This window comes from Theobroma cacao, chromosome 3 (assembly GCF_053813885.1).
Source record: "Theobroma cacao isolate CCN51 chromosome 3, ASM5381388v1, whole genome shotgun sequence".
Classification (NCBI taxonomy): Eukaryota; Viridiplantae; Streptophyta; class Magnoliopsida; order Malvales; family Malvaceae; genus Theobroma; species Theobroma cacao.
In genome coordinates, this window is record NC_142641.1 from 26,957,068 (window position 1) to 27,029,156 (window position 72,089).

Below are 72,089 nucleotides of genomic sequence, written 5' to 3' on the forward strand. Positions count from 1 at the left end.
AATTAAGAGGAATAATATTGCTTAACAAATAATTCATGAAATCAGCATAGCGAGGAAGTGATTTCTTACCAACTTGAAGGATTTGTTCATGAAGAAAAGTCTCCTTGATTAAGGTTGAATCCTTATCGTGAGCTTTAATCTCCAATCTTGAGAGGTGGTATGCTAGTTAATTTTCTGTTCCTTTTCTATCACAAATCTTTAGATCAAATTCTTGAAGCAAAAGAATCCACCTTAACAATCCTGGTTTAGCATCCTTCTTGGCAATCAATTATTTGATAGCTAAATGGTCATTGTATACTATCACCTTTGTCCCAACTAGATAGGAGCAAAATTTGTCAAAAGCAAAAACTACAGCCAAAATCTCACTTTTTGTTGTGGTATAATTTTTCTGGGCTTCATTCAAAGTCTTGCTAGCATAATAGATGGAATGAAAGATTTTATCCTTCCTTTGTCCCTAAACAGCTGCCACCGTATAATCACTTGCATCACACATTAGTTCTAAAGGGAGAGTCCAATTAGGACAAATTATGGTAGGTGCAAAAATTAATCTTTTCTTCAGTTCATCAAAAGCAATAAGACATTCATTATCAAACGTAAATGGCACATCTTTTTCCAACAAATTGCAAAGTGGTTTAGAAATTTTTGAAAAGTCTTTAATAAATCTTCTATAAAAACCAACATGATCAAGAAAACTTCTAATACTTTTGACATTTATTGGAGGTGGTAACTTATCAATTGTTTCAATTTTTACTTTATCTACCTCAATGCCATCAGTAGAGATCTTGTGCCCAAGACCAATACCTTCTTGCACCATGAAGTGACATTTCTCCCAATTAAGCACCAAATTTGTTTCTTCACATTTCTTGGGCACCCTAGCAAGATTTAAAAGACAATCATCAAAATTATTTCCAAAGAAAAATCATCCATAAATACCTCCAAACATTTCTCCACCATGTTTGTGAATATGGCCATCATACATCTCTGAAAGGTGGCATGTGCGTTACATAATCCAAATGGCATTCTTCTAAAAGCAAAAGTGCCATAAAGACATGTAAATGTAGTCTTTTCTTGATCTTCAGGGGCAATAGCAATTTGGTTATAACCAGAATAACCATATAGAAAATAATAATATTCTTTACCAGCCAGGCGATCCAACATTTGATCAATGAATGAAAGAGGGAAGTGATCTTTCCTTGTAGCTTTATTGAGCTTACGGTAGTCCATGCACACTCTCCATCCAGTCACAGTTCTTGTTGGAATGAGCTTATTATTGTCATTGACAACCATAGTCATTCCCTTTTTCTTAAGAACACATTGAACTGGACTTACCTATGAGCTATCAGAAATAGGATAAATTTTTCCCGCATCCAACCACTTGATGATTTCTTTCTTGACCACTTCTTTCATGATGGGATTCAATCTTCTTTGCTATTCAATTGTGGCTTTGTCATTTTCCTTAAGGAGAATTTTGTGCATCCAAAAAGAAGGGCTAATTCCTTTAATATCAGCTATGGTCCACCCTATTGCTTTCTTGAATTCCCTAAGTGTCCTCAATAACTTCTCCTCTTGCATGTTGTAAGACAAGCAAATGTAACGACCACTCCTCGATCGCTACCAGTGTTTGAGTCTCGCGGGAGAACCCGTCATGTCCCGAACAAGCCTTAATTGAAACTTTAGTTACTACTTCATATTCATGGCATCAATCTATGAAATTACTTTGAATTGTATAACTCTCTGAAATAAAATTTGAGCAAAAGTCGTAATATATCATCTTAACCTTTATTCACCATAATCGTGAGAATACATTATAGTCATAATGTCCAACTGCACATTTACATTGACACTATTTACAAATGAATTATGCTATGAATGACTCGACCTTTAGTAGCGGAGTGACTCAGAATGAACTGCTATGAGATACCTTTACCTATCTGCGGTGGATAACAAATGTCAATGAATGAATGCTAGGCCGATCACTATTTGCAAAGGGAATATAAGGGGGTGAGTCTCACAGACTTAGTGATCATCAGCTCCTTGAGCAAGGCGCAGATGGGAAAGACGATTAAAGCGGATAATTTGGAAGATAAAATTAGAATATAAAATGGCAAGCTCATAAAACCATATAACAAATAAGGTATTTGTGCCTTGAAAAAAAAATAGTACTGTAAAATCATAATGCAATACTTCCCTTGGTAAGCAATGCCGAAAACAAACGTAGCATATTAAATTTCAATCATCAAAATCATCTTTTTCCATCAAAAATACAAATAATTGTATAAAAGTACGCACGCTCCCAAAATGTGTGGCATGTAAAAATCAGTGTGCACATCCGCATAAATCAAGTCATGATCAAATATAAGCATTGAAAGCTTTCATTCAAATAAGGGAGCTGTGGAAAAACATTAACTCTCCACCATGCAAAAGAGTACGAGTCTAAAAACTCTCAAGACTCTCGAGTAGGTAATTATAGATAATCAATCCGTGGACTCTTTTCCACGTAATAATAATCCGGGAGGCCCTTCTCCACCGGATTCCCACAGCCATGGCCATCTCAACAATGTTAGTCGACATCAGAGAAATCAAGTGGCCACAACCACATATATCAACTTGTGGCCTAGCCATATGTATCAACCCGTGGCCTAGCCACATCTAACAGCTCGTTGGTGACACAAAGGTTCTCTAGCAAGAGCTCACTTATGCATAGGGTTACACTATTTTGATGTGACATTCGACCTACTATCGATGCTCTCTATTTGTCAAAACTGTTTTTAAAACCAAATCGAGGTATCCAGAACTTTTGCTTTAATCATTTGAAAACAAGGTTCGATAAGCTTTGAAATTGCTTTTCACATTAAAATGCACAGTGTAAACATTTGTGTAAAGTTTGGACTAAAATTGGCTTTCAAAAATTTGTATTTAAACCACTTAACAAATGCATTTATGTCACGACCCGGTATTTCCCTCAAGCCCGTGACAACCGCCGTGACGTCCCGATAGACATTCATTGCCCGGAATGCCAACCGGAACCTTGCAAGGCTTTAATATCAATTTTCACACCTCCCCTATGAGCAACAGTTGTTAAGTATCATGTTTTGAGAGACTATAAACTATTTCCAAATCAAAACAATAGAAAAATAATTTTTTTCTCACAGGGCATTTTGGTAATTTTTCTTAGAAAATCTCAAAACCAGCTAAAAATGTAGTATGTTAGTGGAAAACACATATTTCATAATCAAAAATAAGTTTAGATATCTAAAACATTCATTGAAAGTGAAATGATAGCGATTAGAATAAAATAAAATATTCTATTTTCTTATAAAACAATTTTTATAGAGATATCCGTCAGTAATTTTTGTAGCATAAAAGCAAAATAAATTCGTACATACAGTAACACAGATAGTCAAGGTATGTAATTAAATTTACAATGACATGTAGGCCCCCAAATGACAAAAGTGAACGAAGGTTGTGAACCTACAGTTTTTGAAGAAGTAATGCCAACTGTAGCCTTCGACGATATCAGCTATCTACAAACTATCTTGAGCCTGAAATGGGTGGAAAGGAGGGTGGTGAGATTATATAATCCCAGTGAGTAAACAAATACCATCTAAAATATCTAAAACTGAGTAAATGGAGACAGATAAAATAGATTAGCATAAAAATGATCCACAGCATTTCGAACTCATTTGAATAAGATAAAATAGATTCATTTCACCAAAATAAACAACGAGGCTTATGATTTCCTAAAAAAATTGGCTCGTGCCAAAATCATTCTCATACTCAGTTATCAGGGATACCTTGGCCTAGGGCTATCCCAATCGAGTCTGCTAAGGTTGTTAAAAAAACCATGTACGCATAAATCATGTTTTTATTTTGAAAACATAGCCGTTCCTTGGCATTGGCTGAGTTCACCCTCACGTGGTGGTTTGGCGTGAAGTGAACTTTAAAGTTGTACCTCGGGAGTTATCCTACGCACCTCTCCAATCGAGGTAAGAATATAACGGGGATTCCATGCCCCTCAAAAAGGCTTGTCCATAAAACCCGCCCACTAAAACAAGCTAAACCCACCGTACAATAAAATTTGCAATAGCATGACATGGCAATTATTTTATTTTACAGCCTCTCAAGGCAAATCAACAGTTCATACATATTCAGCACATTTACCAATTCAACCATTCATGCCAATATTATCATAAGCCATTCAATTCAAACCATGATTTATAACACAGCAATTAGTCTCCAATTACTCCATTTTCAAAACCATCTTTCAATTTCAACACAATTTTATAAAATCATTTCATTTAATCACATTTTGCTTATAAAACATAAAGATTTACCATTTAAACTCATTTTTTATCAAATTACAAAAATGAATAAAAACTACTTTAGATAATTAAGAGGATAATATGGTTACTCACTATTTCGGGAGTCGAATTTCAAGTACTTCGATTCTTGATCCTCGGGTACTATCTCTTTACTTTTGCCAGAAAGCTCACCACCTTGACATAATGCACAATAAGCCATTTACTACATTTGTGCTAAACCGTTGTAAATCCAATTCAGGCTTTATACTAATGCATGAAATGGAATGCAAATTGTTCAGATTATCGTCTAAAACACAGTGTTTTGCACAAATTCAATTATGTACCTAAATAAAACGGTATTGGCCTAATTCGATCTATCACTCGATTAATTGGCCCATATGTCCAATTTAACTCCAAATAATTCCATTTTTCTCCCAATACTCCAAATCATCAAACAGAAATTAAATAACTTGAAATATGGCAAAATCATCCTCACATTTTCTCTTGGAAAATTCTGCCATGGAGGGTTCACTAACAATATAATTTTTCAAGCTTGATTCTCACACCACAAATCACTAATTCCTAACCAAATCACTTGAAATAAAATCAAAATCATCATCAATATTCCACATGAAGAATTCGACCAAAGAGGGTTATGGAAGAACATGAATTTTTCTTACTTGATTTTCATGCTACACATCACTAACTAACTAAAAACACTAAAATACATTGAAATCTAACCAAATCAAGCATCAAAATCTCTCTCTAAGTGTTCGGCCAGCAAGTGACCCATCATGATTTCATGTGATTCAACCACGAAAAATAAGAAAAAATGCTTAAGAAAGAGAGATCTCAAGCTTAATTGAAAAATCTTACCTTTCTTTCACTTGTTTCCTTGAATTTTCACACTTTTTCCTTGAATTTTTCCACCTAGGGTTTTGTTCTTCCTTTTTCTTGCTTCTCCTTGGTGAGGCCGACCATATGAAGAGAAATGGGCTGGTTTTGTGCTAATTTATAAGGAAAATAATAAAGAAATACAAGCTTGACACTTGTCACCTTACCGTTGGTCCATTTTTCAATTCTTAACTATTAAGCTTTCTTTCTCCATCACATAAAATCCTTCAATTATCCATGATAATAATGGGAGAAATTCATGTGCTGGACAAGTTTTGGGTGGTGTAAAATTACAATTTTGCCTTGAGGTGGCAAAATGGCTATTTTGCCTTTTTCCTCGAAAAAATGCAAAAATTAAAATTCTTCACTTCTCAAACTCAAATTATACACCAAATGATCAATCTTAGTAAAAAATTTCATCCAACACTCACATCTTAACCTCGGGTAGCAAAATGACCATTTTGCCCTAGGTCATGAAAATTCCAATTTGACTCCAAATCGGTCTTTGAACTTTGAATCACCATTTTAAGTCATTATCGGGTTTTAAAATTCTCAATTTCAACTTAAAATCTCTATTTGGACTAGTTCGAGGCTAATTCAACTTAAATGTACCATTTGGTACAATACCATCCTTAACGATTTTTAAGGTACCCAAGTAAGCAAACATACATTCCTATGTAGGAATGGCATAATAAACATATTATAGAGCTGGGCTTGAAAATTTAACTATGCATGTCACACAAAAATACAAGGCACAGATTTGATGCAAAACATTGCAAAAAGGCTTGTTTCCTGATTTCTACAACACTTTACATATATGTATATAGATAGTATACACAAACAACTTCTAAATCAATTTGCATCCACAATTGCCTATCGTTTCTACCAGCTCATGTGTTCCATGATAGTAGTGTATAAATCATTGTAAACTATGTATTCAAATCACTTATCAGTTTTGTAGCAACTCAAGCTTTCAACAAAAATAGTATAATTAATTACAAATCCATTTAAAAATCGCCTACCGAGGCTAACAACTCATGCTATCCATAATTGCATGTAAAGGAAATCGACAACGTTTATTAAACATATATCAATATATTGTTAATGGAACTTTTGAAATAGACACCCCATACTCACCTTACAATGGCGGGATATTACTTTACCACCAATATTTCCTAGAATGCTTACTTTATGTTGGCAGCAATAATCCTTGCTTTGTCAACTTCCTAACATCATTTCAATCCAATACCGTTAATAAGCCTGCTGCCAATATATTCCACATTTTCTATTCGCATTTAATTCTATATTCCCATATTTTATTCTTAAAAGATAACCATTTACACTTAATCCTTAGCATAAACTATGAATTACACAAACCCAACATCTTGTTTATGACTTCAAATGCCCACATCAATCTTTCTAATAATATTTATTGTCAAGCCCAACTTTATAAAATACTTGCCATGTCATTCATGTAATTGACAATATGCTTGCATACTAGAAAAGCCCTAAAAAATTGTAAAAAGTCGATAGTGTACTTAATAGTACAACTAAGTTGAATTAAGCCTTGAACTAGATCAAATGATGATTTTAAGGTGAAATTTAAAATTTTAAATTTCCAGAATAACTTAAAATGGTTATTCGGAGTTCGAGGATCTATTTTGAGTCAAATTGAAATTTTCATGATATGGGGGTAAAATGGTCATTTAACCACCCGAAGTTAAGATGTGAGAGTTAGATGAATGTTTTTACTAAGATTTACTATTTAGAACATAATTTGAGTTTGAGAAGTAAAAAAATTTAATTTCGACATTTTTTAAGCATAGGGGTAAAATAGTCATTTTGCCACCTCGGGGGGAAAATTATAATTTTACACCACCTAGCACTTGTCCAGCACATGGATTTTACCCAATATTATCATGGATAATTGAGGAAGTTTAAGTGGTGGAGAGAGATTTCTTAATGGGTAAGTATGACACATTGACCAATGGAATGGTGACATGTGTCAAGTTTATATCCATTAAATATTTGGCTTAAAAATCAGCACATAAATCAGCCCATTTCTCTTCATATGGCCGGCCAAAGGAAGAACAAAGAAAGAAAAGAAAGAACAAACCCTAGGTGGAGAATTTCAAGAGAAAAAGTGTGGAAAATAAAGGAAAACGAGTGAAAAAGGTAGGATTTCTCAATTTAAACTTGAAATCTATTTTCCTTAAGCGTTTCTCCTTATTTTCCATGGTTAAATTTCATGTTTTCATGGTGAATTCATGGATAGCCGATTGGGTATGGAGAAAGAATGATGTTGGATTGATTTGATTTCAAGTTATGTTAGTGTTTTTAGTTAGTTTACCATGTCTAGAAGCAAAACAACAAGAAAAGAATTCATTTTCCCCATCACCCATCAATGGTCGAACCTATCTTGTATTAAGTGAGGATGAATTTGATTTTTTATTTTAAGAGAATTGGTTAGAAAATGATGAATTATGGTGTGGAAAAGTAGTAGGAAAAATCACGGTGTTAATGCACCATTATTGACCGAAAATTCTAAGAAGAAAAGTGAAGATGGTTTTGCCAAATTTTAGGTTATTTGACTTGTGTTTGGTGAATTAAGGTATTGGAAAAGAAATGGAGCAATTTGGAGCTAAATTGGATGCGTTGGCCAATTAATCGGGTGATAAAACAAATTAGGCCAATACCGGGTTTAGATGGTCACCCGTGCGTTTTGCATTCCATATCATGCATTAATAGTCTAAATTAGTTTAATTTCAATTTAGTACCAATGTAGTAAGTTTCTCAATTTTGTGTTATGTCAAGGTGGTGAATCCTTTGATAAAGGCAAAGAAATTGTACTCGAGGATCAATAGTCGGAGTACTCTAAAAAATTCGACTTCTGAAATAGTGAGTAACCTTATCATCATTTTAATTACATAAATTGGTCTTTTTATTCCATTTTTTGTGAATTTTATGGAAAATGAGTTTAAATGGTTAACTTTTAGGTTTTATGAACAAAATGCGTTTAAATGAAATGATTTTATAAATTGTCTTGAAATTGAATGATGGCTTTGAAAATAAAGTAACTGGATACCACTTGATGTGTTGTAATTTATGGTTCTAATTGATGGCTTATGATAATGTGTTCGCATGACTGGCTGGAATTGTGGTTTGTAAACTGTATGAATTGTTCTGTTTTACATTTACAGGCTGGGTAGTCTAATATTAGTCATGTCATGCTGTCAAAATTTTATTATATGGTGGGTTTAGCTTGCTGTAGTGGGCGGGTTCTGTGCACCAGCCTATTAGAGGGGCACGAAATTCGATTATATATGTACCTCGGTCAGAGAGGCACGTAGGGTATCTCCTGAGGTATGGTTAGAGTTCACGTCACGTCGAACCACCTTGTGATGATGAACTTCGCTAACGCCAAGGAACGACTGTGTTTTTCAAACTAAAAATATGTTTATGTGTATACAAAATTATTTAACAGCCTTGGCAGACTTGGTTAAATGCCTCGGCCAAGGTATTCTCAAGAATGATTTTGGCAGGAGCCAAACTTTTAAGATACTCATAAGCCATGTTGATTATTTAAATGAAATGAATATTTATGTTATGAATTACATATTGAGATGGAATATTTTAATCGTCTCCATTTACTCGACTTTAGATATTTTGAATGGTGTTTGTTTACTCACTGGGATTTATAATCTCACCACCCTTATTTCCACCCATTTCAGGCTCAGTATAGGTTGTAGATAGCTGATATCGTCGAACGCTACAGTTGGTTTTACTTCCTCAAAAGCTGTAGGTTTGCAACCTTCGTTCATTTTTGTCAATTGGGGATCCACGTGTCAGTGTAAATTAAATTTTATACTTTGGTTATCTGTATTACAGTATGTATGAATTTATTTAGCTTTTACGCTACAAAAATTATTTACCGATAACTTTATAAATATTGTTTTATAAGAAAATAGAATATTTTGTTTAATATTTTTATTTTATTCTAACAGTCATAATTTCACTTTAAACGAATGTTTTAGACATCTAAATTTATTTTTGATTTTGAAATATGTGTTCTGCACTTATATACCACATTATTAGCTGGTATCGAATTTTTCTGAAAAAATGACCAAAATACCCCTGTGAGACAGAAATCAACTTTTTATTGTTTTAAGTTGGAAATAGCTTAAAATCTTTTAGAACATGATATTGGCAATGATTACTCATAGGGAAAAATGAGAAACTGATATTAAAGCCTTACGGGGTCTCGATTGGCATTTCGGGTAATGAGTGTCTATCGGGACATCACGATGGTTGTCACGGGCTCGAGGGGAGTACCGGGTTGTGACATTTATCATATTCAAACATTATTTTAATACTATTAATCATATATATGGTAGCAACTATAAATCCAATTTCACCTAGTAATTTCTAAGCTTACATGCACCATGATTTACATTTAACATGCTGCCACTAAGCACAATATCAATTCCATTCATGTTACACCAACATTCTTAACCTTTCAAATCTTTCACAACAACATATGTCCACAAATTTCACTTTTTAAGCTTTCAACTAGCATAATTGTTTCCTAACCATACTTAAGGCATCATACAATCATTTCACATTGCACGCCTTACCTTTGTGATGGATGGGATCTTGCATGCAACCTTAATATTCTTCCAATGCTCCAATCACCAAGCTGCCAACATTATGCACAATTATTTTCTTAATGATCTTAGCAACCGTAAGCCTTAAAATATAATATTATGCTTACCGTTTCTCTTTCACTTTGAATCTATCATGCCTCCACGAGTTTGGTGGCTTGCTGTCACTAAATCCTCTCCAATCAAGCCAATCTTTGTTGCCACAAAACATTTCTTATAGTTACCAACCCATTTTCAAAGAACATTCAAGCTAAAACCACAATCCTTACCTTGTTTCTTTTATATCTTGAAACCAAGCTTTACACCTCCATCAACACTCCACGATTTCTCTTTTGAATGTTAAAGATTCTTTGGGTGGTAAAATGTCCAGACTCTATAAGATAAAGGAAGGAAACCTCACGGTTTCTTTGGATCTTCCCCTAAAATCGAACCCTCCATTGGTTTCTCTCTTTTCTTTCTCTTTTTCTTTCTCTCAAGTAGAGTTTCTCAAAGCTTTCTCTTCTTCTTTTTCTTCTCACAATACATGCACACCTTCACCTTTTATTTTCATTTGGCCATTTCGCCAACCAATGGGTTTTCATGCACCAATTTCCATTCCTCCACATTGGTCCATTATCTATCCTCTCTTTGCTTCTCCATCTGCCACCTTCACTATCCATCTTTTCTTCCTTTATTATTTATTTCATGCACCACCTTATTCCTCTAATCCTATTTCATGCACCACCTTTACCCTATATTTTATTTGGTCATTCATTAATCTATTCAAGTCATATGCATCCCACATTTTGCTTTCCTTATTTAGCCACCCAATGCACCAATCTCATTACATGCAAATAAATTTAGTCTTATTCTTCTTTTTACTATACATGGTGGGGGTCCCACATGTTCCCCACTAACTTTCTCTTTTTTGCATGCTATAATTTGCATGTAATAGTGAATTCACATGCACATCTCATTATCCCACATAATCTAACTTTCCTTGGTTAGTTAATTTCCATGTAACTCCAAATGTTGAAACTGCACATAAGTCCTCAAACTTTTCCCTTTTTACCATTCAACCTTCCAAACTTTTTGTTCTTTACAATTTGGCCCTTCAAACATTTCTTTAATTCCAATTTCCTTCTATTTTCCTTCCTTAACACTTGTACAAACAAAATATAAAATTTGCACTTCTCCAAGGTGTCACCATAAAATTTAAATATATACTTACTCGTTCTTGCTTTATTTAATAAGGGCATGCTGGCCCCACTTATGTTATTTTTCTTCAAAATTCTTTCTTACTTCCTCTCCCTTACTTAGATTAGCCATATAGTCCTCCTTCATGACTAATTTCAACAGTAAATAAAATATTAATATTTTAAAATTATTTTATTAATAAAATATTATTTTATTTTAAAATTCTTCACTTGTTTCCTCGGGCCCCAAAGTGTCTTAGTTTGTCCCGATTCACTTCCAAGTCACATTTTAACTCACTATATCATCATTGATCAAAATATTATTATTTAAATATTATTTTCTTGCGTACAAAATATTTTACTCCAAAATATTCCTTTCACCCATCATTGCTTTTTGGCACTTAAATTTACGTCAATTGACCCTTCGTCTTGTCGATAAGGTCTTATTGGCTTTTATACGAGGGCACGAAATGTTATAGCAAAAATAATAACTGGAAGAGTAGAAGATTTTCAAGTGTATAGGCAGAGGTTTGAGTTTCAAAGTAGGTTGTTCCCCAATGAAGGGTTTAGAAGCCGACATCAAAGAAGCTAAAACATCTAGAGACTCAAATTGATGATTAGTTCTAAGTATGGAATGAGCATTTAACAAATTAAAGTATTCAATAAATTCAACATCATCTCTATCAGAATTAACAACTAAAAATGCTTCAAGATGATCATTGAGATATTCTTTTAAGAAAACACCTTGTGTAAAGTCATTTACCGCACTCACAGAAAAGCAATCTTCAGATGTCACATGCAATTTTAAAGATTTGAAAATATTAAATGTTACCTGTTGGTCTTGAACTCTCAAAGTGAGCTAACCTTTTTCAACATCAATCAAGGCTCTAGTAGTTGAATGGCCTCCCAAAGATGATTGGAATTTGCCTATCTTCTCCCATGTCAAGAATTATAAAGTCAATTGGAAAAATAAATTTATCTACCTTGATAAGAACATATTCAATAATTCCCCTTGGGTACAGATAAGAGCGATCAGCTAGTTGTAAAGTAACAGAGGTGGGTTTGCATTCCCCCAAACCAAGTTTCTCAAAAATTGAGAAAGGCATTAAATTGATACTTGCACCTAAAGCCTCAAAGCTTTTGCAAAAAATAAATTACCAATAGTTCAAGGGATTGTGAAACTACCTAGATCTTTGAATTTTAGTGGCAGTTTATTTTGGAGAATTGCATTACATTCTTCTGCAAAGAAGACAGTTTCAAAATCACCTAGCTTTCTTTTTTTGGAGAAGATGTCCTTAAGAACTTGACATAGTTGTGTATTTGCTGCAAAGCTTTAGCAAAAAGAATATTTATGTGTAATTTCTTGAAGACATTTATGAACTTCTGAAATTGCTTTTCAAGCTTTGGTTTTGGAGCCTTTGGGGAAAAGGTGGTGAAGGATGAATGACTTAAGGAGTTCCTTGATTGTCAACCTTTTCATCTTCTTTCTATTCCACTTCAATTTCTTTCTCACACAATCCTTCCTTATCAACATGTTCATTTGCAGATTCAATTGCTTTTTCATTCACCCCCTCAATTTCTTTTCCACTCTTTAAAGTGATTGCTTGGCATCGTTCCTTACCTTTAGGATTGATTTGTGTGTCACTAGGTAAAGAACCTTAAGGTCTATTGTTGATGGAATTTGCAAGCTATCCCATTTGGGTCTCAAGATTTCTCAAAGAGGCTCCCTGACTTTGAATTATAGCATCAGTCTTTGATATATATTGCAAGAAAAGTTCTTCCACATGGGACTTCTTTTTAGGAATTGGTGGTCTAGCTTGTTGTTGAAAACTAGGAGGCATGATGGGTTTTGGATTTGAAGGCCGTTGTAACACCCCGTGACCTAAAACGATAGTTAATATGACTTTAAGGACAAGATTAAGCCCAATTGAGGTTAATTAAGGAGTTTATGAGGGTAAAGAATGATAAGATTAAGCCCATGTCATCGTTATGGAGTAAAAAGGAGCGACGGAGCTAAACTAGGACAAATTAAAATGTTTTCGAACCTCGAAAGCCAGATGAAAAATTTTAGAATTAAATAATAATTTATTAGTAAAATATTATTAAAATAATATTGAGATATTTCTATTGTGAGTGATGGACAAACTCACATAATTTGAGCATTTAACTTAAGTGGGGGAGTTATAATATAATTTTGATGATTTGATGAATAAAATATTATTTTATTGATTCTAGAATATTAATTTAATGAGTATAAATTTTAGTGATATAAGTATTAATAATAGTATATGTGAGTTTGGAAAGAATGGGGACATGGAGAATTAATGGAGATAATAAGGATATGTGAGATAATGAAATGTGCATGTGGATTCACTATTACATGCAAATTATGTCATGTAAAAAGGAGAAAGTTAGTGGGAACATGTGGGACCCCCACCATGTGAAGTAAAAAGAAGAATAAGAATAAATCCTATTGCATGTAATAAGATCGGTGTATTAGGTGGCGAAATAAGGAAAGAAAAAGGTGGGATGCATGTGACTTGAATAGTTTAATGAATGACCAAATGAAATATAAAGTAAAGGTTGTGCATGAATTATGATTTGATGAATAAGGTGGTGCATGAAATAAAGAATGAAGAAAGAAAGGATGAGGTAGTGAAGGTGGTGGATGGAGAAGATAAATATTGGGCCACTGAACAAGGGAGAAAATTGGTGCATGAAAATTGAGTGGGTGATGAATTGGTCTAATGAGAAGTGAGGAATAAAATAAAGAAGAAAAAGGTAGGGAAAAGCTTGGGGAACCTGTGCCTTGGAGAGGAAAAAGAAAGAAGGGATTGGCCTTGAGGGCTCCACCCGAAAGGAAAGCAAAGAGAAATAAGAAAAGAGAAAGGAAAGGAGAAAAAGAGAGAGGGGTCGGCTTGGAGAAATAGGAGAAAAATCGAAAGGTTTCCTCCCACACACCATTGTTGAAGCTTGAATGAAAAAAAAAGTTCGTGGCTCGATCTAGTGATTCAAGGACAAGGAAGGTAAAAGTTGTCATTTTGCTTGAATGCATGCCTTGTGAGCTAGTTGTGATGTGAGATTGTGCTTGTGGTAGCAAGGATCTTTAAGGATTCAAAGAACTGGGTGCATGCATGTTGGTTAATCTTAGAAGTATGGTGATTTAAACCAAGACAAATGATGGGTAAGTGTTTTAAACCTTGAGATTATAAGTGGCAAGGAAAAAAATGAAATGTGTATTGATTATTTATGCTTGTGGCAGCAATGGTGACTGAGGTTGTGCGGAGTTATTTAGTTGCATGTGGAATTCAAGGTAAATCGGAAGGTAAGCGTGTAATGTGGGTATGTTATGTTATATTCGATTAGTTATTTGAAAGTTTATAAATTGCATGTTAGATTATTGTGAATGATAAGGGTGAAAAATGTGAAATTAGATTAAAGATTCATTGATTAAAGTGCTACCCATATATGTATACAATTGAATAAAAACATGAAAGTAGACATAATGAGAGAGGTTGGCTATTGTGAGAGATTCTTGAAAATAAAGAGAACTAAGAATATGGTATATAGGGCAGCAAATATGAGCTGAATTGTGGTGACATTTACCAAGTATATTAAGTTTAATTTGCTGCTAGAAAGTGTATAAGTGAGGAAGGATTGCTATGGTGGTGTACTGGTGGAAGTGATGGGTGACCGGCAAGTAAAATTAGCTAGAAACGCACCCAATCAATGGCGAAATAACATCCCGCCACTGTGAGGTGAGTAGGGGTTGTTTATTTTTAAAAGTTCCATAAATTATAAAGATATACGCATAATAAATGTTGTCGGTTTTCTTCAAATGCAATTTTGAGTAGCATGAGTTGTAAGTTCCGGTAGGCGATTTCTAAATTGATTTTCAATTGGATTTTACTCACAATTGTGGGTAGCATATGTTGGCAGAATGCTAGGCACTTGTGGATTCCATGTTTTTAAATGTTTTTTATATATATAAGCCATATATGTAAAGTGTTTTAGAAATTGAGAAACGAGCTCTTTACCCCAATTTATGTCAAAACATGTTGTACTTGTCTTTACGATGTGCATTCATGAATAAGCTTTATGTTCACCATGCTTGATTTAATACTTAAACCTCATGCAAAGGTTTTACATGGTGAATTCTTACAAACGGATTTATAACATTGCCATGGTTTGTTTTTGAAATGGGTTAGTAATAAGCTTTTAAAAACCCAAATTTGGTTATAAATGGTTTTGTCAAACCAAGAAATTTAAGACTAGGTCGAATGTCACATCAGAATAGTGTGACCTTTGTACACAAGTGAGCTCTAGCTAAAGAACCTTTAGGTCATCGATGGGCTATTAGATGTGGCTAGACCTTGGTCTGTGATATATACGTGGCAAGGCCATGGGTTGATATATGTGGCTAGGCCATGAGTTGATATACGTGGTTGAAACCACATGACTTCTTCGATGTTGGCCAACATCGTCAAGACTGCCATGGCTGTGGGAATCTGGTGGAAGAGAGCCTCCCGGATGTTATTACGTGGAAGCGGGTCCACGGGTTGATTATTTATGATTACCTACTCGAGAGTGATATCTCTTTGGGTTTTCAAATATGTATTATTTCACATGGTGATAAATACCGATTTTCTGCAACTCCCTTATTTATATGATGGTTTTGTGTTTAATACCTCAAGTATGAGTTCATTCATATTCTTGTATATAAGCATTGACATTGCTTGATTTTACGGGAGCATGCGTGCTTATGTTAGTTTGATTTTAAGTAAAGGACATTAAATGATTTCATCAGTAGAAATCTTTTAATTGCACCAATTTTAATATATTACATGAAATGGTTACTTTGTGTCACAATTCTTTGGTATTTTATGTAAGGCACAAATGTTCCATTTGAGTTTAAATTGCTTATATATTTGTATGTTTTTAATAGTCCAATTTTGTATCCCTAGCTTGTTTCCCATCTACGCCCTGCTCATGGAGCCGATGATCACTAAATCTGTGAGACTCACTGTCACAACCTGGAACCTCCCTCTGGCCCATGACAACCGCCGCGACGTCCCGATTGACATTCATTATCCGAAATACCAATCGAAACCCCGCAAGGCTAACGAATCAGTTTCTTGCCTTTCCTGTGAGCAATCGTTGTTAAATATCGAGTGTTAAGAAAATATACACTATTTTAGATCGAAAACAATCAAAATAAAATTTTCTCCACATAGGGGTATTTTGGTCATTTTTACTAGAAAATTTCGAAACCTGATAAAGATACAACGTATGGTAGAAAAATATCCACTACCGATTAAAAATAAATTTTTGTAATCTAAATCATTCATTTAGAGTGAAAAGTTGGCTAATTAAACTAAATAAAAATATTTGATAATATATTTCATTTTCTTATAAAACAATTTTTATAGAACTATACATAAATAATTTTTGTAGCATGAGAATAAAATAAATTCATACATACAATAATTTACAAAGTTATAATGTACAATAATAATTACAATGACAAGTGGCCCATAAATACACCCAGTATTGGTGATAGTAACCTACTATCTGTGGGATAGAGGGGTCAACTGGAATCCTCGATAAAATCGGATATCTACAAGCTACCACAGGCCTGAAATGTTTGGAAAAGAGGTGGGTGAGATTTTGCAATCCCAATGAGTAAACAGACATTATCATAAATATCTAAAGACGAGTAAAATGGAGGCAAGTTTAAACAACAAATCACAAACCATTTCATAGGGTTTTCAATTTCTTTCTTAAACCATAAAACATTTGTAAGTTACCAAAACAGTTGTCAAGGCTTATAACCTTTATTAAAAACATGGCTCAAGCCAAAATCTAGTCCTCAGGGATACATTGGCCGAGGCATCTAACCGAGTCTGCCAAGGTTGTTAAGATATTTACATGTTAAACACATTCTAGTTTTGAAAACAAGCCGTTCTTTGGCGTTGGCCGAGTTACACATTAACGTGGGGGTTTGACGTGAAGTGAACTCTAACACTACCCCGGGAGTTACCCTCCTCGCCTCTACAACTGGAGTAACTATGAAACTGGGTTTACCGTGCCCTTCTAATAGGCAGTCCACGGAAACCCATCACTGTAGTGACTAACCCACCAATTTTAATAAAATTTCGACAGTATAACGTGGTTTTATTTATTTACCCAGCCTGCATAGTAAAAACAACTTACATTTATTCCCAAGGCAATTATAAAATATAGCCACATATACTCATATATCATAAGCCATTCATAGTAAAATATATATATTTCAAAATAATTGACAGCCTCCAATTACTCAATTTCATAATCAACACAATATATTTTTATTTGTCACATTTATTTCTAAAACATCAAAAATCTCATTTTAATCTCATTTTTATTTCATAAAATCCATGAAGAGCATTTAAAAATAAACTCTAGATAATTTACAATAATAATAGGTTTACTCACCGTTTGTACAGATGAAATGCTTCCTAGGTGCCCCGATCACTGTTGGTCGGGTACGACTTCCTTGCCTTTACTGGAAGGCTCTCCTCCTAGACACATTGCAAAATTTACCCAATTCACCACATCGATGCTAAATCACTATATAATTGACTTAAATCCTATACTAATGCATGGTATGAAATGCAATAGCCTAAAACGGCTTAAACGCGATATTAACCTATTTTTGGCACTTTACTCGATAAATTGCTAACGCGCTCCATTTTAGCTCTAAATCATCCCATTCTCTCTCCAACATTTCTAACCATTAAATATCAGCCAATAACCTTCTAGAATCACCAAAATCAGTTCATTTTTCTCCTTGAAAAATTCGGCCAAAAATGGGACATTAACTCGGTAAATTTTTTACTTTGTTTTTCTATCACATTTAACCATTTTTCATCATTTTCTCTTCATTTATCTTAGAATAGAAATCAGATCATCATCATTGTACCTCATTGCAGATTCGGCCAAGGGTGGGTATTGTGAAAATTTAATGCTTTCTTGCCCAATTTAATTTCTAAACACATTTAAGTAATTAAAACTATCAATTTAACTAAAAATCAAAACCTAAAAATTTCAATTTTTCCCCCCTTGATATTCGGCCAGCCCTTGATGTCACTTTTAGATCTCTCTCCTCAAGCATGCTAAATGGAAACAAAGGCATAGGAAAGGTAGAAATCAAGCTAAAGTCGAAAAATCTTGCCGTTAGACTCGTAAACGGGCGAAAAACGCGAATTCCCTTTAGAATTTTCTTGTTTCTCTTTGGTTTTTCTTTTTTTCTTCCTTTCCTCTCTATTTTCTCTCTTGTTCTCCCTTATGGCCGGCCATCACTTAAAATGGGGTTTAAATAGGCTGACTTTTCATGAAAATAATATTAAATTTCATCCTACAATTCCTATTTGAACTAGTTCGAGGTTAAATCAACTCAGGTGTACCGTTAGGTACGATATCGGGTTTCGTCTATTCTTAGGTGCTTTCTTAGCATAATAACATGCTACTTAGTGCATGTATGTCATGACATGTGTTTATAGGATCGGGTTTTACACTCACCCCCTTATCTTCCCTTTTTTGTAGATAAATGATCAGGTCGCGTGTACTGCCTCAGTATATTTTCACTCGTTGCTATGTAGGTAATGGCATCTCTTAGACTTCCACTCCGAGTTGCTCCACTGCATAGAGGTCATGTTTGTGTAGGATGGTCGATTGTGTAAAAAAAAATTAGTTTATCAGAATTGTATCACCGAACAACCTTGATGTTGTGTATCGAATGCTAAGTGTGATGTTTGAATGTGTTTTGAAATTTGTTAGATTTGGAAATTGATATCTATTTGCCGATTTTAATTGAAGTTTCCTATGTGGTTTAAGTAAACAATCATATTTATACAAGTGAGTAGAATTTTTAATAGTTGTCACAAAGCGGATTGTTATAAGGAAATCTAAGTTGATTAATTTATGCATTAAAATGTTCGATTTAATTAACAAGAATCTCAACTAAGGCTTGTTTGGGATTTGGGGGGTTTTCCCGCAAGTCTCGAACGGTGGTATCGATCGAGAATAAGGCCGTTATAGCCCTGCATTGTTGTTCCATGAAAAGTTGGAGTGGTTTCTCCAACCAGGATTATAGGTATTGGAATATGGGTTATTCTAGTGTCTATTGAAGTTCCCCATAAATTGGACTGATTCAAAATTGTATGGACATTGATCATTCGAATGGCCATCTCCACACATCTCATAGATTACAAATGAATTTTGAAATCCATGACCTCTTAGTGTGTCAAACTTCTTGGACAGTGCAGCCACTTTTGTTGCCACTTGAGAAGTTAAGGTGCTAAGTGCATCAATTTCATAAGCTTTAATAGCTTTTCTTGGACTAGACCTCTCTGAAGGTTATTGATAATTATTTAAGGCCATCTTTTCCAACAAATTATAATCATCTTCAGCATTCTTACTCATTAATGCCCCACCAGCAACAACATCAATTGTGGTTTTTGTTGAACCAATCAGCCCATTGTAGAATGTCTGCACTTGCAACCAATCAGGAATCCCATGATGTGGACAGCTTCTCAATAGTTCTTTAAATCTCTCCCATGCTTCATACAAGGATTCACCTTTAAATTGTGTGAATGAAGTGATATCATTCCTCATCTTTGTAATGTTGGTAAGCAGGAAGAACTTTGCTAGAAACTTTTGAGCAAAGTCCTCCCAAGTAGTAATAGATCCATTGGCAGTGAACTAAGCCAGCTCTTCGCTGTATCCCTTAGAGACAGTGAAAACAATCTCAATTTAATGGCATCATCAATTACTCCATTGTATTTAAAGATATTGCAAATCTCTAAGAAATTCACCAAATGAGAATTAGGAACATCATTGGGTAACCCACCAAACTGGACTGAAGACTGAATCATATGAATGTAAGCTGGTTTAATTTCAAAATTATTTACATTGATAGAATGTCTCCTAATGCTTTGGTGCAAACCTTGCAAGCGAGGAACAACATAATCTTGTAGTGCTCTATTTGCTTTTGGAACCAGATTGATGGCATTATTGCCATTGTTGTTGCTATCCTCAACCATTGTCTGATTTAAAGATGTAACTTGAAAATTTTCCCTTCGATGTTTTCTGAAAGTTCTTTCGATCTCAAGATCAAAAGGAACAAAATTCAAGTTGCTTCTTCTTTGCATACAATGGCCATTGATATCGGCAAGCAAACAAAATCTAATATTAAAACAATAAAAATAAAATTTGAAGTAAATTTCTTGGTACTAATATTAGTAAAAATTATAGAAACAATTCCATAGCAATGATGCCAAAAACTTGTCAGTTAAAATTCTACTACGCTAGTATACATATGAATAGACAGTATATAAGCAAGTAGAGTATCAATCCCATAGAGAATTGATCAAAAATTTTACTAAGTACTAAAATTATAACAATTTATTTGTATCCAACCAATCAAAATTAATTAATTAACTAAAACTAATTAACCAAAATTTAAACTAAAAAGAAAAAAATCAAAGTAATAGTAATTTGGGTAAAAATTAAATCAAGCAAGCCTAGGATTACAATAACCCTCACACTTCATCTAAATCTTAACTCTCTTGTCAAGACCCAAATTTCGAGCCATGACTGGCGCATGGGCCCAATAGGTATAGCCCACTAAGCCCAAGCAAGCCTATTTATATGACTTGTACATTTTTCCATCAAAAGTTCCTAATGTCACATTTCATAATTCCAATTCAAAATAATGCTAACCATTGCCAACTCATAGTGGCATTACCAATCAAAATATGCATCTTAATAATTTAGAAAGGGTTTGTTTTTACACAACAAAAAGGATACTCGACTTCCAGCGGAGAGACCTGGGTGAAAGTATAGCTACTGAATGCCGAGATACCTACCAAGGAGACGAATCTACAAGGACACCTCGACCTAGTTACCGATTGCCTTCTAATCTGAAAACATAAAGCTGAAAATAGTGAGTATAAACCCAGTGAGTGAACAAAGGAAGAGAACAAGCAAAAGATAAGAAAAGTTTAAAGAAATCATGATGCACTTATTTTAAAAAACAATAAAATTTAGTTTAGTTCTTATTAAAACCCCTCATTAAACCCTTAATTGGTTAATCACTTGATGATGAAGGATCCATGCATAACAAAGAATTTGAAGAGTGAAAACTTTAGTAGCATTCAAGCAAGTCAAGTGAAATGACTGATCCTCACTGTAGTGGAAAGGCATTCTCACTAAAACATCTCATTTCAAACTTAATTAATTAATTCCTTGATGTTGGAAGTCCATGATCAACTATGATGTTAAAGAAGTGGAAAATATGGTAGAAACCAAACAAGGTAGCAAGCACGAGATAAGGTTTCTCGCTACAGCGAAACCATTCGTAGATATCTCGCTGCAACGAGATAATATTCTCGCTACAACGAGTTATAGGACTACAGCCAGCCACCCAACTCAAGAGTTTCTCACTACAGCGAGAAACAGAACACCAAGAAGAAAGTTCTCATTTTATTAAGAAAAGGCCATTCAACTGCAATGACAAAATCAACTTGAAAATACTTAACAATTTCAAAGGTTCAACAAGCAAGATTTCACATACATTACAACCATGTACCATATTCATGAACTTTGTATTGCATAAATATATATATAAATATATACATATATAAACACCAATACCACAACTGCCTCACCCAACTCATGTGCAACCCCCACATCGCGCACATAGCTAGAGTCATCATGTGCATCCACCACATCGTGCATAACTAATACCGCCGTGTGCATCCCCCATATTGCGTACAGGCAATATCATCATCCACACTCCTACACCCGTCATCACCGGCATGTGCATCCCCCACATCGTGCACACGCACGGTTGTATTTATTACACAATATTAACTATTGATACACAATATATATATATTAGTAGCCTATAGGAGCACAAGGATTCATCATATTGCACACTCACCACATAAAACGTTTTAATAAAAGCTTGTTCGCATGCATAATCTTTAAGGAAAAATCAAATAAAAATCATTCACATGTTTCATCCAAATACCAATACATTTCCCAAAATATTTTAAATGCAAGTTCACTCACCTTGGTGGATTTGTAATTGAATTTCTTTACAAAATTCTTCCAAGCTAATAAGGGAAATCACTCCTTCTCTCTCCACACCTCCAACTAGTGAGTGAATGTACTTAAGAAAGACTTTTGAAGGCTGTTGAGGTGTAAAAGTGGAAGAGCATGAAAAACCCTAAGAAAGGGTGTAGAATAACATGAGAAATAAAGTTAATTTGGGGAAGTTTTAAAGGTTTCAAAGGATACTTCCATGAAAGGTGCAAAGAAACATGAATGGAGAGGAGGATAGGAGAAAGAAAAAGAAGATAAGCTACTAGAAAACTGAAGAAAAGCTGGTAGAGATTAGATATTTATAGTTAAAGTTTATCCAAACTCCACTTCAATTACGAAAATGCCCTTAACAAGTAGGCTTTGTCTTCCTCCAATACTTTGTACAATCTTTTTACTCTTTTAACACTGAGACAAAGTCCATAATAGTCTAGAAATACTCGCGTTCATGAAAACTTAAATATTTTGACCTAAGATGAAAAATGACCATTTCACCCCTACCTTGGAAATCATCATTATTTCTATTTCTTTAATCATTTTATCCTTATTTTAATCATTCATTGATGCCTTAGGCCTACTTAGGCCTTAATAATGTTTGAAAGCGTACTTTTAGGGGATCACTAAGAAAATGACCAAATTACCCCTAGTTCGTGATATCGCTTCAACTTCTAGCTACGAGTTTATAAAGATCAAGGTCTCACATCTCTTCCTTGACTTATTTCAATGGGTTGACTTGAGAACTTAGAGCCCTTAATTATTTATAAGGGCCTCCCGACTCATCTTATAAAAATATCTATTTTAACCAAGATGCTATATCCCTATGTAAATTGAAATTAAAACAGATTTATTAAGTTCAGGCTCTAATCTAGCTACATATGGCCTATAGATATATCTCTATCCTATACGCCAATCAATTAATATGATCATATACTATCTCAATTTTAGTCTACGTTAAACTCCCTTTCCCAAGTTTGTTTAGGTTCCTAAGTCAATTTAATTAGTGATCAGGCAATTAAAAGCATTAAGAACAAATTGGAATAAACAATTCAAATCCTATTAAAGATAAGCAAGAAAGAGATTAAAAATTTAGATTACATATGAGTTCGATTGCAATCCCAAAAAAAGAAAAGTAGCTACTCATAATTGCAAAGATAAATAACATTATATATAATTAAACCATTCAGAGTAACAGAAAAAATAAAGGCTAAGGAAGAAACAAAACAAATATTTGTGGCTTTGCTTTGCAAGTTTCAGCCTTCACTTTGTTGGTCCCAAGTAAATGTTCTAGAGGGGGGTGAATATCACTTTTTTGGCTCTTACTGAAATTGACTTCTAGTTGGGGACAAATGCAAGATAAAAGAAAGATTTAAAGATGAATGAAAAACTAAAAATAGAGTAGATAATCACACAAGAATTTATAGTGGTTTGGTCCAAAACCTACATCCACTACCTTGATTTTTCAACCAAGGATTTTCCAAACCAATCACTATGAACGGTGAAATTCTTAAGCTTTCACCAAGCTTTTATAATGGCTTTTACCAAACTCAGCCAAAACCTTTCACAATGGTCTTTACCAAGATCAACCACAACCCAACAACTAACTTTTCTAGGCTAAGTTAGAACCTATACACTCAATCAAGCAATTGAAGCTTGAATAAATTCCCTTAGAGTGTCTCGCACACTATAAGAATACAAGGAGAATAGAAATAAAGGTGTACTATGATCATTGACTTGATCTAAGTGGTACAAAGTGAAATGCTTGAATCTTTTACAAGGATAGGAGTGAAGTACATAAAGTATGCTGAAGGTTTTGCAATTTTTAAGCTCTTTTTGGACTTGAAAGTCTTAATTACATTTTTGGCAGTTGAGAGCCTCTTAAATATTTGAAGAATCAGCTCTAATAGGTATTAGGAAGTTTTTGACCGTTGGAAACAGTTTGGTGGCAATTTTGGCCCGTTAATCTGTCTTTTAGTGCTCGATTCAAATTTTTTGATAGAATTATCTTAGTTGACTAACTGCGCTCTTAGTCAATTAAGTTGTCTCTGTCTTCTGATTCTAGTTTTTGGCTACGAGCATTTAGTCGACTGACTTCCTTCTTAGTCTATTAAGTTGCTTTTGTCTTGTATTCTAGATTTTTAATAGTAGGCTCTTAGTCGACTAACCTACTTCTTGGTTGACTAAGTCTTCTCTGTCTCTTAATCCTCTTGAGCCCACCAATCTTCTAATTTGAATTTTAGTTAACTAATACCCTTCATTATTCAACTAAGAGGATTCTGTTTTGTTAATCAATTGTGGCTCCTTATTCATATGATTTTTGATATGTGCCTTTGAATGATTGATTTATTCTTGGCATACAGTTTTTGTCGTGCACACTCAAGTAGAGATATTAGACACAAATGAATGGGAATGTTTTATTATTATCAAAAACTAATGGAGCCAACAATCTCCCCTTTTTTGATGATGACAAAACATTCTTGGATTAACAACATAGTGTCTATTGGTTCTTATTTGTTTTACAGAAAATAGAGGTTTTCCTCCCGCTAAGTGTGTGCCCCCCCTTAATGTGTGCATATTTTATTATTCATTTCACCAAGTTTTTTATTTATGTCATACAGCTAATGATATTATATATTCAGAATATATTTATGCAGACATATAGAGTGATCAACAATAAGTGGCTGGTTGACAGAATATCATCAATATTTCAACTAACTGTCTGTCATCAACATATTGTTATCAGATTTTATTTATGCCATTGATCATCCAATAGATATAGCATAATCAACATCCAAATACATTTTCAACAAAATTCCACTCACAATATCATGACAAAAATTAATTATCAGCACAACAGCCCAATATCAGCACCAAATCTTTAAACAACAGTAATCAAAATACCATAAACATCAATAACAAATTTAAATGTTTAACCTTTAGAAACAAATTCATATAAGTAGCTTAACAGCATCCCATTTTCAACACAATAACATAAACAACAAAGTTAAATTCAGATGTTGAACTGTCAATAGAACAAAAAATAACAAAAAAATAAAAACATTATCATTATTTTGTTCTTAAGTGGCCTCTAGATCATTTCTACTTTCTTTCTCCCTTAGACTTTTCTATAGTTACTCCCCTTTTTTGTCAACATCAAAACCAAAGGGTGTTCAATCAGATTCTGAAGAGGTTGAAGGGGTGGACTCATTAGTGCCATAGAAGACATTAAGGGGTTTAGGTGGTGGTATTTTGGGTCAAGCTTCAGGGGATTGGTCTCAAATTTACAGTGTATCTTCTGCAAAGGAAATGGCTGAGGGTTCGGCTTTTTTTGCTATCCTAAAGGACTTTTTTCTCTTGAGGAATTTTGTTTCTATGGCCATGGTCTTCCTTCATTTACTAAGTGGTTTAGGTTGCTCTTGTGTTGGTGTTGCAGCTTTTCCTTTGTCTTTTTTAGATTGGGCAGTTTGCTCTACAGTGTGCATTAACTTAAATGCTTGCTTCTAAGCTTTAGCCTTTGCTGCCTTGTTCTCTACTTGTTCTTTTTGAACCATTTGATGAAAAACATCCATTATTGATACTTCCTCAAAGTTAGGGGGTGATGTCTGTTCTGGTTGAGGTTCATGATGGGATGGAGAATTTTTAAATGAGCCAAGCACTTCAGTGCCTTGATCGGGTTCATCTTTGTTCTGAGGCTCAAGAGTGAAAGATTTTCTTGGTTGATCAACTTCTGGTTCAAGACCCTCGGCTTGAATGATAGGACTTATAGCCTGAAAAATGGAACCTTCTGTGAGACCCCAACCTTTATAGGCTTGTAACTAAGCATAGATGTAATAATACGAGCCAAGGGTAGTTTTGTCATTTTCTCTAATAAGCTCCCAAAGTAAGTTTTGAACAATATTATGGCCTAAGTAGGCTTAAGGCATAAATGGATGGTGAAATTAGGGGTACAATGGAAAGAAAACCAAAATTTCGACTATTTTCACTATAGGGGCAAAATGGTCATTTTTCACCTCGGGTTACAAATTTATGTTTTCGTGAACCTGAGTATGTCTAGACCATTATGGACCTTGTCTCAGTGTAAAAGAACAAAAAGATTGCAAAAAAGATTGGAGGAGAATAAGTTAATTGGCGGAAGGGCATTTTTGTAATTTTAAGGGAATGGATAAGATTGGCTATAAATATCTTGAATTTCCAGCAGCTTCTAGAGATTTTCTAGTAGCTGGTCTTCTTCTTCCCTTCTCCTCTATCACATTTTTTCAATTCCTCCATGGGAGTTTTCTTCAAGCTTCCATAACTTTCTTTCTCTAGCTTCAATTTTTATACTTTTGGTGCACCCTTCCATAAACCCTTGTGCTATTTCATCCTCTCACTTTAAAACCCTTGATAAATCTCATTTCTAGACTTTTTCTCACTAGCTGAATGTTCTAGAGAGAGAAAAGAGAATTACCCCATTGATTTGGAAGCAATTGGAAGAGAATTTGAGTACAAATGAGCCCTAGGGTAAGTAATGAATTAAGCTTGGTTTTTAGTTGCAGAAAATGGCTAGTAATTAGGATTTATGAACTGTTTTATTGTTGACTATGTTCATTACTTTTTAGTGGTTAAGATAGTGAACATAGATAGCCATTTAACGTGGCAATTGAAAGCTAGTTAAGAGATAGCTTTTAGGGTTCATAGTGTGTAAATTGACCTATTGCTTATGCTAATGTGATCCTAGGTTCTAAGGAAGCCCCATCATCTCATTTGGACAATTAGGGGAGTTGGAGTCATTTAAAGGCTCTACAATCAATTGGTGAGTGGATTGCCTTCAAAACTTGTTTTGGGAAATATAATGTATTTGCCACCGATTTGAATGAATTATCAAGTTTTTCATAAAGACAAGTGCCTTGGGAACAAGCTTTTGCAAAATGGTTTTATATGGTGATATGTGAATGCTATGGATTCATGCACTATTGTAGTATGATGATATATAAATGTGTGTATTGTGCATGATGAATGATATTGTGTATAATGACTGTAATCGTGTGTGTGCACGATGTGGGGGGATGCACATGCCGGTTAGGATGGTGGCGTGAGAGATGGATGACGATAGTGCCCGTGTGCACGATGTGAGGGGATGTACACGATGGCACTGATTGTGCATGATGTGAGGGGATGTACATGAGCCGAGTGTGTTTATGATGATGTTGATGTTTATCTATGTAATTATGCATATCTAGACTTATGAAATGAAAACTTATGAATGTGATATATGATTGACATATATGAGAAATTTGATACATTGTACTTTGGGAATTTTCATGTGTTGTATGTTGGTTTTGTTGGTTTAGCAGGATGGCCTTTTTGTTGAGTGAGGGGAAACTTTTCTCTTGTTGCTCTGAATTTCGCTGCAGTGAGAAACTCTGGGGTTTGAGAACCTTCACCAGAACTGGTTCTCGTTGTAGCGAGAATGTATTTTGCTGTAGCGAGATAGTCACCGTAGCTTCTCGCTGTAGCGAAAAAAGGAATCTCGCTGCAGCGAAAAACTCTCTGTTTCATCAGCGAAATTTTGCTGCAGTGAGAAACCTTTTGTTTCTGGGTTAGTATTTCGCTGTAGCGAAAAACCTTCTATTTTGGTCTCTTATCTTGTCCAATTGCTGCCCTATCTTTCACTTCTTTGCTACCATATCGGAGCATGGACTTCCAACATTAAGGATTAAATGAGTTAAGTTTAAAATGGGGAGGTTTAGTGAGAAACCCTCGGCCAGTTGAGAAACGCTCGTTCTGCTAATAACTAAATCCCAACATCGCTGCAGCGAATATTCGTTGTTGTATTTGACTTGCTTGTGTAATATTGAAGTTTCATTCTTCAAATGGTTCGTTATGTATGGGTCCATGATTTTCAAATGATTAATCATTTAAGGGCTTGATGAAGGGTTTTTAATAAGAATAGAAACAAATTGCATTGTTTTGAAAAGAGTGCATCATGATTTCATTAAAGATTCCTTATGGTATGCTTGTTCCCTTTCTTGTTCACTCACTGGGTTTATACTCACCATTTTCAACTTCATGTTTTCAGATCACGAGGTAGCCGGTAACTAGGACAAGGTGTCCTTGTAGACTTGTATCCATATTTTGGTAGGTGTCTCGGCATTCAGTAGCTGTACATTCGTCCGAGTCCCTCCGTTGGAAGTCGAGTATTCTTTTGTTGTGTATAGACGAACCAAATGTAAATTATTAGAATACATGCTGTAGACAATATATGTATATTTTAAATAAGTAATGCCAATACAAGTTGGCAATGTCTATCACCATTTTGATTTAAAGTTATAAATTATTACTTAGCAAAATTTGATGGAATGATGAGTAGGATAAATAGATAGGCTTGCTCGGGCTTAATGGACTACGTCTATTGGGACCTTGCGCCTGTGATGGCTTGAAATTTGGGTCATGACACATTCTGCATGGAAGGCAGGACCTTTAGCAGCCTGTCTTGCTGGTGCTTGGCTTGGAGTAGCAGAGGTGTCTGCAACAGCAGGTTCATAAGTCGATTTCTCTTTTCCTTTCATCACATTTTCAAGTTCTTCCAACTTTTCTTCAATTTTCTGCATCCTCACAACTTGGTCTATGAGCTTTCTATCAATTCGCATCAGCAGATTCAAAACCATTTCATTTGAGAATTGGGAGGGGGCTGTTTCTAATTGAGCAGGGAGAGAAGATTCTTCTCCTAGAGTCACCTTGGGAGTTTTAACAAACTTTTCTCCATCAAGTTTGTACCCCATCTTAGGCAAACTTCCAAGATAGATAGCTTGGTCCCTACTTTTTACTTGATCATTCTGATACCTAGAACTCCATATTCCCTTCTTCCTAATGAGTCAGGTGATCACATTTCCATATGGAAGATTTATTTTATCAATTTGACAGGTTTTCCTCATCCTCTCAATCATAAATCTACCTAAGTTGAGTGAAACACCGCTAAAGGCATGCTCGATCAACCACATGTCTTGAAGGCTGACATAGCTAAAGCTTCGACTTCTTCCATGAATATTTGTAGCAATGAAAGAATGAAGAATTTTAATTTGAGGGCTCTTGATTAGACCGGTATTACTTTTGGATGAATTTTTTCTTTCTTCCATTTGATTATCTCCCACAAAGATGAAGGGTCATAATTCTTAGGGATTTCATAATCACCCTCCTCACGTTTAATTTTAAGCAGATTTCCTAAATCTGCAACAGTCACCGCAAACTCTTTCCTATTTAAGAAGACATTCAAACCATCATTCAGGAAATCATTAGGATCCTTAACCACAAAGGCAAACACAATGTTTTTCTTCTTTTTTTGAATTTCTACTTGAGGACTCTCTTCCATTGGTCGTTTGCCCTTATTCTTTTCTAGAATTTCTTTAGACAGGGAGGATTTTGCCATTTGGTTTTGAGATGTTTTCTAGCTTGGGGTTTTGTGGGTTTGAGAGGAAGGAGTTTCAGTTTAGAAAGGGTCGGTTTTTGATGAGACAAAATGAAGGGAAAATGAGCTAAGAGAGCTTAATTCTTCTCAAAACCATCTGACTCCCTCTCTTTAAATGTGGTTGGTAACCTGCCCTTTTCAAAATTCAAAAATTTGCCTCTCAATTTTATTTTCCAGTTCGGCGATTTTTCTCCTCTTTTTCTTCACCCGGTAGACTGTTTCTTTTCCTATTTTATTCATTCATTCTTTTTCTGACTGAGTCTTATTTTTTAAAGAGACAGAATACTCTTAGTTGATTAAGAGATTCTTAATTGACTAAGTCCCTATTGTTTTGTGAATGGAAAACTCAAAAATTTTCTTACAGCTTCTGCATATTAACCATACCTAAATTTCTTCTAATCTCACAGAATCTTTATTCATTTAGGGACTTGGTAAATATATTTGCTAATTGTTTCATGGTGCTAACAAACTTAATTTTAATGTCTCCTTTAATTACATGATTTCTAATAAAGTGATGCCTAATTTCAATATGTTTAGTCCTAGAGTGTTGAACAGAATTCTTTGAGATGTTGATGGCACTTGTGTTATCACAAAATATTGGTATATTATGCAAGATTATTCCAAAGTCTTTTAATTGTTGTTTGATCCATAAAATCTGAGCATAGCAACTACCTAAAGAAATATATTCAGCTTCAGCTTTGGAGAGTGCAACTGAGTTTGTTTTTTACTCGACCAAGATACAAGCTTATCTCCTAGAAATTGACATGTTCCACTAGTGCTTTTTTTTATCTATTTTGCTTTCAGCAAAGTTTGCATCTGAATATCCAATAAGATTGAAGGATGTTCCTCTAAGATACCATAATCCTATATTTCGTGTGTCTATAAGATACCTAAAGATTCTTTTTACTGCAGTCAAGTATGACTCTTTAGGTTGTGATTGAAACCGTGCACACAAACACACATTAAATTGAATATCAAGTCTACTAGCAGTTAAGTACAGCAACGATCCAATCATACCTCTATAAAGCTTTTGATCAACACTTTTTCCTTTTTCATCAGCATCAAGTTTGGTGGATGGACTCATTGGTGTGCTAACTGATTTTAGCTTCAGCATGTCAAACTTTTTTAGCATGTCTTGAATGTATCTTTCTTGGCTGATGAAGATTCCATCCTCACTTTGTTTGATTTGAAGGCCAAGAAAGAATTTCAGCTCACCCTTCATGCTCATTTCGAATTCACCCTGCATCTCTTCAGCAAAGTTCTTGCACAAAGCCTCATTAGTTGCACCAAACACAATATCATCCACATAGATTTGAACAACAATTAAATCATTCAAGCATTTTTTGACAAAAAATGTTGTATCAATGCTTCCTCTACTATATCCTTTCACAACTAAAAACCTAGAGAGTCTTTCATACCAAGCTCTTGGAGCTTGTTTTAGTCTATACAAGGCCTTATGAAGTTTGAACACATAATCTGGTTTTTCATAGTCCTCAAATCCGGGGGGTTGCTCAACATAGACTTTCTCTTGAATGAAACCATTTAAAAATGCACTTTTGACATCCATTTGAAATAATTTAAAGTTCATGAAACAAGCAAATGCAAGCAACAATCTTATAGCTTCTGTCACGACCCGAAACTCCCATCGAGCCCGTGACAACCGTCGCGACGTCCCGATAGGCACTCATTACCCCGAATGCCGATCGAAACCCTACAAGGCTTAGCATCAGCTTCCGCATCTCCCCAGTGAGCGACAGTTATTAAATCTCACATTTCAAAAAAATCATAAGTCATTTCCAAATCAAAACAATAGAATATTACTTTCTGGCTCACAGGGGCATTTTCATCATTTTTCTTCGAAAATACCGAAACTCGTCAAAAACATGGTGTAAAAGCTAAATATATTCATACATACTTTAAATCAAATAACTGAAGAATAAAATTACTTTTACAGTGACACGTGGGCCCCCAACTGACTAAGAAGATGTAGGGCTATGAACCCTTACTTTCTAGGATGCAACTCCGAGATTAATTCTCGTCTTAATCAACTATCAACAAATTGTCCTGAGCCTGAAAAATGGATAAGAAGAGGGGTGAGATTATGATTACATAGTCCCAGTGAGTGGACAGACATCATCAAAATAATCTAAAGCCGAGTAATAGGAGACAATTAAAATAATTCATCCCAACCCATATAAATAATTGGATTTCATTCAATTACTCAACATGGCTTATGCACTTTTCAAAAACTTGGCCCTTGCCAAAAATTCATTCTTGGGGATACCCCACGGAGGCATCTTACCGAGACCGCCAAGGCTGTTTATTGTCACACACACAAACACATTTCACCTCTGACAACACAGTCGTTCCTTGGCGTTGGCTGAGTCTCACTCTCACGTGGTGGCCCGAACGTGAGGTGCACTCAAATCCTACCTCGGGAGTTATCCTACGCGCCTCTCCAATCGAGGTAAGCTCAATAATTGGGAACTGTGCCCCTCTAATTAGGCTAGCCCACGAAACCCCTGTCTCTGTAGTGCCCACTTTATAATCCACCAACCAATAAAATCACAATAGTATGACATGGCTCACTTAACACATTCAAGGCAAATTAAAGCAATTCACATATTCTTTAAATCATAAAAATAACAAGTCATACCCACATGTCTCATAAGCCATTTAATGTAAAATCATGGATAAACAACACAATCATAGTGTAGGTCTCCAATTACTCTATTTTTGAAATCATTATTAAATTTGTAAAAATTTTATAAAATTATTTTATAAAATCTCATTTTCCCATAAAACATAATAATTTTCCAATTAAACAATTTTTCCATAAAATCACACAATTAAATAAATCTACTCTAGATAATTAAGACGATAGTAAGTTTACTCACAGTTCTAGGAGTCGATATACTCCTATTTTCAGTCTACGGGTACAGTCTTTTACCCGTATCTAATGGCTCACCACCTAGCCATAATCCATGGCACATATTTCAATTAAATTGTGTCTAACAGTCATAAGCTATTTCAGGCTCGATATATATGCATGATATGAAATGAAAAATGCACGGGTGGCCATCTAGACCTAGTATTGGCCTAAGTCGATTTTTCATCCAATAAATTGGCCAATGCGTCCAATTTCACTCCAACTTTCTCAATTTCTTTTCCAATCCCTCAATTCACCAAGCACAACTAATTAACACATAATTAGGCAAATTTATCTTCACTTTTCTTCTTGGAACTTTCGGCCAACAATGGTACACTAACTCCGTGATTTTTCCTACTTAGTTTTCTCTCCATAATTCATTAATTCCTACATAAAAAACTATTATTTCTTAATCAAATCACCTAGAATAATATCCCATTCTTCCTCTTTATTCACTTAGAGAATTCGGCTATTGATGGGCACCAAACCTTTGGTGGTTTTCTTCACTTGTTTTCATGCTACACATCATTAATCACCTAAAAACACTAACATACCTAAAAATCAAACCAATCCAAGATCATTCTCTCTCCATACCCATTTTTATCAGCCATGAATTCATCATGAAAACATGTAATTTAACCATGGAAATTAAGGGAAAATGCATGGGTAAGGTAAATCACTAGCAAAATCAAAGAAATTTTACCTTTGCTTAATCAAATCCTTGAATTCCAACACTTTCTCTTTGATTTATCCCACCTAGGGTTTGCTTTTCCTTGGTTTGTCTTCTCTTCTGGTTTGGCTGATCACTATGGGAGAAATAGGCTGATTTTTTTGCCTTTTTATAAAGAAATAATAAAATAATAAAAACATGACACATGGCATTTCCTTATTGGTTCAAATTTTAAATATTTAACTTTTAATTCTTTAATTCTCCACCACACATTTCTCATCTTTATCCATTTCCATGATGAATAAAATCCCTTGGTCTTGACAAGTGTCGAGGTGAAAATTTACCGATTTGCCCCCGAGGTGACAAAATTACCATTTCACCCTTATACTCCAAATTATATCGGAATTAAAATTTTTCACTTCTAAACTTCAAATCATACTCAAATAAGTCAAATGGGGCCAAAAAATCTTTTCTTAAAATTCTCATTTTGTCCCCAAGTGGCAAATGACCATTTTGCCCTTGAATAGTGAAAATTCTGGTTTGACTCCAATTTGATCCTCGAACTCCGAATTACCATTTTGAGTCATCCATGAACTGTGAAACTCTTAATTTCACCTTAAAATTCCTATTTGAACTAGTTCGAGGCTTAATCGACTTAATGGTACCATTAGGGGCAATATCGTCTTTTAACGATTTCTCAAACTTTCTAAATATGTAAGCATTCTATTTAGCATGTAAATGACGTCGTAATTATTTTATAGAACAGGGTTTGACAGCTTCTATCCTAGCAACAAGTGCAAAGGATTCATGCAACACCTCGTACTTTGCTATGTTAACTAATAGAACTTATCGGATACCAATTAAGGTTAATTAGAGTGTTTAAGAGTGATGAAGGGTGGAGGGAATATTCTAGAGTAAAATATTTCGCACGCGAAGCAATAGTAATTAAATAATAATTTTTTTATTAAGGATGAATTAACGATATAAAAAGTAATTTGGAAGTGAATCAGGGCATAATAAGATATTTTGGGTGCCAAGGAGACAAGTGAAAAATTTTGAAATAAAATAATATTTTATTAATAAAATAATATTAAAATTGAATTTATTATATTCAATGTCGAAATTTTCCATGAAGAAGGAGTATATGGCCAATCTAAGTGGGGGAGAAGAAGAATAAGAAAATTTTGAAGAAAAATGATGTTAATGGGGACCGCATGTTTTTATTAAATAAAGCTAGAGTGGATAAGTAAATAGTTAAATATTGTGGTGATACCGCATTAAAGCATGAACTTGATATTTTATTGATACAAGTATTAAGGAAGAAAAATAGAAAGAAATTGTAATTAAAAGATTGTGGGAGGATACAATTAAAAGGGTGAAAACCTTGGAGGGCAAAATCATAATTTTGTCATTAGTTTGGTCAAAGCTTCCAAAAAAAGCTTTGACTCTTATTCTTATCTTTTGGTCTATTCTTATCTCCACCCACAAGATATTTTCATCTTCTCCTTCAAGCTCCCACGCCATTTTCAAGCTTCCATGCCATTTTCACCTTGCCACCATGCATTTGAAAAGAAAAATAGAGAGAATCGGCCAAGGAAAGAAAGGAAAGGAAAGTCAAAGGCTTGGGTAGTGAGTGATTCAATAGCAATTGAAGGAATATCAAGTGGGTTTCAAGATTCAAGAGACACAAGGTACGGATTTTTATTTTTAGCTTGAGATATTTTTGGAAATGAGTTGATAATTGTGTAAGTATTTTTGTGGCAGCTATGGTGGTCATGGGTGTGAGGAAATTGTGAATTTTGTTGGGTGAAATCCAAGCTAAAACTAAGTGGTAAGCTTAATGCTACAATTTGAAGTCTATGATTAGTTTAATATTGTGAGAATGATTGTGTGCGATATGTAGTGTTATGGTGATGTCATAGGTATGGTTGGAAAGCAATTATATTAATTGGAAGCTTGGAAAAAAAATGGATTGTGTGGATATGTGTTGTTAGGAAAGGCTTAAAAGGTCATGGATGCTAGTGTGTATGAATGAATATTAATGTTATACTTAGTGGCAACATGTAAATGAGAATGGTAGTACATGTAGACTTAGAAAATGCTTGATGGAAGTGAAATTATAATTATTGCCATATACTAGGTTATTGTTATGGAAATGATGGTTGAACTTGATAAATATCCTTAGAAAGGATTAATATATGTATTAGAGTCATAAATAAGTTACCGATAATTATAATTTGAAGAATTACGCAATCAAAGGATAAAGGCAACTTTGGTAAAAATGTGTCAAGATGTATATGAATATGCAAGGTTAAGTGAGGAAAAGTGGTGATTCTAACATAGTATGAGTTATGAACATGATGGTAATGTTTGAATAAAGAGGAAAATGGGAATGATAACGAGTGACCGGCAAGAAGAAATAATGAGATATGCACCCGAATCAATAGTGACGAAGCGTCCCACTATTGTAAGGTGAGTAAGGGGTGCCTATTTCAAAAATTTCCATAGCTATATAATGTTGTACGTTTTGTAAACATTGCCGTATTTCATTAAATGAAATTGTGGAAAGCATGAGCTGTTAGCTTTGATAGCCGATTTCTAAATGGATTTATAATGATTTATGTACTATTATTATGGAAAGCATGAGATGGTAGAACTTGTAGGAAATTGTGGATGCAAGTTGTTTTGAAAATTGTTTTGGATATATCTATAGATGAGTTATATACGTAAAGTGTTTCAAAAACCAGGAAACAAGCCTTTTATACTGTTTTGCATTCAAAATCTATGCCTTGTATTTATGGGTGATATGCAAAGTTTAAATGAAATAGTTAAATGATTTAAAGGGCAAGTGTTGAGTACCAATTTTAGTCTGATCTTTGTATAAGAGAATACACCATGCCTTTTTATGTGAAAAGTAATTTGAAAGGTTATTGAACCTAGTTTTCAAATGGTTTTAGGCAAAAGACTTGGAAACCTCGATTTGATTTTTGAAAATGGTTTTGACAAACCAAGTGCATTGAGAGTAAGTCGACTGTCACTTCTGTTATGTGTGACCCTCGTGCACTAGTGAGCTCTAGCTAAAGAACCTTTGGGTCGCTGATGGGTGGTTAGGCATGGCGGGGGCCACGACTTGTGATATGTCTACTTTGCTAGGCCCCAAGTGGTCTGGTGGAGTGAGACTCCCAGATGTGCGTGATTGTGACTTCTTGATTCTTTGATGTTGGCCACCATCGTGAAAACTGCCTTGGCAATGGGAATTCGGTCCACGTGTTGATATTATGCTTTCCTAGACGAGAGCCTTGTGAGTTTTCAACGCATACTCTCTTGCATGGTGGATAGTTTAGATTTTCTCGACAACACCCATTGTTTAAATAAAAGCTTTCAGTGCTTACTTGACAAACATGAGCTGATTTAAGTGGTCGTGCACTTTGATTTCTTTACATGCCACACTTTGGGAGTGTGGTTACCTTTATACTGTATTGCATAATTTGATGGCAATGATGTTTCAGTGATTGAAACTCTTTCTGTTACACTTATTTTCAACGTTGTTTCACCAAAGAAAGCATTGTATCATGATTTTACGATATTATTTTTAAAAAGCATAAATATCCTTCTTATGGTTCAGTTTGTAAGATTATCATTTTATATTCTGGTTTTATCATTCAAATGATTTGCTTATTTCTTGTTTCCCATCTACTCCCTACTCACAAAGTCGATGATCACTAAGTCTATGATACTCACCCCTTTATTTCCTTTTTACAGATAGTGATCGACCTAGCGTGCAATCATCAGCACTTACGGTCCATTGCAGATAGGTAAAGGCATCTCATAGCTTTTCATTCCAAGTCACTCCACTGCTAGAGGTCGAGTCGTAGCACTTTGTTCATTTAATTGTAAATGAATAGTGGCCTTGGTATAACTATTAAATTGGAGATTTTAGACTTCATTGTATATACTTATGATTATATGTTTTAAAGATTGAATTGATTATTATAATTATGGTTCAAGTTATGATATGAAAGAATATGGTTTAAGCACTAATATGGATAGGTGAACGAGTATAGTGCATTATCGGGAATCTCTAATAAGGCTTGCTTGGGTCTGGTGGGCTACGCCTATTAGGCCCATGCGTCGGTCATGGCCTAGGATTTGGGTTGTGACATTTCATCACAGTCAATTCCTTCCTCTTGGTTACACCCTTAAGCCACTGACCTAGCTTTATTCCTAATAACATTTCCTTGCTCATCTACCTTGTTTCTAAAGACCCATTTTGTGCCAACAATGGGATGATTTAATGGTCTAGAGACTAGAGTCTATACTCGGTTTCTCTCAAATTGATAAAGCTCTTCTTGAATGGCCAATATCCAGCTTTCTTTTTTTTCTACCTCTTCAAAGCTTTTAGGCTCAATTTGTGAGATGAAAGCTGTGAATTCACATGTTTGTCTAGTTCCTATCCTAGTCTTGACTCCTTGAGAGATATCACTTATGATTTGCTCTTGTGGATGATCCTTGATATAACTTCAACTATTTGGAAGATCATTGTGTTAATTTTCAGTCCTTTGCAAAGTTTCTAAGGATGGAGGTTCTGTTTCTCTTCCTAGGGAATTTTCTTCACTGTTTTTCTTGTCATCTAGAATCATTTCTTTTATTTGTCTTTCAAGGTCATCCGTATGATCTTCATCAGCAGGAATTTCCTTTTTCAAGGCATTGGATTCATCAAAAACTACATGGATAGACTCCTCAACAGTTGAAGACCTTTTGTTAAAGACTCTATAAGCTTTTGAGTTCAATGCATATCCCAGAAATATAGCCTCATCACTTTTAGCATCAAACTTTCCTAGAGGATGTTTTCAATTGTTCAACACAAAGCATTTATAGCCAAAGCTTCTAAGGTGAGAGATATTTGGTTTTCTACATTTGTATAGTTCATATGGGGTCTTTGATATCATGGCTCTTATTGACACTCTATTAAGGATGTAAGCTGCTGTGTTTACAACTTCTGCCCAAAAGTACTTAGGTAAATTATTTCACAAAGCATAGTTCGAGCCATCTATTTTAAGGTTCGGTTTTTCCTTTCTACAACTCCATTTTGTTGGGGTGTTCTAGGTGCAAAAAAATTATGATCAACCCTTTTTCATTACAAAAGTTTTCAAACTCATCTCCTTCAAACTCATCTCCATGATCACTCCTAATACTAACTATGACAAGTCGTTTTTCATTTTCAACCTTCCTACAATGATTTCTAAATGCTGGTAGTGCATCATTCTTATGAGCAAGGAAGTAGACTTAAGTATACCTAGAGTAGTCATCAACTATCACAAAGTTATATGATTTTCCTCCTAGACTAGTTGTGCTAATTGGCCCAAATGGATCAATGTGCAGCAATTCAAGTGGTCTAAAGGTTTACACATTCTTCTTACTTTTGAAAGATGTTCTAACTTGTTTTCCTAGTTGACATGCATCACAAATTTGATCATATTCAAATTTAAGCTCAAGCAATCTATAACTAGATTTTTTCTTATCAATTTTGAAATGGCATGCATGCTCACATGCCCAAGTCTCCTATGCCATAACCGGCCATTATTTTCAATATTTGCCATAAGACATGCTTCACAATTCACCTCAAGATCTTCTAGAAATATAGCATACATATTCTTAATTCTTTTTCCTATAAATGAAACTTTGTTAGTACTTATGTCTATCACTTCACATTTATTTGAGTCAAAGCATACCTTAAATCCTTTATCACACAATTGGCTAATACTTAACAAATTATGTTTCAAACCTTTAACCAACAACACATGACTAATTCGAGCTTGAGAGTTTTTACCAATGGTTTTTATACCATAAAGTCTACCTTTTGAATCGTCACTAAAGGAAACGGTACCTCCCTTTTTCTTGTCAAGCTGAACAAATAGCATTTCATTTCCAGTCATGTGCCTTGAGCAACCACTGTCCATATACCAAGGCTGCTTCTCCCTTAGTTGAGCTTTTGAACATGTGCCTTTTAGGTTCAGCTCAACTTGCAAAACAAATTTTTAGTTTTTCTTAATAGGTACCCATACCTTGATGGGTCCTCGAAGGTTAGCTAGAACATAGGATCCTTTTGGAACCCAAATTTTTATAGTTTTCTACATGCTTTTATTATTATAACAGTCATAAGATAAATGTCTAAGTTTTCCACAATTATAACATCTAGATGAAGCATTATCATAATTTTTATTAAATTATGCGTTCCTCCTTGATGTTCCTTTCCTTAAACTTTTAATAGTAGCATTTTCTTCAACTGTTTTTTGTAAAGGTCCTGTTCTGTTTTCTAATTCCAATTTCAGAGTTTCAAAATTTGTTTTTGAATTCTTTAATTCAATTTGCAAAAAATTTCTTTGCTCAAAAACAGAATTGAAGTCATGTTTTATCTTTTGTAAATCCATCTCAAGAGATGCAGTTTTTCTTTTCAAAGTTTTATATTTTGATGCAAGTTTCTCAAACTCATCATAAAGACATTCATACTCCTCTTGTAGTTCATCAACTGAAATATCACAAGGGGATGAAAATACCTCGGATTCATCATCCCTTACCATCAGACATAGATTAGTTCTTTCTTCCACCTTTTCTTTTTCATCATTAGAACTTGAGGTATCACTATTTGACCAGGTTGCAGCCACCATTGCTTTCTTCAATTTTCTATTTTTCTTGGGAGTTTCCTGACCTGAAGTGTCCTGGCTTCTTATATTCAAAGCATATAAGCTCTTCCTTCTTGTTGGACTCTTTTTTATTTTTGGTTCTCCATAAAGAGCCTTGATCTCTTCTATACCCTCTCTTAGCCAATCTTCGGTTTCTTTAGCCCATAAGCTTTTTGAACCGTCTTGCAATCATAGCCAATTTCTCATCATCATCACAAAATAGACTATCCAATTCTTCTTCAAAGATGCTTGCTTTTAAGGTAATACTTTTCTTCTTTGCCTTTGCTTTTCTTTTGTCTTCCTCTTCCTCTTCCATAAGTTCCATCTCGTGAGTGATAAGAGAACACAAATTTTATCCAGAGTTATAACATTTTAGTCCTTGTCTTCATGGATGGCAGTCACCTTTGGCTTCTAATTTTTAGGTAAGCTTCTAAGAAGTCTTTTAACAATTTCATGTTTGGAATTGGTTTGCCTAACTGACTGAGTTTGTTTTTGATGTTTGTGAATCTATCTAGCATGCTAGTGAAGAATCTATCTAGCATGCTGGTGATATCTTCACCAGATTCCATCTTAAACATCTCATAGTTGTGGGCTAAGAGGGCTATTTTGGACTCCTTAACCTGTGAAGTCCCTTCATGGATAATCCTAAGCTTGTCCCACACTTGTTTTGCTGTTGTACAGCTTGACAGTTTGTTGAATTCAGTGGGAGTTAAAGCACAATGCAATGTACTGATTGCCTTCAAGTTTGTCTGGACCTTTTTGGTTTCAGCCTCAGTCCATTCAGACCTTGGCTTGGGAATCATTTCATTGGTCACTACATTGAAGGTTGAAGGAATAAAGAGACCATCAGTGATGACATTCCACATCTCATAATCTATTGCCCTAATGTATATTGACATCCTAGTACTCTAATATGGGTAATTTGAGCCATCAAACAGAGGTGGTCTATTTGTTGATTGTCCCTTAGCAACTACTGACTTTTGAAGAGCCATAAAGATCTCCTTAAGGATGTTAAGCCTTAACAAAGAAGGATTGGCTCTGATACCACTTGTTGGTCCCAAGTAAATGTGCTAGAGTGGGGGTGAATAGCACTTTTTTTGCTCTTATTGAAATTGACTTCTAGTTAAGGACAGATGCAAGATAAAAAAAGACTTAAAGATGAATGAAAAACTAAAAATAGAGCAGACAATCACACAAGAATTTATAGTGGTTAGGTCCAAGACCTACATCCACTACCTTGATTTTTCAACCAAGGATTTTCCAAACCAATCACTATGAACGATGAAATTCTTAAGCTTTCCCCAAGCTTTGACAACGGCTTTTACCAAGCTCAGCCAAAACCTTTCACAATGGTTTTTAACGAGATCAACCAAAACCCAACAACTAACTTTTCTAGGCTAAGTTAGAAACTATACACTCAATCAAGCAATTCAAGCTTGAATAAATTCCCTTAGAGTGTCTCGCACACTATAAAAATACAAGGAGAAGAGAAATAAAGGTGTACCTATGAACACTGACTTGATCTAAGTGGTACAAAGTGAAGTGCTTGAATCTTTTACAAGGATAGGAGTGAAGTGTGGAAAGTATGCTGAAGGTTTTTGCAATTTTTGAGCTCTTTTTGGACTAGGAAGCCTTCATTACATTTTCTAGCTGTTGGAAGCCTCTTAAATACTTAAAAAATCAGCTCTGATAGGTATTAGGCAGTTTTTGACCGTTGGAAACAGTTTGGTTGCAATTTTGGCAATTAATTTGTCTTCTAGTGCTCAATTCAAATTTTCTAATAGAATGATCTTAGTTGACTAACTGAGCTCTTACTTGACTAAGTTGTCTTTGTCTTTTGATCCTAGTTTTTGGCAATGAGCACTTAGTCGACTAACTTCATTCTTAGTCGATTAAAGTTGTTTCTATCTTGAAGTCCAAATTTTTGGCAATAGGCTCTTAGTCGACTAACCTACTTTTTGGTTGACTAAGTCTTCTCTGTCTCTCAATCCTCTTGAGCCTGCCAATCTTTTAATTTGAATTTTAGCTGACTAATACCCTTCATTATTAACCTAAGAGGCTTTTGTTTTGTTAATCAATTGTGACTCCTTACTTATATGATTTTTGATATGTGCCTTTGAATGATTTATTTATTCTTGGCATACAATTTTTGTCCTGCACACTCAAGTAGAGATATTAGACATAAATGAATGGGAATGTTTTATTATCATCAAAAACTAATGGAGCCAACACACTTCTAGCTTCTTGAATTCCCAAAAGTTGTCTCGCCTAATGTCTCTTAAAAATATCTTATTTATACTAACAATCTTAACCTAAAATCTCATAAGTTAACCTACTGATTCTAATTATTGGGCTTAATAATGTAATGAGTGGCCCAAACATCAATTGTCAGTCTTAAAATTGCCATTCTTGTAATAGTACGCTTAGTCATTTTTTAATGCAATTTTCTCTATATCCAAAGCAGAACTGGGCAAATTGATCTGCATAAAAGTTTTAGCTCAATCTCTTATCTTTCCAATGGTTTAAGAATTGTATCATTTGGAGTTTTGTAACGTGATTTATGATCAAAATACTAAAGCATATGCAAGGAGATTTTTGGATCTTTCAACACCTTACTTTCCAAAATTAAGCCCAATTCCTTTAGTTCCTAAAAAAATGTAAAAACTAATAAATATTAACCAAATTAAAGGAAATAAACATAAAATTAAAATAACACATTTAAAAATAAACTAATTATAAAAATAACTAAATTATAATTAAAAGTTAAGGACTTAGCTAATTATCAGGGGAAAATATTAAGATAGATGGAGTCAATACAAATCATCAAGTGACTTTACCTCATGGTCAACGAGGTGCTAGACAAAGTCATCCTTTTCTCTCTCCATGTTCCACTTGCAATAAGAAGCATAGAAGACAATGCATGCAAGGTTCTACCTCATGTTACACTTGTGGATAGTCAAGGCATTTTGACAAAGTGCCTTACTAGTCATTCTTCTCAAGGAGATACATAGGGGCATACACAGGCAACTTTACCACCCTTGCTTATTGTTGCACAACCTATAAAAGTTATTGGAGGAGGTAGAGTTAGAGGCACTAGTACATCTGGATCTAGAGCTCAGGGTACCATTGGTGGTGGACAGGCTAGAGTTTATGCTTCGATTAGAAGGATGCACAAGCATCTAATGTAGTGGTTACAGGTATACTACCCATTTGTTCTATTGATGCACATGTATTGTATGATCCTAGTGTTACACATTTTTTTGTATCTCCATACTTTGCATTTAGATTAGGTATTGAGAGCTCTAAAAGGGAGCAAGACTTGGTAGTTTCCATACCCTTTGAAGGAGGTGTTTTTGGAAAAACATGAGTATAGAGATTACGTAGTTTGAGTTAAGGAGAAAGACACTTGAGTAAATCTAGTGTTGATGGACTGTCACAACCCAAATTCTAGGCTATGACCGGCGCATCGACCCAATGAGCATATCCCACTAAGCCCAAGCAAGCTTATTTATGCAATCTCGAACATTAATCCCAACCATCATTTCTAAAACTACATATTTTAGTTCTCAATGATGAATGTTTCAGTAATAATTTATAGCGATCGAATATTCATATTCGTATTATCTCAAAGTATTGCCATTCATTGCCATCTCATAAGGCATCATCATCAATCCAACATATACATACTTCATTTATAACATGACTCCTAATAGTTTACATTCCATATACATGTACACAGATAAAAGACTCTCAACCGTCAGCGGAGTTATCACGACCAAAATTTCTGGGCCATGATTGACGCAAGGGCCCAATAAAAATAGTCTATTAAGCCCAAGCAAGCCTATCGATTTATCCTACTAATCATTCCATCAAATATCGCTAAGTCATATTTCATACTTTTGAATCAAAATAGTGATATACATTGCCAACTCGTACTGGCATTACTCCTTAAAAAATTACATACAATGTCTACAACATGTATTCTAATAATTTACATTAAGTTTGTCTATACAAAACAAAATAACACTCGACTTCCAGCAGAGGGACTCGAATGAATGTATAGCTACTAAATGATGAGACACCTACCAAAAGATGGACACAGGTCTACAATGACACCTCGTCTTAGTTACCGACTACCTCGTGATTTGAAAACATGAATTTGAAAATAGTGAGTATAAACCTAGTGAGTGAACAAGGAAGGGAACAAGCATACCATAAGGAATCTTTAATGAAATCATGATGCATTCCTTTTCAAAACAATGCAATTTGTTTCTATTCTTATTAAAAACCCCTCATCAAGCCTTTAAATGATTAATCATTTGAAAATCATTAACCCATACATAACGAACCATTTGAAGAATAAAAGCTTCAATATTACACAAGTAAGTCAAATACTTGAGAATGCCTTTCCACTACAGCGACATTGGGATTTAGTTATTAACCGAACGAGGGTTTCTCAATTGGCCGAGGGTTTCTCACTAAACCTCCTCATTTTAAACTTAACTCATTTGATCCTTAACGTTGGAAGTCCATGCTCTGATATGGTAGCAAAGAAGTGAAAGATAGAACAGCAATTGAACAAGATAGGAGACCAAAACAGAAAGTTTTTCGTTGCAGCGAAATTGTAACCCAGAAACAGAATGTTTCTTGTTGCAGCAAAATTCAATCTCGCTGCAGCGAAATTGCAACCCAGAAACAGAAAGTTTGTCGTTGCAGCGAGAAGCTACAGTGTCATTCTCGCTGCAGTGAAAATGCATCCTCGCTGTAGCGAGTTTCCGACCAACCTACCCTTTCATAACCCGAGAGTTTCTTGCTATAGCGAGAATGATTCTCACTGCAGCAAAATACAGGGCATCAAATGAAAATTTCCCTTTCTCCCAAAGAAAACCACCCTGCTTGAAATGTTCAAAACCAATATGAAACACATAACAATTTCTCAAGGTTTACCATGTCAAGTTTCACATGCATTACAACCATAAACCATTGTCCATCAATTTCCTATAACACACATATTTACATATATATATATATATATACGCATATACCCATCATCATCATCACACCATCCTATCATTATCATCACCAGCTCATGCGCATTCCCTACTCGCACATGGCTGGATCATCACCGGGTTATGCGCACTCCCTACTCGCACATAACCGGGTCATCCTCGGCTTATGCGCACTCCCTACTCGCACATAGCCGAGTCAATATAATTACACAGCATTATATTCAAGCATATATGTATATCAACATAATGCAACCACATAGAAATCCATAATAACCACATATCATAACATAAATCATTTCTCAAGAGCTTGTTCCCAAGGCATTCATTTTCATGAAAAATCGTATAAAATCATTCAAACGTTTATCAAATACATTATATTCCCAAAATAAGTTTTCAAGGCAGTCCACTCACCAAATGATTATAAAGCCTTTAGATGACTCCAATTCCCCTAATTGTCCAAATGGGATGATGGGGCTTCCTTAAAACCTAGGATCACATTAACATAAACAATAGATCAATTTACACACTATAAACTCTAAAAACTATCTCTTAGCTAGTTTTCAATTGCCACATTAAATGGCCATCTATGTTCACAATCTTAATCACTAAAAGTAATGAACATACTCAATAATAAAACAGCTCATAAATCCCAATTACTAGCCATTTTCTGTAGCTAAAAATCGAGCTTCGTTCATCACTTACCCTAGGGCTCATTTGTAGTCAAATTCCCTTCCAATTACTTCCAAATCAATGGGGTAATTCTCTCTTTCTCTCTTTAGAACGCTCAACTAGTGAGAGAAAGTCTGGGAATAAGCTTTATCAAGGGTTTTGAAGTGAGAGGATGAAAGAATTCAAAGGTTATAGTTAAAAGGGTTCAAAGGTGTGAAAACTAGAGCTAGAGAGAGAAAATCATTCAAGCTTCAAATCAAGCTTTAATGGAGTTTTGAAGAAACATGAGATAGGAGAAGAAGAAGAAGACCAGCTACTGGAAAATCTCTAGAAGCTGCTGGAAATTCAAGATATTTTTAGGCAATCTTATCCATTCCCTTAAAATTACGAAAATGCCCCTCCACCAATTAACTTATTCTCTTCCAATCTTTTACGCAATCTTTTTGCTCTTTTAACACTGGGACAAGATCCATAATGGTCTAGACATGTTTGGGTTCATAAAATTTAAAATTTTAACTTGAGGTGAAAAATGACCATTTTGCCCCTGTTATGAAAATTATTGAAACTTCTAGTTTTCTTCATGTTTTCATCAACACACATCATTTATGTAGTCTTATACCCATTTAAGCCTTAAAATATCATAAAACTTTCTTCTAGAAGCTTATTAGAGAAAATGACAAAACTGCCCCTAGCTCGTAGTATTACATCTATACTTAGTTACAAGCCTATAGAGGTCGAAGTCTCACAGGAGTGACTTTAAGTGAAGGTACCATTACTGAGATGCCATATTACCTACCAAGAAGGTGAGCATATGTTTGCGACTCAATCTAGGTCCCAACTGCTTTTGAATTTGAAAACATGAAGTTTAAGAACGTGAGTATAAACTCAGTGAGTGAACATAAGAAGGGAACAAGCAATCGATAGGAAGAATTTGAAAATTATGATGCACTTGTTTCAAAAACAACGCACTTGATTTAATTTCTTACTAAAAACCCCTTATTTTAAACCTTGATTAATACCCTTATAGTGTTTCACAAACCCATGATCAATCCATGAAGTTAAATGGGTGAAAAGTAGGTCAAAATCAAGCAAGGTAGAAAGCATGGAAGCAAGTTTCTCGCTGCAGCAAGATTCAGTGGTCAAAACAAAAAGTTTCTCGCTGCAGCGAGAAATAGTGTCAATTTGCATGTGTTTCAGTCATTCTAACATATCTCTCGGCAAAAAAGTCCAATTGACCTGATTATTAGACCATTAGAAATCTAAGAGACAGGGCTACAACTTTTATGTTTACCACTTTTCCCAGTTCGGATGGGAATGTGGTCAAAATCTTCATCAAAGTGAAGGCACTTTATCAAAACCCGAGAGTTTCTCGCTGCAGCGAGTTTTTGGCTGCCAAAACAGAATGTTTCTCGCTGCTCGCTACAGTGAGAAGCAAGGCACATAAGTGTAAAAGGACCTCCTTTCCACTAAAAATCCATTTGGTGTTGCAACAAAAATCAATTTTCAAGAAAATGGGAAATTCTTAAGATTCATCATGCCAAATTTCACATGCATTACAACCATATACCATATTCATGAACTTTTATTTCATAAACATATATATACATATATACATAAATAAACACCAATACCACCATCATCTCACCCAGCTCATGTGCATCCCCCGACATCGTGCACATAACCAGAGTCATCGGCATTATCGGCTTATGCCCACTCCCTAGTCGCACATAGCTAAGTCATCATCATCATCGGCTTATGCGCACTCCCTACTCACACATAGGCGGGTCATCATCATCATCGGCTTATGCACACTCCCTACTCGCACATAGCCAGGTCAATATTATCACACAACATTATTCATCAATGCACAAAATATATTCATATATATATACATACCAACATAATATAGGAGCACATGGATTCATCCTTTAGCACTTTTCACATTTTAGCAACATCAAAACATTTATCAAGGGCTTGTTCCCAAGCACCCATTTTTAATGAAAAGTTGGATAAAATCGTGCAAATAATTCATCTCAACACAATTCTATTTTCTAAAACAATTTTCAAATGCAAGTTCACTCACCGGGATTGTTAAACCTTTAATCGACTCTAACTTCGATTATTACTTCAAACGAACATGTGAGGCCTTGTTGGAACCTATCACCCACAATATAACTATCAAAAATATAACAACCCATAAATCAAATTTCTAGCCATCTCTAACACCTTAAAATCAAATTCTAACTCATTTCTCACCTTGGTGGTTTTTTTTTTAGTTGAATTCCTTTTCAAAAGCTTCCAAGCTACTATGGCAATTCTCTCCTTCTCTTTCTAAAACTTTCAAATAGTGAGAGAAAGTGCTGAACAAAGACTTTTTGAGGGTTTTAAGGTGTAAAAGTGGAAGGGCATGAAAAACCATATAAAGGATTGGGCAAAAGCATGAAATTTGGACTTTCCATGAGGGATTTATGGAGGATTCAAGGTTTTTCTCCCATGGAGAATGAAGAAAACGTGAAATGAAGAGACGGGCTAGGATGAAGAAGGAGAAGCTGCTGGAGCATAGATATTTATGCTTCAAGTAAATCCAAATTTCCACTAAAATTACCAAAATGCCCTTAACATAGTGGCTTTGTCTTCCTCCCATCCTTTGTGCAACCTTTTTGCTCTTTTGACACTGAAACAAAGTCCATAATAGTCTAAAGGTACTTGGGTTCACGAAACAAAAAAATTTAGACCCGAGATGCAAAATGACCATTTTGCCCCTACCATGGAAATTATCGTTATTTTTATTTTCCTCATTTAATTAACATCATAAACATCATTTATTCTTTAGTTAGGCCTATTTAGACTTTAATAACATAAAAAAAACCCACTCGTAGGAGCCTACCAAGCAAAATTACAAAATTAACCCTAGTCAGCATTATCACGTCTACTTCTAGTTATGTGCTTATGGAGACCGAGATTTCACAGGTTCACTTCTGAATTATCCTTTTAACTTAGTAATCAAACTCAATTGGCATCCATAAACTCTATTAGCCACCATATAAAAATACAAGGTACTACATGGACATGATGGAGTTTGATGTGATTCTTGAGATGGATTGGTTATCTGCCAACTACGCTAGTGTGGATTATCACCACAAGAGTTTCAAGTTCGACTATCTTGGAAAGAAATCCTTTTATATATAGGGAGATCACAACATGGCTTCAAGTAGCATGATATCGCCTATGATTGTTAGTCACTTGATGAGAAATGGATGTCGAGGATTCTTGGCGGTGGTGATAGATATCTAAGTGGAGGCAGGTAATGTGGTAAATGTACTTCTTGTAGGGAGTTCATAGATGTATTCTTGAAGGAGTTACTTGGTGCAAGACACCAGTTCGATTTCAATACCATAATACCAGATGACACCAATCGAGCTTAAAGAGCTCAAGGATCAATTGGTGGATTTATTAGACTAGGGCTTCATTCGCCCTATCATCTCACCATGGGTTGCATCAGTATTGTTTATGAAAAGAAAGATGGTTTGATAAGGCTTTGTATCGACTACATGCAATTGAATAAAGTTACCATCAAGAACAAGTATCCCCTTCCATGTATCAATGATTTGTTTGTTCAGTTGCAAAGGGCCAAGTGCTTTTCTAAGATTGATAGGCGATCGGGGTGCCATCAGTTGAGGATTAGAAAAGCCGACATACCCAAGACTGGTTTTTGCACAAGGTATGGTTATTATGAGTTTTTAGTTATGTCATTTGGATTGACTAATGCCCCTACAGTTTTTATGGATATGGTGAACAGGGTATTTAGACCATACTTGGATAAGTTTGTGGTCATGTTCGTTAACGATATCTTAGTGTGTTCAAAGAGTCAAGAGGAACATAAGCAACACTTAAAGATTATTTTATAGACATTGAGGGAGCACCAACTATATGCCAAGTTCTCCAAGTGTGAGTTTTGCCTTGACAGTGTTAACTTTTTAGGGCACATAGTATCTAAGGATAAGATGATGGGGGACCCAAAGAAGATTGAGGCAGTAGAGAAATGGCAAAAGCCTACTTCAGCAATTAAGATACGGAGTTTTCTAGGGCTGGCCAGATACTATAGGAGACTCGTTAAGGATTTCTCCAAGATTGATGCTCTTATGACTAAGTTGACGAAGAAGGACTTCAAGTTTTTATGGACAGATGAATGTGACTAAAGCTTTGAGAAGCTCAAGACTTTACTTATCATAGCACTAGTGTTAAGTTTACCATATGGTTCAGGGGGTTATGTAGTCTATTATGACGCATTAGGAGTAGAACTTGGATATGTGTTCATGTAGCATGGTAAAGTGATCACATATCTGTCTAGACAACTCAAAAGGCATAAGCAAAATTACCCCACACATGATTTGGAGATGGCTACCATAGTCTTTGCCTTAAAGATTTGTAGGCATTATCTATTTGGTGAGACTTGTGAGGTTTATACAGATCATAAGAGTCTCAAGTATATTTTTGAACAAAGGGATCTCAACCTTAGGCGACTTCGATGGATGAAGTTGCTTAAGGATTATGGCTGCTTGATATTGTATCATCTCAGTAAAGCCAATGTGGTGGCAGATGCCTTGAATCGAAAATCTATGGGGAGTATAGCCCACATCTCAATTGAAAGGAGATTATTGGTGCAGTCTATGCATGAGTTGGAGTTGCATCTAAGTGGATTGATGTGATTGTGTAAAGCATGGATTTCAAAAATTTTCTTTTATAAAGGAAGCAAGCAATCAAATTACACAAGCGGAAACACACATCATTATTATTACAAGTAACATAATCACATCTTAAAAATAATAATCTATTAAGTAAAAAAAAAAGTACCGTTCTTGAGATTCTTATTTTTGGACACCACCACACCAACAATTGATTTCTCGACCAAACAAGTTTACCAGTTACTCTTCAAGAATGCTTTCAACTTGAACTTTAAGTGGATAAGGTGTGGAATGCTAGACTACAAGATGGCAATTGATTTTGTCTCTCTTTTCTTCCTAAAAATTAAAGGTTATTCTTCTTTCAAAAAATTTAGCTAAGAATGGGAGAGAGGAAAAGAGATACAACAAAGTTAGGAGGCGGAGAAAAGTGACGGCTAAAACCTTTTCAAGAAAAGTACATACATTTCTTTTCTTCCAATCTTTTCTTTTTTTATTAAAACTCTTACCTCAAAGGTTTAACCAATATCAAATACCTTTGAATCAATCTTGACCATCCATTTAGAGTTATGTAAGTATCAAACATGCTCCATAGTTATCAAAATTAAAATTAAAGAAGAAATAATTTAATTCTTTAATTATCATTTAGAGTTCTTGATAAAATAAAACTCCTTACTGAATAATAACTCTTATTTTATTATTATCCATCTTTATTTTAAAATAATTAATAATAAATAAAAGAGTGATAGTCAAACATGAAGTATACTTTTATCAACATGGGTGTCTAGATTCATTTTGCAAGAATCCTCCTAGCATTATCTTAATTTAAGACAACTCTTGTCTTTAATTATAACAAAAATATTTTATCTTGTCTAAATTAAGACAATATGTTTCCTTGTCTAGATTAAGACAAAAAATATTTTTCTTATCTTAAATTCAGACAAACATATTTTCTTGTCTAAATTAAGACCGAATATGATATCTTATCTAAATTAAGACAAACATGTTTTCTTGTCTAAATTAAGACATAACATGTTTTCTTGTCTAAATTAAGGCAAACATGTTAAAGCTATTATTTTTGTACACAATTTAATTCATCAAATATAACATGCATTCCAACTTAAACAAGTTGAATTTTATGAAGCTAAGTGGGGAATTTATTTGGACATAGATATTCCAAGCTCCAACAAACTTATAATTATTCATAATCTCATTAAAAATAATTCAAGCTTATTAACCATAAAATCACTCCACCATGAATCATGGTTGCACTCTTGGATTAACTATAATTACATGAAATAATTCATTACTTGATATTAATTATTAGTTGTCCAATTGCAAACCTTATATTGAGAACCCTTATAGCCATCCAAGGATAAAAAGTGAATTTATCGTTTTACCCTTTATGTCAATTTTGTCCCTTAGTCTCAAATTTCATCCAATTAGCGATTCAATACTCTAGATGTAATCTTTTAAGTATCTAGATATGATGAGTAGCTAATTCATTAATTTACCAGCCCTAGATTAATTACCAATATTCTTGAAATCACTCGAAGTGATGTTAATGCTATGAACTCCATTAATTGGATATATGTTCCCAAATGTTCATCTCAATTATAATCCCAACATACAGAGTCTAAATCAATGCTTTATGATGATCATGCTCATGATATATGATTATAAAGAGATTAAACATGAGTCCACTATCCATCAGGATTTTGGTTCTACTATAAGCAAATGCATAAGTGTAAGATCATGATTTAAGTAATGGTTCAACTTTAATTTGATTCTCACATGATTCTAGTTCATGTTATAGTGTCATTACTCAAAATTCTTAACAATCTCCCACTTGCCCTAAAGCAAGTATGGCATATCCTTCATTCGAAGCCCTTCGAAGTAACCATCGAAACTCTTTTCTGTTAGAGTCTTTGTGAATGGATCGATGAGGTTTTACTCTATTGGAATTTTCTTCACAAGTACTTCTCCACATTGTATGATCTTTCGAATGAGATGATACTTCCTTTCAATATGCTTTGCTGTTTTATGATTTCACGATTCTTTTAAGTTAGCCACTAGTCCACTGTTATCACAATAAAGTGTAATAAGCTTGTCCATGTCATGACCCAAATTTCGGGCCATGACCAGTGCATGGGCCCAATGGACATAGCCCACTAAGCCCAAGCAAGCCTATCTATATGACATGTTCATTATTTCCATCAAAAGTTGCTAAGATCACATTTCATAATTTCAATTCGAAATAATGCTAAACATTTCCAACCCATAGTGGCATTGCCAAACAAAATATATATATGTTGTCCAAAACATATATCTTAATAATTTACAACAGGTTTGTCTATACACCAAAAAGGGATACTCGCCTTCCAACGGAGAGACTCGGGCGAAAGTTCAGCTATTGAATGCCGAGATACCTACCAAGGATATGAATCTATGAGGACACCTCGACCTAGTTACCGGTTGCCTCTTGCTCTGAAAACATGAAGTTGGAAACAGTGAGTACAAACCCAGTGAGTGAATAAAGGAATTGAACAAGCAAACGATAAGGAAAGTTTACAGAAATCATGATGTATTTATCTTCGAAAATAATGCAATTTAGTTTAGTTCTTATTAAAACTCCTCATTAAACTCTTAATGAGTTAATCACTTGACGATAAAGGGTCCATGCACAACAAAGGATTTGAAGAGTGAAAACTTTAATAGCATTCAAGCAAGTCAAGTCAAGTAAAATGACGAGTGCCACAACAATGAATTTTCACTGCAGCGAAATTTAGCTCAAATTATCAACTAGCTGAGGGTTTCTCAACTGGCCAAGGGTTTCTCACCAAACCCCTTCATTTCAAACTTAATCAATTAATTCCTTGATGTTGGAAGTCCATGATCAATTATGGTGCCAAAGAAGTGGAAAATAGGGTAGCAATCGAACAAGATAAAAACCAAGATAGAAAGTTTCTCTAAATCACAGAAAAATTCTAAGTAAGAGAGTATAATGCTCAAAATATTGGAAGTCATATTCTAAAATAAAGTTAACACAAAAATATCACATAAAAATAAATCATAACTATATGCTTCCCAAAAGCTAAGAATAAAAAAATAATTAAAATATCATCCTAGGATTGGAACAATCATGAATGAGGTACAACTATCTCAAAATATTATTATTATTATTATTTTCTTTTCAAAAACACAACAAAACATGCAAATAAAAGCAAGCAACAAAAAATAAACTAACAAAAGTCTAAACTACTTCCCCAAACTTGGAATGGACATTGCCCTCAATGTGATAACAAAAATAAAAGACAAGGGACAAGAATACTCTTCTCACTTCGAATCAGTAGTCTACAAGTCTGCCACATCAGCACCACGAAAATCATCTTTAGAGTCAGAATTTGTAGGTAACGAAGGAAAAGTAGACATATCCATCCCAACGTGTGTAGCATTGGCTCGCATCATCTGTTCAATTGCCCGATTCTACCTTTCTTAACGATCTAAACGACGATCGATGCGCTCCATCCATTAAGCAACACTACATGTGGAGGTGGGAGAGCGGCTTGGGAAGAACTACCAACAACTTGTGTAGATTCCTCTAATCTCTAGAGAATGCCCATAATGATAGGAAGTTTTGGTTGTTGAAGCTCTTCTTTATCACTCCATTGCACACTAGCTCACGCACATAAGGCAGTGATGAGGGAAAGAAAATCGATACCATCTCGTTTAGTGCGACCCGTATGTAGGATGGCATGAGAGATAACCTTACCAACATCAATGGATTTATGTGTGACAATGGCATAAATAAGCACTGCATGATCCTTCATGACATCACTGATATGAGTGGAAGGGAGTAACGGTGCCGCTACAGAATGTAACCAAACTTTCAACTCCTTTTTCATGACACTCCATTTGAATGAAACTGGCTTACCATGCGATGTCTTCCTTTGGGCTCCTTCAACGCACAACATTGATATAATCTCATTGCAATCTTGATGATCACCCAAATACTGCCTATATTCATCATTTTTAATATTTGAAGTTCTAAAAAATTTGTTGATAACTTGGCTATGAAAAGGAACACGTTTACCACGAACAAATGCCAGACCATAAACATGCTCAACCACATTCGCATAAAACTCTCGTACTACAGGAACCATTGTTGCATCAGGTTGGTGACAAAATTGACGCCAATATCTGCCACGAATCATGTCATTAATTTCCTTGAAAGGCAGAATGGGGATCTCTATTCCTCGTTCGAGAATGGGCACTTTGTTGATCAAGGACGTATGATAGCGCGCAGAGGCTTCGGCAAATATAAACTTCGATCTATCAAAAGATCCACTGGAACTTGGCTTGGATCATTTTGGTGCCATTCCTACAAAAGAAAGTTAATTATAAAAACAAATTCGAAGGAAAAATATGCAAGTAGTATTGAATCAACAAGCATGAAAATATGAAAGATTTATATGCATGAACTTAATTAGTGCTTGTCCAATGTAACAAATCAAATTCAAGATTTCCATTGACAATCTTACTTCTTGAGATGCAGCCTAAAGTCCCTATGCCTCACAATATTAAGATAGCCTTCTCATAATCATAGTTTTCACAATGCCACAATTCACAAAAGAAATTCAAAAATTATATCTATGACAATGTACTCATCCAACATTATAAATATGGCATGTGTTGCACCACAAGTCTAAAATTTAATTCTACTGGCTCAACCAAGCATAAGAATGTAAACAAACCCATCATATACTTTCAACAATCAAGTATTTATCAAATAATTTTGCAACAACCAAAAATCTATGAATTTATTATATGGGTATCACAAAAATGGCAGCAAACGTCAAAATTGTCTTCAATTTAAACGTTAATCACGAAGAAGTGTGAGAAACCCATTAACCAACATGCACAATAGACTCATTCAAGAAGCAAAAATTAAGAAAAGTTAACACTAACCTCATCCTTACTCTACACAAAATAATTGCAATCCAAGTGTTTGTAGGAAGGAAGGAGGATGCTTACTTTGAGAATGCAAGAAGTGCAAAAAAATGCTTTTACAGAAAATGCTGAATTTTAAGTGAAAAAGAAAAAAAATCTAGTAGAAATATATGCAGAAATTTTGAGTGCAATAGAAAGAAAGATGCAAGAGAGTTGAAAGGGGTTGAGGAATGGGGAGAGTGGTTTGGCGACAAGAGAAAAAGAAAGCAAGAAACAAAACAAAAAAGTAAAGGGTTTTTAAAGGGTTGGGGATGGGCCCTGACCCAGCACTACGACTTGCACTTGTGAGGGTTGCGACGCTCAATGACATTGTCCTGAAGCATCACGCTTCAGGTTTGAGGGCCGCGGCACTTAACCTTTCTGCCAGTTTTTTAATTTGTTCAGTGCTGCGGCGCTCAAGGTGAGGGTCGCGATGCTGAAACATTTTGTTTCAACAAATATGAATTGCTTCCTCCAGAGCCGCAGTGCTCAATTTGAGGGCTGCGGTGCTGAACTCTATGTTTCAACCCTTTTTAGCACATTTCATTGTCGTGGCTCTGACCCCTTTTTTTTTTTAAATCCAATGACCTGCAAAAAAAATTAACATAATAATAATAATAATGATAATAAACAAATTAAAATAAAATAAAATAAAAACGAGTAAGGTTAAGAAGCTTGGGTTGTCTCCCAAAAAGCGTGTCATTTATAGTCTTCAGCTGGACTGACTTAGACTTTAGGTCGTATCAAGCAAGCGAATTGAGGACTTTTAATGATTAATTTCGCCTCCCTAATAATGCTTTAATCTTTTTCCATTGACTTTAAATTTTTGACCGTTTGTCCCTCTGAGTTCGATCGCTCCATGTAGGAATACCTCATTGACAATAAAAGGACCAGACCACCTTGATTTGAGCTTTCCCAAAAATAATTTTAAATGAGAATTATAGAGCAACACTGATTGTCCTGGCTCAAAGCTTCTTGCTAATATCTTCTTGTCATGCCATTGCTTCGTTTTCTCTTTGTAGAGTTTGGCATTCTCATAAGCTTAAAGGCGAAATTCATCAAGTTCATTTAATTGCAACAACCTTTGCTCACCTACTGCTTGTAGATCAAAATTTAACTTCTTCACAGCCCAATAAGCATTGTGTTCAAGTTCCACCGGTAAGTGACAAGTTTTGCCAAAGACCAAATTATATGGAGACATACCAATCAGGTTCTTGTAAGCAGTCCTAGGTGCCCACAATGCATCATCCAATCTCTTTGACCAATCTTTTCTTGTGGGACACACAGGTTTCTCCAAAATCCTCTTGATTTCGCGATTCGATACTTTCGCTTGGCCACTAGTCTGAGGATGGTATGTAGTGGCAACGTTATGTTTAACTCCATATTTTGCTAGAAGTGCATCAAAGTACTTGTTGCCAAAGTGACTTCCCCCATCGCTAATGATTGCCCTTGGAGTGCCGAATCGAGTGAAAATATTCTTCTTGATGAAATTCATTACCACCTTCGAATCATTATGAGGAAAGGTTGCCGCTTCAACCCACTTTGAGACATAATCCACAGCAAGCAAAATGTATTTATTGTTATATGAGGATATGAATGGACCCATGAAGTCAATACCCAATACATCAAAAATTTTTATCTCCATTATGTTGTTGAGAGGCATCTCATGTCTCCTGGAGATGTTTCCCACTCTTTGGCACTTGTCACAATGCAAAACAAAATTGTAAGCATCCTTAAATAATGTATGCCAATACAAACCTGATTAGAGGACTTTAGCAGTAGTCCTTGTTCCTCCAAAATGTCCTCCATAATCTGAAGAATGGCAATGGTGAATCATACTTTGAATCTCTTCCTCTGGGACACATTTTCTGAACATCTGGTCTTTACACTGTTTGAACAAGTAAGGCTTATCCCAAAAATAAAATTTAACATCATGCAAAAATTTCTTTTTCTAATGAAAATTTAAATCAGTGGGAATAATATTGCTTACCAAATAGTTTACAAAATCAGCATACCAAGGAAGTGATTTCTTACCAACTTGAAGGATTTGTTCATCAGGAAACGTCTCTTTGATTAAGGTCGAATCCTTACCTTGAGCTTCAATTTGTAATCTTGAGAGGTGGTCTGCAACTTGATTTTCTATTCCTTTTCTATCACGAATCTCAAGATCAAATTCTTGAAGTAAGAAGATCCACCTTATCAATCTTGGCTTAGCATCTTTCTTGGCAATCAAATACTTGATGGCTGAGTGATTAGTGTACACTATCACCTTTGTCCCCACGAGATAGGAGCGAAATTTGTCAAAAGAAAAAAACCACAGCCAATAGCTCATTTTCTGTCATGGTATAATTTTTCTAAGCCTCGTTCAAAGTCTTGCTAGCATAATAGATGGAATGGAAGATTTTATCCTTTCTTTGTCCCAAAACAGCTCCCACCGCCTAATCACTCGCATCACATATTAGCTCAAAAAGAAGAGTCCAATCGGGACTAATTATGATAAGTGCAGATATTAATCTTTTCTTCAATTCATCAAAAGCAACAAGACATTCATTATCAACCTTAAATGACACATCTTTCTCAAGTAAATTGCAGAGTGGTTTAGAAATTTTTGAAAAGTCCTTAATAAATCTTCTATAAAAACCAGCATGACCAAGAAAACTTCTAATTCATTTGACATTTATTGAAGGTGGTAATTTCTCGATTGCTTCACTTTTTGCTTTATCTACCTCAATGCCATCACTAGAGATCTTGTCCCCAAGGACAATACCTTCTCCCACCATGAAGTGACATTTTTCCCAATTGAGCACCAAATTTGTCTCTTCACACCTCTTGAGTACCTTAGCAAGATTTAAAAGACAATCATCAAATTTTTTTCCAAAGCCTGAGAAATCATCCATAAATACCTCCAAGCATTTTTCCACCATGTCTGTGAATATAGCCATCATGCATCATTTTAGCTAGAATAACGATTTAGAAAGTGCCATTCTTCTAAAAGCAAATGGCATTCTTCTAAAAGCAAAAGTGCCATAAGGACATGTAAATGTAGTCTTTTCCTGATCTTCAAGAGTAATAACAATTTGGTTATAACTAGAATAACCATTTAGAAAACAATAATATTCCTTACCAACCAAACGATCTAACATTTGATCAACGAATGGAAGAGGGAAGTGATCTTTCCTTGTAGCTTTGTTGAGCTTGCGGTAGTCCATGCACACTTTCCATCCAATCACCGTTCTTGTTGGAATGAGCCCATTATTGTCATTGGCCACCATAGTCATTCCTCCTTTCTTAGGAACACATTGAACTGGACTTACCCATAAGCTATCAGAGATAGGGCAAATTATTTCGGCATCCAACCACTTGATGATTTCCTTCTTGACCTCTTCCTTCATGATGGGATTCAATTTTCTTTGTTGTTCAATTGTGGCTTTGTGATCTTCATCAAAAAGAATTTTAGGCATGCAAATAGATGGGCTAATTCCCTTAATATTAGCTATGGTCCACCATATTGCTTTCTTGAATTCTCTAAGTGTTCTCAATAAGTTCTCCTTTTGCAACATAGTAAGAGCATTAGAAATAATAACCAGAAGAGTGAAAGATTTTCCAAGAAAAGCATACCTTAAGTGTGTTGGCAGAGGTTTGAGTTTCAAAGTAGGTGGCTCCTCAATGGAAGGCTTAGAAGTTGGCACCAAAGAAGCTGAAATATCTAAAGACTCAAATTGATGATTAGTTCTAAGTCTGGAGTAAGCATTCAACAAATTTGAATATTCAATAAACTCATCATCATCCCTATCAGAGTTAGCAACTAAACATGCTTCAAGAGGATCATTGGGATTTTCTTCTAAGAAAACATCATGTGTCAAATTGTTCACTACACTCACAGAAAAACAGTCTTCAGATGTCATAGGCAATTTTAAAGCTTTGAAAATATTAAATGTTACCTATTGGTCTTGAACTCTCAAATTGAGCTCACCTTTTTCAACATCAATCAAAGCTCTAGCAGTTGCTAAGAATGGCCTCCCAAGAATGATTGGAATTTGCCTATCTTTTTCCATGTCAAGAATTATAAAATTAACTGGAAAAATAAATTTATCTACCTTGACAAGAACATCTTCAATAATTCCCCTTGGGTACACATAAGAACGATCAGCCAGTTGCATAGTTATAGAAGTGGGTTTGCATTCCCCTAAACCAAGTTTCTCAAAAATTGACTAAGGCATTAAATTGATAGTTGCACCTAAATCACTCAAAGTTTTTGCAAAAAAGAAATTACTAATAGTACAAGGGATTGTGAAACTACCTGGATCTTTGAGTTTTGGTGGCAGCTTGTTTTGGAGAATTGCACTACACTCTTCTGTAAGGGAGACAGTTTCAAACTCATCTAGCTTTCTCTTTTTGGAGAGGATGTCCTTCAAGAACTTGACATAACTGGGCATTTGTTCCAAAGCTTCAGCAAAAGGAATATTTATGTGTAATTTCTTGAAGACATCAATGAACTTCTGAAATTGCTTCTCAAGCTTTTGCTTTTGGAGCCTTTAGGGAAAAGGTGGTGGAGGATGGATGACTTGAGAAGTTCCATGATTTTCAGCCTTGACATCTTCTTTCTGTTCAACTTCACCCTCTTTTTCACACATTCCTTCCCTATCAACAACTTCATTCTCAGGTTCATCTACTTTTTCATTCACCTTTTCAATCTCTTTTCCACTCCTTAAAGTGATTGCTTGGCATTGTTCCTTACCTTTAGGATTGATTTGTGTGTCACTAGGTAAAGAACCTTGAGGTCTATTGTTGATGGAATTTGCAAGCTATCCTATTTGGATTTCAAGATTTCTCAAGGATGCTCTAAAGCTTTGAATTATCGCATCATTCTTGGATATATACTGTAACAGAAGTTCTTCCACTTGGAGCTTCTTTTTAGGAACTGGTGGTCTAACTTGTTGTTGAAATTTCAGAGGCATGTTGGGTTTTGGATTGGAAGGCCCTGCATTGTTATTCCATGAAAAATTAGGATGGTTTCTCCAACGAGGATTATAAGTATTGGAATATGGGTTGTTCTGCTATCTGTTAAAGTTCCCCACAAACTGGACTGATTTAGAATTGTATGGACATTGATCATTTGAATGGCTATCCCCACACATCTCACAAATTGAATTTTGAACTGCATGAACTCCCATTGTGTCAATCTTCTGGGACAGTGCAACCACTTGCGCAGCTAAGTTGCTCATTGCATCAATTTCATAGACTCCAACAGCTTGTCTCAAACCCGACCTTTCTGAAGGCCATTGATAATTATTTGAAGCCATTTCTTCCAACAAAGTATAAGCATCTGCCGCATTCATACTCATTAATGCCCCACCAGCAGCAGCATCAATTGTGGTTTTAATTGACCCAATCAACCCATTGTAGAATGTCTGAACTTGCAGCCAATCAGGAAGCCCATGATGTGGACATCTTCGCATTAATTCTTTAAACCTCTCCCAAGCTTCATACAAGGACTCACCATCAAATTGTGTGAATGAGGTGATATCGTTCCTCAACTTTGCAGTCTTTGCAGGTGGAAAGAACTTTGCGATAAACTTTTGAGCCAATTCCTCCCATGTAGTGATAGACCCATTAGGCTATGAATTAAGCCAACTTTTTGCTTTATCATTCAGAGAGAATGGAAACAGTCTCAATTTAATAGCATCATCAGTTACTCCGTTGTATTTAAAGGTATCGCAAATCTCCAAAAAATTTACTAAATGAGCATTAGGATCATCACTGGGTAACCTACGAAACTGGACTGAAGACTGAATCATCTTAATATAGCCTGGTTTAATTTCAAAATTATTCGCATTGATGAAAGGTCTCCTAATGCTTTGGTGCAAACCTTGCAACAGAAGAACTGCATAATCTCGCAATGATCTATTTGCTTCGGGAACCACATTAATGGCATTATTACCATTATTAATGTTATCTTCGGCCATTGTCTGATTTAAAGCTGCAACTTGTAAATTCTCCCTTTGACGTCTTCTAAAAGTTCTTTCTATTTCAGGATCAAAAGGAACAAGATTCAAGTTGTCTTTTCTTTGCATACAATGACCAAAGATATCTGCAAGAAAACAAAAGCTAAAATTAAAACAAGGAAAATAAAATTTGAAGTAAGACTAAATTTCTTGGTATTAGTATTAGTAATAAATCTAAAAAAAAAAATTCCCCGGCAACGGCGCTAAAAACTTGTCAGTTAAAATCCTACTACGCAAGTATACGTATCGAATAGATAGTATATTAGCAAGCAGGGTATCGATCCCAGAGGGAATTGATCTAAAACTTTACTAATTACTAAAATTTGAATAATTCAATCTTATCCAAACAATCAAAATTTATTAATTAACTAAAACTAATTAACTAAAAATAAAACCAACAAGAAAAATCAACGTAATAATAACTTGAGAAAATATCAAATCAAACAAGCCTAGAATCACAATATCCTTCACACTTCATCTAAATCTTACCTCTCTTACTTAAGTTATTTCGATGGGTTGAATTACTAACCTAGTCTCCTAAATTATTTATAAGGGTCTCCGGACTCAACCTAGAAAAATATCTATTTTAACCAAAACACTATATCCTTATGTGATTTGAAATTGAAATAGACTCATTAAGTTTAGGCACTAATCTGGCTACATATGGCCTATAGGTATATCCTTATCCTATACGCAAATCAAATAATTTGATCATATGCTATCCTAATTTTAGTCTACTCTAAACTCCCTTTCCCAAGTTTGTTTAGGTTCCTATATCAATTTAATTAGTGATCAGGCAATTAAAAGCAGTAAGAACAAATTGGAATAAACAATTCAAATCCCATTAAAATAAGTAAGAAAGATATTTAAAAATTTAGACTACATGTGAGTTCAATTGCAATCCTAGAAAAAGAAAACTTAGCCACTCATAATTGCAAAAACAAATAACATTATAATAAATTTAACCATTGAAAGTAACAAGAAAATTAAAAGTAAGGAAGAACACAAAACAATTATTGCCAATTTGATCTCCAAGTTTCAGCCTCAACTTCTAGTTTCTTGAATCTCTCAAAGGTTGCCTCTAATGTTGTTAAACTTATCTTATTTATACTAATAGAATAAACCTAAAGTTTCTTAAGCTGACCTAGAGTTTAATTGGGCTTAAACTGTAATAAAAGGCCCAAAAATCAATTATCAATCTTTACAAATTTTCATTCCCGGCACAGTACAGCCAGCCATTTTCCAACGCGATTTTCTCTATCTTTGAAGTAGAAATGGGAAAATTAATCTGCATAAAAGTTGTATCTCTATCTCTTATCTTTCCACTGGTCCAAAAATCGTATCATTTAAAGTTCCGTAGCTTGATATATGGCCAAAAGACCAAAGTATATGCAAGCAGATTTTGGGTCTGTCTACACCTTACTTTCCAAAATTAAGCCCAATCACCTTTAATCCTACAAAAGAAATAAAAACCAATAAATAATAACCAAATTAACAAGAAAAACATAAAATTAAAATAACTAACTTAAAGTACCCTAATTATAAAAACTAATAAAAATAAATAAAATAACAATTGAAAATTGAGGACTTAGCTAATATTAAATAACAAAATTAGAGTAAAATAATTCTATAAAATAGAATTATCAATGACTGAGGATGTGAGGAGTTATTGAGTTGCATGTGGAATTCAAGGTAAAATTGAGAGGTAAGCATGCAATGTGGGTATGCTATGTTATAGTGAATTTGGTTGGTTGAAAGTTTATGGATTACATGTTAGATTATTGTGAACACTAAGGATGAATAATATGAATTTAGATTACATATTCTTTGGTTAAGGTGCTGCCCATATATGTGTACAATTGAATATATACACAGAAGTAGAGATATTGAGAGAGGTTGGCTATAGTGAGGAATTCTTCAAAATAAAAAGAGCCAAGAATATGGTAAATAGAGCAACAAATATGAGCCGAATTGTGATGACATTTACTAAATATATTAAGTTTAATTTGCTGCTAAAAAGTTTATAAGTGAGGAAAGGTTACTGTGGAGGTGCACCGGAGGAGGTGACTGGGTGACCGACAAGCAAAAGTTAGCTAAAGACACACCCGAATCAGTGGCAAAGTAGCATCCCACCATTGTGAGGTGGGTAGGGGGTGTCTATTTCAAAAGTTTCATAAATTATATAATGATATACGTATGATAAACTTTGCCAGTTTTTTTGAAATGTAATTGTGGATAGCATGAGTTGTTAGCTCCGGTAGGTGATTTTTAAATTGATTTGCAATCGGATTGTACTCGTAATTGTGGATAGCATGTACCGGTAGAATGCTAGGCACTTGTGAATGCTACACATTTGTGAATGCCATGTTTTTAGAAACTTTTGTATATATATAAGCTATATATGTAAAGGGTTTTAGAAATTGAGGAACAAGCTCTTTACCACAGTTTACATCAAAACGTGCCTTACTTGTTTTTGTGATGTGCATTTATGAATAAGCTTTATGTTCACCATGCTTTGATTTAATATTTAAACCTCATGCAAAGGTTTTCCATCATGAATTCTTACAAATGGATTTATAATGTTGTCGTGATTTGTTTCAAAATGGATTTAAAATAAGCTTTTGAAAACCTAATTTGGTTATAAATAGTTTTGTCAAACGGAGAGATTCGAGAGTAGGTTGAATGTCACATCATAATAGTGTGACCCTTGTGCATAAGTGAGCTTTCGCTAAAGAACCTTTGGGTCGTTGACGGGCTATTAAACATGCCTAAGCCATGGTCTGTGATATATACGTGGCAAGGCCACCGGATGATATACGTGGCTAGGCCACGAGTTGATACATGGTTACGACCACATGATTTCTTTGATGTTGGCCAACATCTTTGAGATTACCATGGCTATAGGAAACTAGTGGAATGGGGCCTCCTAGATGTTATTTTGTGGAAATGGGTCCATGGGTTGATTACCTACTCGAGAGTGATATCTCTTTGGGTTTTCAAATACGTATTCTTTCGCATGGTGAGAAATATTGATTTTTTCACAGCACATTTATACGATGGTTTTGTGTTTAACACCTCGAGTATGAATTCGTTTATATGCTTGTGTATAAGCATTGGCATTGCGTAATTTTACGAGAGCGTGCGTGCTTATGTTAGTCTGATTTCGAGTAAAGGACATCAATGATTTCAATGGTAGAAATCTTTTAATTGTACCAGTTTAATAAATTACTTGAAATGGTTGCTTGCATCACAATTTTTTGGTATATATATGTAAGGCACAAATGCTCCATTTGAGTTTAAATGGTTTATATATTCATATGTTTTTAAATATTCAAATTTTCTATCCCTAGCTTGTTTCTCATCTATGTCTTGCTCACGGAGCCGATGATCACTGAGTCGGTGAGACTCAGCCCCTTTATATTCCCCTTTTTGCAAATAAGTGATCAGCCTGCGTGTATTGCCTCAGCACATTTTGACTCGTTGCGATGTAGGTAATGGCATCTCTTAGACTTCCACTCCGTGTTGCTCCACTACCTAGAGGTCATGTTTATGCAAGATGGTCGCATGTATTAAAATTAGTTTATTGGAATTATATCACCGAACAACTTTGATGTCATGCAATGAATTCTAAGTGTGATGTTTGAATGTATTTTGAAATTTGCTAGATTTGGATATTGATATCTAATTGTCGATTTTAATTAAAGTTTCTTATTCAATTTAAGTAGACGATCATATTTATACAAGTCGACAAAATTTTTAATAGTCATCACAAAACAGAATGTTATAAGGAAATTCGAGTCGTTTAATATACGCATTAAAATGTTCGGCTTGGTTAACAAGAATTTTAACTAAGGCTTATTCAGGATTTGGCAAGTTCTCCCAGAAGTCTCAGATGCCGATAACGATCAGAAAGTGATTGTTACAACGTCCATAGTAGAGTTTGCAATACAAGAATGCTTTACACTCTTCCCAACTATGGCTCCTCCTCTAATGGTGAAAAACAGATCCTGATGTCAATTTCCTATAATGAACATCAGATTGAAAATCTAAATCAGTGTACCCTGTTGCTGCAAGGTCACTTTCAAAAAATACACGCATGTAATTCTTCTACGAAGATATTTAAAAATGCATTAAACTGTAGTTTAGTGTTCCATGCCTAGGTTTGACTAAAATCTGCTAACTAATCCAACTGCATAGCAAATATCTGGCCTAGTGCACGGCATAGCATACATGAGACTTCTAATAGCAGATGCATATGGAATTCATCTCATGTTTTCAACTTCCTCTAGAGTTTTAGGTGACATCTCATTAAAAGGATTGATTCCATATCTAGAGGGCTTAAAACCTTCTTGGAATCTTGCATAGCAAACTTGGCCAAAATCTTCTCTATGTAGGATGCTTGACTTAATGCTATCTGCTTGTTCCTACGATCCTTTATAAGTTTGATCCCAGAACATAGCTAGCTTCTCCCAAATCCTTCAGATTGAATTGTTGGTTCAACCAACCTTTAACTGTTGATAACATTCCTACAGCATTCCTAATGAGTAGAATGTCATCAACATAAAGGACTAGGAAAATAACCTTTTTAACCTATATCCTTTTACAGACACAAGGTTTGTCAACATTTTGTTAGAACCATATGATTTGATAGTAGTATAAAATCTTATGTTCCAAGACCTAGATGTTTGCTTAAGTCCATAAATGGACCTATGCAATTCACATACCTTATGCTCATGGCCCTTTTTAATGAAACCTTCTAGTTGAGCCATATAAATGCGCTATTTAAGATCCCTATTTAAAAATGTGATCATATCATCCATTTGCCATATCTCATAATCAAGATGTGTAGTTATGGATAGGATGATCCTGATGGATTTAAGCATAGCAACTAGCGAGAAAGTTTCCTCATAGTCAATCCTTTCTTTTTAGGTAAAACCCTTGGCCACTAGTTTAGCCTCGAAGGTCTCTACCTTCCCATCACTTCCACTTTTTCTTTTGTAAATCCATTCGCACCATATGGGTTTTATCCTTTCAGGTGGATCTACTAGAGTCCAAACTTTGCTAGAATCTAAAGAGTCCAACTAAGATTTCATTGCCTTATGCCACTTTTTAGCATGTACATCGTTAATAGCTTATTTATATGTAATAAGGTCAAATTCATGTTCATCTAAGAGTGCAATAATGTTTTCTCCCAAAACCATGTATCTCTTGGTTGTCTCACAACCTTTTTATTATGTCGAGGCACCATTATTTGATGTTCAGGTTATGTTTTTGTTTCAATCCTTGAATTAGACTGTGTTATGACATCTTTAAAATTAACTCTTAAATATGATATATCAGATAATTCTTTTGAGATAATTTTACTTCTAGGTTTGTGATTTCTCACAAACTCTTCCTCTAAGAAAATGGCATTTGCGCTTACTAAAACTTTCTTATCTTGAGGATTATAGAAGTAATAACCTCTTGTTCTTTTAGATATCTTACAAACAAGCACACCTCGGTCTTTGGTTCCATCTGTTTGGACTTAAAATTTAAAACATGTGCAGGACACCCCCAAGTTCGCAGATGATGTACAGACAATTTACGCCCTGTCCATAGCTCCCTTGCTGTCTTAGGCACAGCCTTACATGGAGTAAAATTGAACAAGTACTTAGCAATTTGCATGCAATATCCCTAGAACAAGATTGGAAAGTTAGCATAGTACATCATTAACCTAACCATTTCTAAAAGAGTCTTATTTCTTCTTTTAGCTACACCATTATGTTAAGGTGTTCTTGTCATTAACAAATATGAAATTATCCCACTGTCAATGAGATATTGCTGAAATTCATGTAATGAATTCTCACTTCCTCGATCTAATCGATGTTGTTTCAATGGCTTGTCTAGTTGCTTTTCAACTTCAGCTTTGAATTCTCTGAACTTTTCAAAGGATTCACTTTTTTGTATGCATTAAATACACAGAGCCATGTCTCAAGTAGTCATCAATAAAAGTTATGAAATATTCATAACCTCCACTAGCTTGTACATTCATTGGTCCACAAACATTTGTGTGCACCAAGTCTAAAACGTTTGGCATTCTGTTACCTGCCTAGAAATACCCTTTAGTCATTTTTGCTTCAATACAAGGCTCACATACTGGCAAAGGACCCTCAACCATGTCTGGTAAAGTACCATCCTTTATAAGCCTACTGAGTCTATTTTGATTGATATGACCTAAACGTAGATGCCAAAGATAATTTTGATTTATGCTAGGTTTTTTTACTCTTTCAGTTTTAAATCATATTGCTTTTACATTATTTGTTGAATAAGTAATAGGCTCAAGGAAATAAAGATTATATCCTACAATTCCAGAACAAATAAAATCCTTATTCGAATAAATAGTGAGTGTCTCACTAAAATAAACTAAATATCCAGACTTTACTAAACAAAAGACATAAATCAAATTTTTATAAATCTCTAGAATGTAATAAACATTTTCCAAAACTAAGCTACAGCCATAAGGAAATTGAAGAATAATGGCTTCCACTGCTAATGTTGAAACGAATGTGCCATTTGCCATCCTCATTTGAAATTACCATTTACTCAGTTTTCTCCTTTGTTGAAACCCCTGTAAATAATTACAAATATGGTTAGTGGCTCTAAAATCTACTATCATGCATTTGTTGAATCAACCACTAAACAAGTTTTTAACATATTTAGAAAACCCATACCTTGTTTACTCTTCTAGATTTCCTAAAGGTAAACCTTGCAATTTCGCTTCCATTGTACTTTCACACCACAATGGAAACATTTTCCTTTGGTGTTGTCTTTTGAAGCAGTATTTTTCTTCATGGGCTTTTTCTTTGCTTCCACTAAGCCTTTAGAAATCTTTTTATTCCCATTTATCTTCCTTTTACCTTTAGGTTTAGGCTTAGAAGTGGAAAGTGCATGTGCTTTGGGCTACTTTTTTAAATCAGGAACCTTTTCCACATTTTGGAGATCATTCATTAGCCTACTTAAGGTGTAATCCTTAGTCTGCAATTCATAATCCAATTTGAACTATGAAAATGACAGATTCAAGCTATGAATGATCATGGATATTTACGTTCATTTATCTCAGCACCATTTCATTATGCCTCATTGAGACAAGAGATCACTTTCAGCATGTAATCTTTAACTGGCTCTCCAAGTTTCTACATAAGATCCATAAAAGCATTGATTGCTTTCACCTTACAAACCTAGTTTTTGTACCAAACATCTCATGTAAGTGCAACATTATGTCAGCAACTTTACCCATGCCTTCGTGTTGCTTTTGCAATGTACTGTTCATAGAGGCTAATATATAGCATTTAGCCAGCTCGTTTGCATCATGCCACTTATTATGATATTTAATATCTTGTGGAATTGATTGGGAAGTCAGTTCTTTAGGCTCATGGTCAAAAAGAACCTATTTGATCTTGTCATAATTAAGGACGATATTAAGGTTTCTTTTCTATTCAGAGTATTTATCACCATTCATAGTGTATTTGTTCAGCAAAATTGAAAGTGGATTCATATTTGTGATGCGGATATGTTTCTGAAAATGCATTTGAAATTATCTAAGCATACTAGTTATTTATGGACTTTGAACATTTCATGATGCATGTATGCATGATGACAATATATAAAACCGTATAAATTGTATTATTAGTTCAAGTTCAATAGTCATTTACCTTTCTGTAATAAATTAACTAACTGTGGGCTGTGAGAATTTACTACCAGGGAAATTGAGACCCTCCCACTTAACTATGTTACCCTGTATCATCATACTTAACATGGTTAAAGAGCACCTTCATTTGATCCACAAAGTTTACTAACAAAGCTACTGTAGGCAAGTTAATAGTAAATTCATGTTGGGTGTAACAACCATTGTTTCATTCTTTAAAGCTCCTTACTTAGTGAGCCTCTATGGGAGATCTTACTTCATAATCTACCTAAAAGGATTTATCTTTTCGGAGGCCTAATCCGTCATGATCTAGATTCATGCTCGCTTATAAGGAGTGACATGTTTCACATACCAATGGGCCAACAATTGAGACCAGGGACTCTAGGATTACTAGCATCCTCCCCTATTCAATATTTTTATACTTAGGGTTTTGATTGACTTTTTGCCAGATTTTCTATATGCATATTTAGAATATCCTAAGTCAAATTATGTGCTTGGTTATGTTTCCAACTAAACGCTTTTAGTATATAACTAAGTCCATATTACCATCTTGTCTAGCTATAATTTATTTTCCTATACTCATTATGTATCTCATAGCATAAAGCTCCTTTTAAACTAAAATAATAATGTATGCATGGCATTTTTTAAGAGAAGTTGGCACCTTAATTTTAGATGATATGTTTTCAAGCATACAAATAATATCTAATATTATTCATATTGATACACATGAATATATAATAATAAGCCATATTAATGTCCATTCAAGAAAAATAAAAAAAAATTACAACTTGTAATTCTCTTAAATCTTGCTTGCTTTTGCTGCTTGCTAGGATCACATCCATTTGGCACTCCTTTGAATTTTATGACTATTTAAAATCTCTAATTTTAATTTTAACCCAATTTGAGAAAATAATTTTATTTTGTCCAATTAATTAATCTCATTAATTAATAACAAAATAAAATAATTTTCAATCCAAGGCTAAAACAAATTAATTTTTCAAAAATAAAAAAAATAATAAAAAATTTTTAAGAATATATATGTTTAAAAAATTATTTATTAAAAAAATTGGAATAAGGCCTACCCCAATGGGTTGTTGCCTAACAACCCAAGGGTGGGTTGCACATAGGAAATCAACACCTGCTGTTGCCTTGCGATAGCATTTGCTATAGCAATTGGCGGTAGCTTGCTACCGCACTTGGCAGGAACTTGTGCTGCTGTCTAGTAGCAACTTGTGCTGCTGTCTAGTAGCAACTTGTGCTGCTTCCCACTAGCACACCCCACCTCTCCTTTTTTATTTTAATCACAAAAATATTTTAATAGAAAAAAATATTTTTTATATTAACAGAATTTTAATGTAAGAAAAACTTTTTTTCCTTTTAAAAAATTAACACAAGAAAAACTCCTTTTTCTTAAAAAAATATTAATAGCCATAGAAAAAGTAAAGAGACCAAATATTGCCTAATTACTTTTTTCCTTTTGGCTTTCATCTTCCTTCTCCATGCATGCACCAAATATATCAAGTAATATTAAAATTACATGGCTTTTCCTAGTTACATAAATTTAAGGAAAAATAAAAAAATCAAGAAGGAAACACGGCGATGATAGGCCGCCCTTCTTGTTATATAGCCAAAAGGAAAGGTTACATGCAAAATTTTCTACGACAATTAATGTGGCAAAAACCTTGAACCATGCATCATAACATACAGGCATACATTGATCACATCAAGATAGTTAAATATATCGAAAGGTGCCAACCATGCAAAATAGATATAAAAAACAAAACTTGTAATAATCCTTGCTCTGATACCAATTGTTGGAGTTGGATCTAAGTGGATTGATATGATTGTAAAACATGGATTTCAAAAATTTTCTTTTATAAAGGAAGCAAGCAATCTAATTACACAAGCCAAAACACACATCATTCTTATTGCAAGTAAGATAATCACATCTTAAAAATGAGAATCTATTAAGTAAAAAAAAGTACCTTTTTTCGAGATTCTTACTTTTGGACACCACCACACCAATGATTGATTTCCCTTCCAAACAAGTTTGCCACTTATTCTTCAACAACACTTTTGTGAGACCTCAACCTCTATAGGCTTGTAACTAGGCATAGACGCCATAACATGGGCTAGGGGTAGTTTCGTTATTTCATCTAATAAGCTCCAAGAAGAAATTTTTATTATATTTTAAGGTCTAAATAGGCATAAGACCGCATAAATGATGTGTAATGATGAAAACACACAGAAAACTAGAAGTTTCAATAATTTTCACAACAGGGGCAAGATGGCCATTTTTCACCTCGGGTAAAAATTTTTAAGTTTTCATGAACCCAAGAATTTTTAGACCATTATGGACCTTGTCCCAGTGTCAAAAGAGTAAAAGATTGCATAAAGGATTTGAAGAGAACAAGCAATTTATGGAGGGGCATTTTCGTAATTTCAAGTGGAATGGATAAGCTTGAGCTATAAATATCTTTTTCTTCCAGCAGCTTCTTCTCCTTCTTCTTCTTCCATCTCACGTTGCTTCCATCCTCCATGGAAACTTGATATGAAACTTTCATAACTTTCTCTCTTTAGCTCTAATTTTCATACCTTTGTGCCCTTTTGACTAGAACCCTTGTGCTCTTTCACTTTCTCACTTTAAAACCCCTGAAAAATCCCAATTCCATACTTTCTCTCACTAGCTAGGTGTATAGAGAGAGAAAGAGAAAGAAAGCCCCTATAATAGCTTGGAAAAGTATTGGAAAGAATTTCAAAATTTCAAGGTTATCAAGGTGAGCAGTAAATTAAAGTTGATTTTAAATGTTGAGGGTGGCTAATGATTAGGCTTGTGAATGTTTTATAGTAGGATGTTTATTCATTTTAGAGTGGTTAAGGTAGTGAATATAGATAGCAATTTAAATGGCAATTGGAAGCTAGCCAAGAAATAGCTTTTAGAATCTATAAGTATGTGAATTCACATAATGGTGATGCTAATGTAGTGGTAGGTTCCAACGAAGCTCTATCGCCCCATTTGGACCATTAGGGAAGTTAGAGTCGATTAAAGGCCTAACAACATACCAGTGAGTGGACTTGCATTTCAAAACTTGTTTTGGGAATCTGAATGCAACTGTACAAACATTTGAAAGATTTTATCCAGTTTTCCTTTG

The 72,089-nt window shown here is 34.7% G+C and overlaps 2 non-coding genes across 2 annotated transcripts; both read left to right on the plus strand.

Annotated features, from left to right (window-relative positions):
- The first annotated feature begins 19,582 nt into the window (after positions 1 to 19,582).
- LOC148763663 (small nucleolar RNA R71) lies at positions 19,583 to 19,689 on the plus strand. Its single transcript, XR_016025642.1, has one exon. It is a non-coding gene; the product is annotated as a small nucleolar RNA R71 (small nucleolar RNA).
- A 40,992-nt stretch (positions 19,690 to 60,681) lies between these two features.
- On the plus strand, positions 60,682 to 60,788 carry LOC148763664 (small nucleolar RNA R71). Its single transcript, XR_016025645.1, has one exon. It is a non-coding gene; the product is annotated as a small nucleolar RNA R71 (small nucleolar RNA).
- Positions 60,789 to 72,089: the final 11,301 nt, after the last annotated feature.